This window comes from Acomys russatus, chromosome 24 (assembly GCF_903995435.1).
Source record: "Acomys russatus chromosome 24, mAcoRus1.1, whole genome shotgun sequence".
In the NCBI taxonomy this organism is placed as follows: Eukaryota; Metazoa; Chordata; class Mammalia; order Rodentia; family Muridae; genus Acomys; species Acomys russatus.
Window position 1 is genome coordinate 28314707 of NC_067160.1, and position 72089 is coordinate 28386795.

Genomic DNA, 72089 nt, shown 5'->3' on the forward strand with positions numbered 1-72089 from the left:
GGAGCAGAAGTCATGTGGGACACAAGAAACTTCAGGAAGAGCACCTATTCCCACAATCAATTCTGAGAATCTGGAAGACCTGACAAATGTATGGATGGTAGCGCAAAGAAAAGATTTCCACCTTACTCCCACAAACCACTGAAACACTCTTCTCTGGAAAGTGTCTAAGGAGAGGCTGCACTTCTACTGACCAGCTCTCTCTATTTATCTCATATCATCTTTCTCCAAAGGCATCAAGATGATCACAAACCATTCCTGAGTTCTAGCCTTAGGAGCTCCTTCTCCAACCTGTGTTTCTTTCCCCCTTCTTCTGATAGCCCCAGCACCGATGACTCTCCTTACAGGCATTGCTGCTCCAATAAGTCACTTTTGTACTTTTACTTTGGCTAGTTAGCTATCTAACTTATCAAATAGTTATCCTTGGTGAAAAAAAATTTTATAAAAAAAAAGCCTATCTTGTGAAGCAATTGGTGTAATTTTTCTGTCTCCCAATTAGACCCAAAAGATGATTTAAAAAATTTAGAACTGAATATTAAGAAAAATTTCAACTACCATCCATTAGAATAAAAATAAGAAAATAACAGTCTAGTCCTCTGGATTTTACAGTCTTTCTACATATTCTTCTGTGATTATCTCTGAGCCTACAGTTTATGTTTTAAGTGTATCAGTTGATTCTAGGCACCCTATGGTCACTTATTCTATGCATTTTTGGTCAGTTGTGGAGCTGTACAAAATGATCTTCATATGTTGCGCAAAGAAGCTTGTTTAACAATGGGAGAGAGCTATGCTTACATATGGGAATAAAGCTTATGTATTGATATTGAGAATACAGTTAGCAATTATATTGGTTTAGAAAAATGACAGTAGTAGGTTTTCCTCTAGGATCTATGACCCCTCCAGCCCCAGATAGCTGGCTAGGTCTACAGTACCAGGCATGAATTCCCTCCTACTGAGCAATTCTTAAGACCAATTAGAGAGCCATTAGTTACCTTCAAGATAAGCATGCCAATGTTACATCATTGGAGAAATCTGTCAGGTTTGTAATTGTTGTGGGCTGTAGGCTTTACAGTTGGGCAAGATTATTGATTTTCTGTTTCCTTAACAGCTTGCATAGTGCTTTAAGATACTATGAGAGCTAGTCCTCGGTGGGGGGAAAAGACCTCCAAGTCAATTCCAGCACAATTCCTCCAAATCTTATTTCCAAAGTGTGTGCTGTCTTCAGCACTGGGGTCTTCCTTTCAAGTTCTGGAAGACAACAAAGGGCAATGACAAAAGTCTACATTATTTTGGAAGTTTCTGCAAAGTCTCAAGTGGCTATTAAAAACGTGTTTTCTTTTGCTTGCTTATCCAAAAAGGCAGAGCACTTATTTCAAAATAGAGCTCATGTGAAAATGTGATACTCTGATGATAAAGTGGAACTTCTCTTATCTACCTATCATGTCTGAAGAGTGACGAGATTCATCCAGGCTCGGCCTCTCCCTGAGAACCCACGGAGCATGGGCAACAGCAACTACCAGAAATAAGAAATAATAGTGTCCATGTCCCACTCATATACACAGCAGTGTGCCATCCTTGGAAAGTCATTTGCCAAACATTGTTTTGTCTAATTTGTGGCAATAAAATAATGTAGAGGTGTTCCCAATGAATTTCAGCCAATTGCAGTGGGGTACTCTTCTCATTTGTATAATGAAATGAGAATTCAGAGAAGGCAGCCAGAGAAGAGGTGATAAGTAGACATTTCATAGTAGAGACAATGAAAAAGGAGCAAGAAAAAGGCTTTTAAATGATCATGAAGTAGGAATCTTAAGCAATGAAATATTCAAGTTGCTGTCCACCACTTTACAACATTTGGAAATTGCAAGAAAACTTGTGAGCATAGTCCAAGCACCTCTGTCTTGTCTGAGATCAGTTTGGACAGTCAGTAATTGCTCTTGTTTCCCTGTGTTTGTCTTAGCTTTCCAGTGTCCCACTGATCCATTGATTCTGCCCCACAGGCCACTGAGTTCACTTTGCAGTGAGGAGCATGCTGAGAGCTGGGCTTTGTTTCCTTCGCTGACCAGCACAGGGATGTTTTCCTGGAAATTCAGGTTTCTAGGTACTTCAATTTTCCCCATGGCAATTGTTAATTATCCAATGAGAAGTTTTGTATTTCTAGAAGAATTGTCTCCAATCCTCAGAGTCCCTGCAATGCTCTTGTGAATCAGACTTGAAAACAAGCTTTGTCACACAGCAGGGTCTGTCTGAATGTTGGCCCAAAATAGAAAACCTTTCAAAAGACTAGCCGTAACTGGTGAAAGACAGAAAAGTATTAGAATTATTCACAATCTGTTTCCTTCTCCTTAAATTAATGATATTCTTGCTACCCTATTGCGATCTATTGCAAGTCCTAGTTCCTCTAATAATTTAGAGCTTACAAGAAGAGTCTGGAGTGAAACACAAAAGTTTCTACATACCTCTGTCACACTTGAAGGCTTAGATATAGACATAGACAGCTTTCTAAGCACTAATAAAGTCTTGGGGCAGAGCTGAACATAAAAGCAGGTGCTTATCTTCTCAGGAATTGTGTTTATGATTTAGTAGTAATTGCAGCCATGTTAAAATTCTGTCTTATTTTGTATTGTTCTCATGGTTGTAGGTTCTTTTAAGACATATGTAAAGGAATATTAAATTGAAAGGGTCCGTGCCTCTTTTCATGGTTAGCATGCTTTATGTTAAGAAATGAGAATTTCTAAGGGGCCTGTATCAAGTCTACAGCTAATATTTTCAGCTATTTTTGCAAAACTTCATTTTAAAGGATAATATTTAAGTCGATACTTATTAGAAATCACTAGATAATTTCTCAACAACATCTTATAGTTTTCGTGGTAGTTCTCTAAGATGGTGACATTAGCCTTGGAAAACAGAATCTCAGCTTCCCATGGCTGAGCTTCAAATGGGGTGGTCTCCAGAGGAATTCAGAACCTTCCTCAGGCCACACCCATTCTCTTTCTACCTGGCCAGATGTAGTCTTTGACAAGGAACACTCAAGTTAAGCCAGAGGTTACAGTGCATGATGTTAGGGATGTGGGTCAAATATAGAAGATGACAGGTCAGAACTCACACACACTCTGCATTTTTATCAGAGTTTTCTCCAGATACTAATGAAAACACACAGTAATCTTTATATCAGTCCAGAGAAAAAGTACCATCATGTGATTGTTGCTGCTTTTCCTTTGAGCCACAGTAATAGTTCCCACCTAAGAATGCTGAAGTGATAATTTGAAAATATGTTGAGAGAGGTTTCAAAGAGGCCTAGGGAGAAGTGAAGCAGATGAGGTAAATATGTAAATATCAAGACTATGTTGTGATTATGAGTAAAAACGTCCTAGTAAAAAGGGATGTCAGAAACTCACAGATAAATAAGACATCCTTATGAACATGCCCTTGAGAGAACTCTTAAGGAAGAATTGATATGCCGAGATAGAGGTATTAGAATAAAATCTTTTCTGTACTTGCTACTCCAAGATAAACCTCTTTTCAACAGTTATTTTTTTATTTATATCATCATTTTAGTGACTATAGGCTATCCCACTGATTGATTCTCGTGATCTAAGGAATCTAGCATTCTTCATTTTCTACTGTCATAACTAAGATGGGAACAATCTGCACTTCAGGCACATATTAATTTACTTTCTTTTTAAATAAACACCATGGCCAAAAGCAACTTAAAGAGAAAAGAATTTACCTCATCTTACTGTTCTGGGAAATAGCCCATCCCATTGAAAGAAGTCAGAGCAGGAAATCAAACAACAGTAGAGTCAGGAACCTTGGAGAAAAGCTGCTTAGGGCTTTCCTCTCCATGGTTTACAAAGCATGCCTCATTGGAGCATCCAGGACCACTTGGCTAGGAGTTGTACTGCACACAATGGGCTAATTGTGAGCCCACAGCAGTCATTCAGAAATGCTGGCCCACCACATTCCCACAGAGCCATCTAATGAAGGCAATTCTTCCACTGAGATCTCCTCTTCTCAGATGTCTGTGGTTTGTGTCATAGAGAAAAACTAGCCAGCAAAAATATATTTTAACATATTTGTCAATTTTTTTCCTGCATGATATATTCTTAGGTGTGACACTTACAAATTAAAAGAGATGTGTAGAAGAATTTTAATCCAGCAACATGGCTACTCTGGCTGGAATACAGATATGCCCTTAGTACACATACCTTTCATCCTCAAAAATGATGTCTAATTGAAGGGCATACTAAGTGATGAATCTGAGAAAAACTTGATAGAATGTGTCAGACTTAGGATATGCCCAACTCTTGCAAGAAAACACAGGAAATAGATGCTACTCTCCGCTCTTCCAGAGATCCTGAGTTCAATTCCCAACTATATATTGGCTCAGAACCATCTGTAGTGGAATCTGATTCCTTCTTCTGGTGTGCATGAAAACAGAGCATTCATATTCACAAAATAAATATATAAACCTTTTTTTTTTTTTAAGAGCAGGGCAGGGAGAGAGAGGAGCTGAGCTCAGTTTGGTGCAGTGCAGTTGAGTTGGTGCAGTTCTGTTCAGCTCACACAGTCAGTGCATTTTAGTTTGAGTTCAGAGGCAGTTTTCCCAAACAGGATAATTGCAAAGAGAAGCCAATTTGAATCAGTCAGCTTGGAGAGGAGCTTGAGCCAGAACACCTGAGTTGAACCAGCCAGCTAGAGTTCAGAAAGAACTAGAAAGGGTAAGCTTATTCATCAGGAAGTCTCAGAGACTGAAAACATTCTAGGCCTAGGTTAGCAGACAGAGGCTGGAAGTTGAAGCCTTTAAGGTCCAGGCTTGCAGAAGATTAGATTGAATGGAGGCTAGAAACTTCCTGGCGTAGGCCTATGGATAGACAAAACAGAGATAGAAATGCTCTGGGCTCAGCTCAAGCCCTGTATTCATAAAGCTTGAGTAAGGCTCTCATCTCATCCCCCAATATCTGAGGAAATAAAAACAATATTTTACAGAGATGTTCAATTTTAAGTATACATTAAATATTTCTGATTAGAAACTCATTAAAACTTAAATTCATGAGAGGTGACTACAAAACAAAATATTTAAGTATCATCAGTTTCCTGTTCCATAGATCATAACTTTGTACCGTAAGTTTCACGGTCACATCTCTAATTATGTGGTTTGTCTGACCTGTGTTAGATAATAATTCAAAATATTTGTCATCTATTTCTTGATGCTGACTTCCACACTGAAGTCATTCTCATTGTTATTTTACTCTTATTTTAGCGAGAGTTTTCTCTGTTTTGTATTAAAATCAACAATAGCGGCTATATTGTTATCCATTTTGTTTCTGTTATGTATTCATCAGTATTTCCCTACTGAGCCTTAATATAATGAATTATTCACTTCTTAATATTGATCCACAGTACATATCTATTTTAATAAATACTGCATATGCATTCTCCATTATGTTGATAAATTTGCCTGTGCAAATACATACGTTTTTGCTAACTTTGGTGAAAGAGAGTGATGTGCACTTAATTTTTATTTTTCAGAGTAATTTGTCACACCAGCTCTCAAATTTTTTGACTTTATGAAGCAACTTCTGTGACGTTTTTATACTTATGCAATAAATAGTTAGCACTTCTACTAATTAATATATTTTTGAATGTGTGAGCAGTATGAAAATTAAGAAGACCAGTGACAATATCAGTCCACTCTAAACACTTCTAATATATTCTATTGAGATATTTTAAGAACTGAATCATGTTTCTTAAGTGAAATAATACTTATTTGTAGATACCCTACTTCTTATCAAAAGGCTACCTTTGGGTAATATTTGTATTTGAATCATTTCTTATTTCCCAGCTCTTTGCTTCTCATCTCAGTACAGAAACCAGTGTAACTTGTAAAAATGTTTCATTTACCTACAAATATTTCAATTCTTCACAAACATAAAACTAAAATTGTTTGAATCAAGCCAACAAATAAAACATGACAAAGCCATTTTAATGATAACATCAGATGCCATAATTCTGGGTGGAAATGAAAAGACAACACAGTTCAAGTATGGAAACTCCTGCTGTAAAGATCTGAAAGATGTAGGCTGTCATACTGATTTTTAAGGAGATGGCTAGGGACATTGGACCAGGAACTAAGGCACTCTTATGAGATGGTGGGCCACTAACGGCTCACCATGATGAAGAAAACCTATTACATTGGTGAATCAATTGAAGAGATGATTAACTTATTAAATGGTGAACCAAAGAAAATTACTATTGTCAACCATGAGAACAGCCAGGCACCTATGGTAGTGATCCCACACACCTCTGTGTGCACATCTGTGCCTGACTGGAGATGGTGTAAAGATGAACCCAAAAATTTGCTGTGTTCTTCTGTCTGTGCATCCCTAAAATATTGGCTGCCAAATATATATTTTGAAAGGCATCTTGTATTCTAGTGTATAATCAAGTTTGTAGGTTGATACTGGTTTTCTTAAAGCATAGACTTGAAGAGACGCAAAAACTTGTGTGTAAAATGTTTTTTTTAAATAAAATGGATATGGATGTTAGTCTATAGAAATATGACATTACAAATTTTAAAGACAGGCATTCAAATGGGTAAGGTTATTTCTTTTGGATAGCCTTAAAGTCTTCAAAAATTATTTAGTTCTTAAACATCTCTGTCCAAAACCAGATTTGACTTTAATGAAGGCAAGTGGAGCTCCTTGGATTATGGACCAAGAGTATCAATAAGTACGGCTTTGGTGGTATCTTGGTTACTATTGGTCAGTGGGAAAACGAAACTGGAAACTATTATAATTCTAGGTGAAAATATCAGTTCAGAGATGATCACTCTAAGTTGATCACAATGTTCACTTGAAAATCATCTTTTAGTCTTGACTCTTCAGCACCAAAGTCATGCCCAAAATAGAAGACAGTCATTTTTAGGCATGAAAAAAACAAAACAAAACAAAAAAAAAAAAAAAAACACCTAAATGCAGCACTTTTCTATCTACTAAGTCAGATTGATGTTTAAAGACATAACAAGTCAAGTTGAATGAAAAGGTGGCCCAGAAAAAGTCTCTTTCTGTAACGGAGTCCTTATTAACTCAGTCATTCCTCAGCACTATCCATGTGTTCCAGCAGCTCTTAAATTAAGTCTAAGAATAACACTGTGGAAAAAAAAAAAAAGATAAAACAAAGCTACACCAGCTTCAAACATTGAAAGGTACCAAAGGAGGGGAATTTGGAGAATGTCAGCTAATTTGCTTCACAATTTACATTTTAGAAGCAATTTTTACAAAGATTTTCTATTTTATTGTGTATCTAGTTATGAGAAGTTGTGTGTTATAAATAACACATTGAGGCAGAAAAGAAGAAAGGACACTGCTATTTTTTACCTGTGCACATTCTGTAACTGGAAACCACAGATACATTTTAGCGTATTGAACTCATTTTAATCTCAATGGAATGCATAAAGTGATTTTGACGAAGTATTTACATGTGATATAGGCTTGCCATCTACAAAAGTATGTTTTATATGACAAAAGTGTAAGCATTGGGGCTGGGAATATAGATCAGATTGTTCAGTGCAGCATTTGCTTGGAATGTATGAAGCGCTAGATTCAATACTGTTGCAACTAAAAAGCCATATAAGTAAGTACAGGTTTCAGTCAAACTGAAGAGTTACCAAATTTAAATCTACCTTATTTACTGCATGTAGGAGGTAGATCCTTATTTTTCTATCTTTTTTATAATTGGGTCACTCACTTTTAGTTATATTAGATATTTGTTGTTATGGGGAAATATTGCCCATTAGCCATTCCCTTCTACTTCTATATGTAACATATTTGTACTTTACAAGGTGTTTGGTATTTTCTGTGGAAAAAGAAAAAAATCTCAAAGTCATTGAAAAGAAAAAATTTGAGCTGTGTGACTGATATAATTTGCTCCAAACATAATCAGCTTAGTTGATTTTATACAAAAACCTCTCCTGCCTTTCCTATGCTTTTTCCCTGATGCTACTTTTCCACAATTGGCGGTACCAATATTTGCATGAATGTTAACGCTGTATTATCTAGAGAAATCAAAATATGAACTTAGCTAGCAGCTGCAGCTGGATTTTTGAAATGTATTAGCTGATATTCTTTTTCAACCTATGATAATTGGTAGATTAAATAAATCCATGTTCATTTGCTTGGGAGGGGATTAGAGGTGAAGCGAAATCGCCTAATTTTTTTTCTGATTTAGAGGCAGGGGCTCTTTGAAGAAAGGAAAGTAATTGAAAGAATATAATTATTTATAAGAAAGTTCTCTTGACCCAAGCTCAGAAGAGAGAGGGACAAGTGTCAAGCTTGAGGCAACCAAGACAACCTTAGGTGCATTGTAGGGTTTCTTATAATTGAGCCTAGTGTTTTGTTCTCTAGAATGTGAGGGAATCTATGAGCTGACAGTAGTATGCTTTGGTCCTCTACTGGAATTAAAAAGAAGGCAAGATACGACTAGCTATGTGGCTACGCAGGCTGATTCATGGACTTGTCCAGACTGCCATGAGGTCTATGGAATTGTTTCATGCACTAGACAGAACACGAAGGTAGTGTGACGACCCATGGCTAACAAAAGATAAGATGACAAGGACCTTCAAAATCAATTGAAAGCTAAATAGAGTAATGGTTTCCTGTGTGAATAGCAATAGAAATGGTGGATACCTAAGACCAGGTAACAACTCATCTTCTTGAGGGCATCACACTGTTATGATAAAGCTTGGGCGAACAGGTGCCTAAGGTAAATATGAGTCTGTTCTAGAAATATGTAAGTATTTACTTTTCTTGTGTATTATAGTCCATAGGATAAATCTAATAAAGCAAAGGGTGATTATCATTAGCTTGGATTGGGCCAGTTCTTAGTCTAGACTTCACTGCTATGTGTGATGCCTTCTTAGACATATTAATCCCACAATATGAGTGGGGCAGGTAACATCATCCGGGGAGGTGACGCAATGTAGTGGATTTAAATAGGTGGCTTTAGTTCATCAGCTAGATAGAATATGAGGCTCTTGTTGTCATCTAATACTCAAAAAATGGTAATGAATATTGTGGTGTGATAGTAGCACTGATGTGCCAAAAATGTATAGGCTTATATCAGAGCTCATATAATTAATATAGTTAAGGTAAAATTTTTAATCCAGTGTACATCCTACTTACACAAAAACTTGTATGACTAGCTAGTTCATTATTTTATAGCTCAGATAATTTTAGGACAAAATGGAGGCAATTAATGATTATACCAGGACAACAGGCTCGTAGCATGTCTTACAATTACCCTAAATCTGTATAACTTAAAACAGAAATTATACCTATGTTGGTCATTTATGTTATCTGCAGTCATCTATATGATTCTGAATATGTCTCTATTATGAGCTTTGGCTTTCTAGAATAGTCTTCCTATGCATGATATAGCTTCTGGGAAGACTCCATCAGTAATTATAATTATTTATAGCCAATTTACAGAATATCTCTGAATCTTAGGTTAAAGTGGCATTATCTCAATTGTCCCTTCAATACCACTGATTCTCTTGTGTTTTGTTCACCTCCTTTTTATGTTTTTAGTGTTATCGGCAGTGTAGCTTCCCAAGTATCAGGGCACAATTTTCATATCGTGCTTCACCGGCTTTTTTCTCAGTTAGACGCCACCATCCTTCTGGTCTTCAGCCTCACCTACAATGGAACATAAGCGTTAGCACTCATCTATCATCTGTTAGCTTCTAGGCATATTATTAAAAATTCTTAAAATATGGGCATTTCTGTATAGGTAAAAATGCTTTAATACTTTATCCTTTTTAATAATCAAGCCAAGGAAACTGCAACCATCAAACTCTGGTGTAATCTCCTTTATTGAAGGTGATAACTTTCCTGGGTAGCTCACAGTGTTCTTGTGGGGATTCATGCATGAAAATGCCATTTTGCATAACAATAATGTCAAAAACATAACTCTGAAAAGGTCCATCGTAGTTATAGAATTCAAGCAGAGGATTGATACATTATCTTTTAGGAATTTGAGAAATGCTTTGTGATTTTGCATTGTATAGCTTCTCTGACAAGACAGAAGAAGAAAGTATTCAGTTTAAGTACACAGGTGTGATCTGATCCCAGAGCTCTGCTTCTTCTGAACTTCTGCTTGTTTTAGGTAAAGGTCACCAAGAAATGCTCCTTCTGAAACTCCAGATATTAGAAGAAAATGTGGCAATATTGGGGTGAGTGACCTTTGTGCTGATCACTCTGTCAAGAATCCATAAATATGGGCACATGAGAAGAGACTTCTGTATTCACACATTTCCAGGATGAAATTCAATGTTTGGAATTATTGTCAGCTGTATTTTATTTGACAAATGCAGGTGCCAGGACATCAATATTTAAAGCCCTTGATATCATAGTGTCTTGATCATAAGTAAAAACACTGCCCTCCCTTTCTTTCAGCCTCAGGTATATTTGAAAGGCAATGGTCCCATGTGCTGATGCGGTTACATCCTACTTGCTCTCCCCTCGCCACCCTTTTTCTTGTGCTGCTGTTTATCAGGGAACACCATTTGAAAGTTAATAACAACATAATTTAGAGCAATAATTACATTTTTCTCAGTAGCTATGGGACAACACTGGGCTGAATAATGAGATAAAGATGAGTGTCTCAGTCTTAATAGGACATTAATCAACATATTAACTGAGTGGGCAAACTGATTTGATACTGTTATAGCTTAATTTGTCTCAAAAATTATTATTTTTAGTGTAATACATAATGTACTTAAGCTATGTGTTGAGCTGATTATAAGTAAGCATTAGATGCTACTCCTTATCATGCCGTGACTTATTTCTTTTTTATAGCACATAGAAAATCAATATTCAGAAATGTTGACATTTCTCAGCTGTGTTCAGATGAAGCTGATTAGCTACACAATATCTCAACCTATATCCTCTTTCTCTTTTTGCAGCAAAAACTGTACATTTTCATAATCCCAAGTGTCACTATATACATATTTGTTGCTTTAAAATATCTCCCAATGAATGTTTAAATGCCATTGCAATTCCAATAAATAATAATAATTTTCAAACTCATGAGCTTTTGACCATTTTTAGATGACAGAAATTCAATTCCAAACAGCAGATCTTCGCATATCAGACTTTAGGTACCTGGACACCAAAAGCCATCGAAAGAGTTCAGCTACACTTCTCAAATACCTTTCAGGAGTCACTCTCAATAGCACTCCCAACATATGAATTTTTGTTTGTTTGCTTTTAAGACAGAGTTTCTCTGTGTATCCTTGGCTGTCCTGGACTTGCTTTGCAGACTAGGCTGGCCTCAACCTGACAGAAATCTGCCTGTCTCTGCCTCCCTGAGTGGTAAGATTACAGGCCTGTACCTCCGCACCTAGCTATATACATTTTTTTTTTACTTCTTACCTGACTCGGCAAAGATACATGGAGGAAAAGGGGATTGTGTGTGTGTGTTTGTGTGTGTGTGAGTGTGCGTGCGTGTGTGTGTGTGTGTGTGTGTGTGTGTGTGTTATCTGTCTCACTATCTATTTACTGTTTGTTTAGCTATTACATAGAAGTAAACTGGCCAATTTCAAAACTGACTTTTCTGGAATAGTTTTGATTTTATAATGAAGTAGATGTCTATACAAAGACAGAATAACCAAATTTTTAAAGAAAATAATGTAACGAGAAAGAGAAAGAGCAGATTGACAAAAACGATGAAGACAAAGAGAAGAGAAAAGAAAAAAAGAGAGTGAATAAAAGGAGAAAAGAAAATATAGAAAAGAAAATGAACAGGTATTTTGAGCTTGAGGTTTCATTTGTTAGTGGGTTATATAAGAATTTGGAAACTTATCCGAGCACTTGGGAGGCAGAAGCAGAGGCAGAGGCAGGTGGATCTCCATGAGTTCGAGGCCAGCCTGGACTATAGAGGGATTTCCAGGATAGCCAAAGCTATTATACAGAGAGAAACCCTGTCTCGAAAAAAAACAAAAACAAAAAACAAAAAACAAAAAAAAAAAAAAAAAAAAAAGAAAAAGAAAAAAGAAAAGAAAAAAGAATTTGGGAACTTAGTAGAGGGAAAAGTGTCACTGGGTGACGTCAAAAGACAACAATAAGCCAGGGCCTGGGAGACAGGGCAAGTGGGAACTTCCTCGTGTTCGTCATGATGAAAAGTGTCGTGTCTACATGTGAAAGTCAGATCCCACTCTCCACTCAACTGTGGAGAGTGTCCTGTCCATTAGCTAGATCTGGGTAGGGCTTCAAAGTTTACTGCACGTATTGTCGTTGGCTGGTGCCACAGTTTGAGCAGGACCCATGGACCCCGATGTGCCCTTCATGATGTTATTCTTGTAAGTTTCTAGGACCCTCAGGATCCTTCTATTTCCCCATTATCCCATGCTTCTCTCACTAGGTGCCCCATATTTGACATGTCCCCTTGATGGAAAGGCCTGGTGGCACCCAGAGGAAGGATAGCAGGCTACCAAGAAGAGACTTGATACCCTATGAGCATATACAGGGGGAGGAAGTCCCCCTCAGTCACAGTCATAGGGGAGGGGAGTAGGGGGAAAGAGGGAGGGAGGAAGGAATGGGAGGATACAAGGGATGGGATAACAATTGAGATGTAATATGAATAAATTAATAAAATATATATTTAAAATAAAAAAGTGTCTACAATTTTTCTTCATTTCATTCATTCATTCATTCATTCATTCATTCCAATACTTTTGTCATTCTTGGCTTCTTATTTTTGTGTATTAATTTGTTCCTCAAGGCTTTCTCCCTTGTGTCTTATATGCAGCTACCCAGTCTCTCTGGATTTTGTTCACAATGACTTCTGGCAACTTTGCTTCCATTCTTCAGTGGGAGATAATGCACTAGAACATATCTGGAGTAGATTCTTGTTGCTTAGTGCCTGGTCAGTATTTACAACTCGACTTCTTCCCCACAGATGTCACTGCTTCTTCACACTGCCATCTCCTACTCGTGCCCAGCATGGTACTCTAAACACACCATGCCTTTTCTTCAAAGTATGTGTGTAAGATCTGATATTAATCCTTTACTGCTTGTCTTGTCTTATCTCTTAATATGAAATGAATGAAAACAATTGCCAAATCCTAGGAATCAGTCTGGGATTGGCAATGGAGAAGGGAATATATCAGAATCGCTGCCTATGAACACTTACGGGAAATGTACATAATCATAAGTGTGCAAAAGTTTGAAAATTAATTTCCAAACAGTACAAATAAACTTCTTTGCATTTTGAATAAAAGATTTTTTAAGTAAGTGACCTTGCACTGGAGAGAAGGGAGGAAGAAAGATTTAGAGTAGAGGGATCCAGATATAGAGAAACATCTATGAGGAGACCCGGGATCAGTAGGCGTGTGATCATGGTCAAAAAATAGCAGAGCTGCTGGGTGATAGCAATCAGGTTTGAGCACAGAAGGACATGAAGTCATAGAAGGTCCTGTGCAGGGGTTGTTTTCGCCCTAATGAAACTGGAAAATTCATGTTCAAGTTTCAGGCTTAGCAGTGATATGACTTCATTGCTCCAGAACACCTAATAACAAACAGGGATGTTTGAAATGTGAGAGTGGTTAAATGTATTAAATTCATGCTATTGATTGATTAATAAAATGAGGGCATGTCAGTAGCCAATAGATAAATGATTGCTAGCTAGTAAGTTGGGAAGATGATATGAATGAAACATCTGATTTCATTTCCTTCCTGCTTTACCATGACTCAAAGCAACACAGGTTGGGGAAAATATTTGGCTTACAGCCTATAGTCCATCCTCCAGGGAAACCCTAGGCAAGAAGGTGGGTCAGGAACTAAAACAAAGACCATTGGAGCTCTTTCCTGTCTTGTTCCTTCTGGCTTGCTCAGCTATTCCTTATATGCAGCCCAGGCTCCCACTTCAAGGATGGCATTGCTCCCACTCAGCTACACATGTTGGCAATCAAGAAAATGGCCAACATATATGAGGACAGGCCTCTCAGATGGAGGTAATTCCTCAGTTGAAGTCTCCTCTACTCAGAAATGTCTAGGTTTGTGTCAGGTTGATGAAAACTAATGAGTGCACTTGAGTAGAATGATTTTGAGCAAAATGAAAAGTGGAAAGAGTGAATACGTATACTGATTGGAGGAATTTGCTGTTAAGGGGGAAAGAAATCGATTTTGATAAAAACAGAGTTAGAGGGGGAACTGTTTATTAGATGAAAGATGCTAAGACTTATTTCTAATAGACAATGTCCAAGGAGAAGATGAAATAAATGGATGGAATAGATAGGAAAAATTACAAGGCTTGGATCCTACAGGTAAAGGAAAGTATCCCAACAATATTATGAGATTAGCCTTGTATGGGAGCACCACAGAATGTCTTTACACACTGTGTGTGTGTGTGTGTGTGTGTGTGTGTGTGTGTGTGTGTGTGTGTGTGTGTTGGGATGGAGTGGATATATAATAGATACCATAGGAGAATAAACCAAAGTGGTGGCTTTTGTTGAACTTCTCTTCTGGTTGCTTAATTTTCCTTGGTCAAATAAAATCCAGATCTTGAAGTGAACATAAAAATTGATGAAACAACATAAAAGAACTGAGGAAAGAAAAAGGAGGTTCGCAGTACTCTTCCAGAAAATTCCAGAACAGAGAAAAGGAGCAAGGTTGCCAGGGAATGTGAAGGAGAAGAGAATTAGATTTAACCAGGCTTCGAGTTCTTTGATCGCCCATATCACTGTGAGAGTGGAAGTTGCGTTGTGTTGCTCTATCTGCTCTTTTAGGAAAATCTATCCATTTGGCTCACATCAACTGTGAATAGAGTAAGGAAAAAAATTAAAGTTTTATTTTGTTGAGCTGGTAGGGACTGTTTTTCAGATTAGCTGTTGTTGATTAACCAAATGCACACTTGTAAAAATTACACCTATTTTCTTCATCTGCTTAAGTAACAATGTGAAAGATTACATGTGTCTTCCTTAGTTCCCAGTTCGATCCCATCTCTGCAAGTACATGGGTCACATTTTTTTTAACCTCTACTCCAAACACTGAGCTTTCATAGTGTCTCTCACTGTGGCATTTTTTCTACCATAAATAATTGTTGAATAAATGAATGAGGGTAATAAGAGAGTGTTTCATAAGATTTAGAGTTATACTAATTCATTCTTTTGTTGTTGTAGTTTTCAGATGGAAGTAGGAGTGGATGAGAAGATTGCATTTGTTCTCATAGTGAAATGTGTACAGACAGTGAGAGACTCTGAGGGCTTGCTTCATACACAATGCTATAAAGCCAAGCTCACTCAGAGTCAGGTGATGGGTTTCTGTTTGTTTGCTTTGTCTTGTTTCTTGGCAGGCCATAGTGCTATATTTCTTCAGTTGCCAATGTCCCTCAGCGATACACGCTTTTGTTGGAGACCTTTGAGATGACATTTGCCTTTGCCCAAATATGCCACTGAGAACACGGGGCAATGTTTTCAAAAGAAATTCTATTTTTCACATCTGTATAAAACATCACAGTCAATGGGAATGTATTGACAATGAAGATGCAATTAGCTGGGATGCCAATCCTGGAGCCTTTTGGGTGAGCAAGTAGCCATTCCAGACACTGATTAAAATGTATTTTTGTAGACGTGTTAGATGTGCTCCTATGTAGCTAAAAATAAAGAAGTTGGGTTCACAAGAATATGTGATTTTTTTCCATCTGCCATACTTTCTCTATAAAATAGTGCAGATAGGGACTAGAGACACACACAACTCAATAGTACTGCCTAGTGTTCATGAAGCCTAGGTTTAACCAGTACTGAAAAAAAAAAAAAAGAAAGAAAACAGAAATAAGAATAATACAGTTAGAACCACAATTTACTAAAAAAAAAAAAATGTATTTGCAGGGTTATTTAGTCTTTACTTCTCTTTCATTCCAAAGTGAACATTTGCTTCAAATGACCTCCAGGATGCCCCAAGATTGAGAAGAATTATGCGTGGTATATAAAAACACCTAAAATACACTCAAATCATAGAGTGGCCCATTTTCATCAATTTCTATTTCTACTTTTTCTGTCTCCTACACTCTATTCATCTTTGTCTGTCCCTTCCTCTTTATCTGTTTCTTTTGTCAAACACTGAAATAGCTTGTGATGATACTAATCCTTGATATAAACACATTTATATTCACTGCAAATAGAGAGGACAATGTCAGACCAAATCCCATCCAAATCAAGTTCAGTGAAACACCAAGTTTATTAGCGTTACTTACAGTTGGGCAGTGTAGCCCTGAGAAGCCCTCCAACCTACCATAGGTGACAACTCACTAAACTGTAGCACTGGAGTTCCTAACACTATTTGGAGGCAGCTAGATACCAACCCACTAGAGACTCCTCCTCAGAAATTCTCTACTGGGATGTGGTGGTGGTGGTGAGTCTTGCAACCTTCCTTGTGAGTTTCATGGCGTTTACTGAAACTCCATCAGAGCCATCCTACTGGACTCTCACAAGGAGGCTTCGAAGTACCTCTAGTTTGAATTACACATGTCGGAATACATACATGCTAGGCGCTTATGTTGGTCTAATCAGCAAACTCTTCCATTATCATCCAAGTTTATACTCACTCTGGGCGTATTGTCTTTAGCCCTTTCTCCAGGCCAAATTGTCCAGACCAACCTAGACTAAGTATTAAAATTTACATGTAAATGTGTAAAGAAGAGTCTGATATCATGTATATTAAACTACTTGGACATTTAGCAGCTTTTATTTTCTATAATTTATCTTTTAACAGATAGGCGTATGTATGCTTAAAGTTGGGTTATTTATAGAGCCAAAATGTAGGTTTTACTATGCCTCATCGTTTGTTAAATCCATTTATATCTAATGGTTTTCAGATTGCATGCATGATTTACAATATCAAGAGTAGTAGCTCTTAGTAGTTGGGTGTTTAGCAATGATACTGTCTGGAGTCAGGCAAACTAGGTGTCAAAGCAAGACTCACTCACTTTATACTTCCACTGCCTGCAAAGTTAGCTGTGGTGCACGTTCCAGACTACAATAGGAAATGATGTTCATGATGTGACTTTGGGTATGATACAGAGGGAGAAAGAATCTTAATACCTGACATTAAGATCGAAATTTGAAGTAGGAATAAATCTTAAAAAGCAACCACTCTCATAACATTTGTGCTCACTAACTTTTGTAATTTCTTTTCAGTTGACATGTACTATGGTGTGTATTTTTAAAACCATAGTAGAACTCATAATGTGTCCTAAAATGATTTACATATGTTACTAGACAAAATAATGGACTTCATCATGACATTTTCCACATGCAGACAATGTACCTCGATCAAATTCACCATCCTTCTTCTTGCCGTGTCCTTTCTACTCATCCACCGCCCCATCACTCTAGCTCCTATAGTTCTCATTGGTTTATTTTTTAAACATTTTTTTATTTTTTACATATACATGTATATTATTACACATATATACAATAAACTACCTATAGCAAGAGGAACCATGACACAATCAGGAATTATATAAATGTTACATTCTTAGTGTTTTGACTATTTGTATTTGGCAGCCTTGAAGAAAACATCTTTTCTACCTTGGTGCATCTAAAATTCTGGATGTAAATCAATATCTATCATATCTCATTACTCAACTTAAAATGTCTATCTAGACCTAAAAAACATCTTAACCCATATACAACTAAGCTTAATTGTAAAACTAAACTATCTTGTCTTCAACTCCATCAGAGACTTGGGAAGGAATAAAAATGATTACCTGAGTATGCCAGGAATGCAAGTTAGTAGCTTTCCAAATGAGAAGATGACAGAGACACTTTGCTACCTGAAGAGTCACCCAAAACTTTCTATAATGTTGGAGCATCATCTTCAGCCTTCTGGCCTAATATATCTGACAGACATATTTGTGAGGCAGGAACTATTGAGGACTTGCTTATCCTCTCTTGGCAGAGTTTGGCCATTGATTCTGCCTGCATCCAAGCTTGCCTAGTGTACCGTTTTACTAAAGTTAGTAGAGTATCTGGTTTTGTAATTTTCATTACTAGTCTTTTGTTGGTGTTCTTTCCCTTCCTTTCCAAGTCCCTCACCCTTCTATGCAGTGTCCCACTTTTCTGATAAAAAAAAAAAAAAATTGAGCATGGTAACAGAAACAGCTCCTACTCTGAGCTGCTCCAGGTTTGCTTCTAATTTGTTTGTTGAAATGAGGTTATTTTTGTCATGCTTTTATGTATATGTGTTTTGGATTATTTCACATTTGATGACAGATGTCATACGTAAGACACCTTTGAAATCAAGGTAAATGATATTTATGTTTAGAGACATGCATTTCAATCAGCTTTCTGTTGTCTCTGCAAATTTGTGCCAAACCAGGAGGTTTTGTTCACATTACTTCCTACCGGTTAGCACAACGCATTCTGACTCATCATGAGAATGTCTGGATTATGGTGGCCCGGATGATGTTGTGCCCCCTCCATGCTGCTGTGCCCAACTTTGCTCCTTTGAAGAAACAACTGTAATAGGTGGTGAAATCTTTTCATTCTGTGCTGGACCTTCCTAAAATTTACTTTTTAGTACCTATTTCCATGTAAATAAGTTTTCCGATTAAACTTCTGGACAATTTCAGCTTTATAGGTGAGAGGAGTGAAGAGTCTTAGGCAGTTGGTACCTGTCCTAAAAGTCTTGCTTCTCTACCCACACAAATTGTACTTGGGCTCCAGGTTGAATGAGTTCTTTTCCTTCTGAAGTCCCCGAAACGTCCCTGAGATTCTACCCTGCCTCAGCATATATGGCAATGATTATGAAATAAACATCAGTGAAATTTGAGATATTTGCAACGCGCTACAGAGATAATTCACATTAGACACCTGAGTGTCTTTGACACACTCTAGGGCACAAGTTCATATGAGTAACGCATGCAAATCAGGAGCAATGGAACTGTGTGACAAGTGGTAAACCATGAGTAAACTAAATCATGATACCTAAGACCCCTGAGCATCCCTGTATGTCTGATATATCTGCAGGATAAGGTGGGAGGATTCATTCTGTTATAGTTATTAAAGATTTAAAAATCCTAATAAAACTTTAACACATTGTTACTAAAATTGTGTCACTTCACTCCCAACTTTTTTTTTTATAAATATAATGCAAACATTATAGTCAAATGTAAAAATGGTTCTTTAAAAAATATATGATATTGCAGGTGAAATCAGGAAAGCTTTTCCAAAAGCGAGTCAGGAAAACCATCTTCCAAGTGTGTTTTATGTCTAGTAATTCAAACTTATAGCAAGATAAAATTCTTTTCACTTATCTTATTTTAGCAAATATATTTAAAGTTTTGAAGCAGAAAAGGGCCATTTTCTTCTGCTGAATGTGCACTATTTTAGAATAATATAAAAGCTGAAGAGCCTTTAGAGTCTGTATTTCACTGAATCTTCAAATTCAGGAACTTTGCATAAGAATAGCACAAAGGAAGAAGAGCATATCTTTTGAGTCAATGTGGAACATAGTAAAGCCCAAGCCATAAACACTGAGATGTACATACAATATGAAACAGAGGAAGGTGATCTACATGAATCTTTCCATTTGACCCACATTATTAATCCCTGAAAATATATTCATAACACTTGACAGTTTTATTCCTTTTTTTAGTTTATCTTTTGACAATTTCACACATATATTTAATGTATTTTGATCCTAACACCCCCAACCCCCCATTCACTCACTGAATCCCTTCTTCTGCTCAATGACTTTATCTTCTATTTTCATGTTCTTGCTGTTGCTACCAACTGAGTTTAACTAGGTTACTTGCTTAAACACAGGTGGGGTGTCATCTCTTGTTTCCTTCTGAATTTCTTGGTTATTCCATGATAGCTTGGGATTTACTGTATGTATTCAAAAGCCTTTATTTTCTAAAAGCAGAAAAACCATGTGGTTATGTCATTCTTAAGTTCTATTTGGTTAGCTGTGTGACTCTAATGTAGTAAGAAAAATCTAACCCATCAGCCATTAGTATGAATAAGTATAAATAAGTATTAGTAAGATCAAGGTAATTATGTATTTGTCATTAAAAGTGGTCCCATTATCATCAAAGAGCAGTCAGGGCATTATTTTATTTGTTTGTTTGTTTATTTATTTATTTTTCTATTTAGTTGAGATAAATAAACCTTTGAGAAGTTAAGAAAACTAAAAATTAGAAGATGGCTGCACTTTCAGTTCCACTATGCTTTATATTGTCTTGCACATTTAAGGTGACTTATGCTTAAACTAGGTTGTCACTAACATAAAAATTATCCCCAGAAAGTGTAGCCAGACTTTTGGCTACTTTATTGTAGTCTTTTTTCATACCTCCCTACACCACCCCAATCCCTTCCAACCCCACCACCTCCACGCTCAATACTATGTAGGAAAGAAAAGTTAGAGGAGAAAGTGAGAGTCAATATCATCAGACTACTTCCTGCTGATTAGGAGGGTCCAGTCCCTTGAGGCAAGTTTGATCTTCATTGTTAGGATATCTCCAGCTAGCAACCAGCAATCCACAAACACCAACAAACAACAACCAGCAAAAGCAGCAGGAGCAACCAGCAACCAACAACAGCAGCAGGAGCAACCAGCAACCAACAACAGCAGCAGGAACAAACAGCAACCAGCAATAGCAGCAGGAACAAACTGACAGGGACAAGATGAAGAGCAGCAGCTATCACCTCTCTCAGGGCTCTGGCAAGAGTCCTCAGAATTCCAAAGGTGTTGGGGCCCATGCAGGAGGAACAGCAAGCAGCTCTGGAACTAATGGAATGTGCCCCACTGGTTAGTGTACCCATAATGGACTTGTCTCAGGAAGCATAACCCCCAGAACTATGTGTCCTGAGCACTTCCTGCTGTTATGGAGCACAGACCTGCTTGTTACTTTTATGGCCCTTATAATCTCTTTAATATATGGGTTGTGTGAGTGCTATAAAGGATTCTTCTAGCCCCTCACTGGGCACTATCATTTGCACTCACAATAGAAATGCTTGATCTCTTTCAGGCATTGCTGCTGGAGCAGATTAATGATTCAACCGTCACCCTTGGAAAGAACCTACAGATGTAGATTTCTAACAATGATTACAACTCTTAGAAAGAATTTGAAAGAAATAGATTGTTCAGCAAGGTTAGGGAAAATGTCTTTCCTAGTGGCTCTGATGCAGAAAATCACCGGGAACAATTTGAAGTTAAGAAAATGTACACTCTTAATAGTAAAGCTAGGGACTTTTTGAGGTTGGAGAACAAAGACAGTAGTCCAATAAGCACTAGCTGACATAACTCTCTTACCGAAGCTGGACTTCGAGGTGACTAATTTCTTATACTTATTTTTGGCATCAGCTTCCTGATATGATTTAATAGAAATTACTAATAAAGTAGATGAGCACCTTTAGGATTTAAAGTAGAAATGGCTGGTTATTTTTTTATATAGAAGTTTAGATTTGTGATTCTTTTAAGATTTTTATAAGATTACTTTTTAAGATAATTGATTCTTTCTTTGTAACCTCAAACTTCAGCCTGCCAGTAAGGAAAATATGGCTGAAAAACTGCGTTGCTTGCTTATATTCTGTTAATATATAAGTTGCTTAGTTACAAACGAATAAGGGTTCTTGGAAATAACTTGTTTTTCATGTTTTTTTTCCTCACCCATAATACGTAAAACATTTGCTCACATGAAGGTGTTGAGGAACATGTTTTTCTTACATATACTCATTGTAATTGTTCACTTAAAGCAAAATAGAATGTAACCGCATTGTGATTTTTGTACTGCTTGAAAGATCTTGCTGGGACACATAAACTGTGGGAGAAAAAAAATAAAGTCTTTGGAGTTTGTTCCATCCACCAAGATATGTGTGTATGTATGTATTGAGTGTGTGAGGGATGAAAAGCTTGAAAGAAGAAGCTTGTTGTAGCCTGTGTGCTACAGTCTGTCTTACTTCAACATCAAGTATAATTGCATGTGTTTCTTTTTTCTCCTTTTTCCCTTTCCCTTTCTTTCTTTCTTTTTTTTCTTTTTGACAATTTGCCACTATCAATGGAAGTCCCCACTAGGAGCCATAAGCCCTAGCCCCTACTTACATGGTAGCCATAAGCACACACACACACACACACACACACACACACACCTTCCCAGGAAGCTATCAACATTGGCCCACCACCAGCATTTTAACTCTGGACTCTCAGTCCACCACTATCAGTGGAAGCCATTGCCAGTAACAATCAATTCCAGACTGGAAAGTTGCCCTCAGAGAATGTCTTCAGGGTCACCAGCCAACTGCAGGATCTATGCCCTTCCTCAGTTTCCCCTGTTGATATCAAAGCTGGACTTTAATACAAAGGTAACCTAACCTATCTTCAGCTGTCAAAATTACACTCCTGCCAGAGCACTAGGAAAATCATAGTCAGCTGCTGTGGACAATCTGAAGCAGCCCCATAACTTAGAGCTGAGATTAAAACAAAAACATGTTTACATAACATTTCTTTGTTTAAAAAAAACAAAAACAAAAACAAAATTCTCACTACAGAAAGGGGATTGAACGAGGTCTTTGCTAGAAGAAAGTAAAACTTGGCATAGATAATTATAAGGTAAGTAATGAACTGGCAGGTTAAAAGAAACAATGATTAAGATCTCTAAGCTAAGAGAAATAAAGTACTCAGGACTCATAGGTCAAAATTGACTTTTCTCATATTAGTAATGAAATTAAAACAAATGAAATTCTCTTAATATCAGTGAAAAGGTGTCTAGCCTAAATAGATAAAAATTTTGAGGAGGTCTACTGATTCATAGCTATCCTGAAGTGCATGGTGAATGCTGCAAGTTGGGCACACCTGAATTGGAGCAATAAGTATTTTAAAAACTTAAAAGAATACAGGTGTTCCTAAGGAGACCAACTGCCTGACAAAACAGCATGGCTTAATAAAGTACTATCAACTCTGTTATTCAGCAAGGTAATAATAATAATTTCTAGCATCTAGTAACATTACTAGATATGTGACCAAATAGATATTGCGACATGAGGCAGAGACACACAAATATGAATAAGCCTGAGATCAGATGGAATTTTTCAGGTGTCATGCATGAGGAGAAATTAAATTATGCAAAGAAATAATGTATTTGAATAAATATATAACAATGTTAAATTTAGTATCAAGTATTCAAGGATTCAATGAAAATATAAACAAAATATATACAGAATTAAAGAATAATAGTTTAGTGGAACTTCTAGTGCTCAAGACTCATGTCTGAAATGAAACATTCACTCGATGTGAATAATATAGCCAAATAAACATTCAGTTCCAGTGTGTGCAGCCCACAGATTGCAGGCCACAGCTAGTTACCTCCTGTAGAGCTGGCCAAAAACTGCTATGAATGTGACTAACACAAAATTATAACCTTATTTAAAACATTTACAACATTCGAGGCTACTTGCTCGAATTTGAAAAGTATAAAGCAGAAGGCCCAAGGAACTTAGTGAAACTTAGCAAAAGAAGTAATCTATGTTGCAAGCTAACAAGATAATATTAAATTTAAACAGAAAAGTAATGACATGACAGTCAAAGGAATAAAGTTTTAAACAGCTGCAGAGAAAAACTCAGGAAAGCATAGCCAAAGGGAATATTACTTTGAAATAGCTACAAAGTACAGAAAGTACCTGTTTTGAATCTTTGTATCAACAAAAACATCTTTCAAATATAAAGGAAAACCGAGTAAAGCTGAATTTGTCACTTTTCAAAAAGTGTCTTGTAAATCCTAAGTGGTTATTGGAAAATTAGTCTCCATGCACAGAGAAATAAATCTGGAATCATTTGTGCATAATACAGGGTTTAATTAAAAATAAATCATAGATATAAATATAAAATCTAAAAATATCAGAACATCTAGATGGTATGTGATCATTTTTGTATTACTTTGACTTAGGCACAAATTTCTTAGATAGGACTCTAAAAGCATAACCCATTAGCCCCAAATATTGGTTTTATCACATTTAAAAATTTGTATTCACTAAAACCCAGTGTACATATGTACATATACCACCATTTTGTGACACTTTTATCACACACCTCTAGTGACAAATGCAGTGTCAGAGGCTGGAGGCTGAGAAGAGGGAGACGGACTAACAAAGATAAAGCCCAGGGAATTCAAATAGGATAAAGTACTTTATTTACTGATATCAGCAGTGCTTTCAAAATGTGTAGCATTTCCCAATCAAATGCAGTAATTTTACCAAAAAAAAAAAATGAAAGAATAGTCAATACTTTTTAAAAATACAAACTAGAATGCAAATCTATAGGAAATAAAGAGATTAAATTAGCAAGCTTCCTATAAGGAAAAAAAAAAAAAACCTAAGACTGTACAAGTGAATTCTCACACACACACACACACACACACACACACACACACACACACACACACAGTCCGATGAAATTTGCAAAAAAAAAAAAAAATCTAGAGTAAAGCTTCAATATCTAAAGCCAGCATTACCCTGATACAGGAAATTAAAGCTAGAGAAATTCAACTCAAATGAAAAATGCTAGAGCATAAAATCCACATAAAATGTTAACAGACTTTTGTAATTAGGAGGTGAAATCCTACTGGGTAGTAGTGGCACACTCCTATAATCCCAGCACTCTGGAGGCAGAGGCAGGGAAATCTTTGAGTCTGAGGTCAGCCTGGTCTACAAAGCAAGTCCAGGACAACAGCCAGGGCTACACAGAGAAACCCTGTTTCAAAAAAAACAAAACAAAAAAACAGAAAAACAAAAAAACAAAAAACAAAACAGAAACAAACAAACAGAGTGCAATGCCTTTCCTCCCCTTAGACGTGTGTTTGAACACTTGGCTCCCAGCTGTTAGTGCTGTTGGAGAAGCATGAGACTTTCAGGAGGCGGGGCTCCTCTGGAGGAAGTGAGACACTCTGAGAGGGATTTGGGGTTTGATAGCCCCACTCCGTATTATTTTTCTGCATCCTGAATATGGCTGACAAGCCAGCCTCCTGCCCCTGCCACCCTGCCTTTCCTGCTTGTTTCGGTGTCTTTCTTAGCAGGCTTGACTACCTTCCCCTGGTCCTGTAAGCAAAAATAAACCCCATTTCCATTCTGTTGCCTTTTCCCAGCCCCCCAGAGTACTTTGTTACAGCAGCAGGGGGGTGAAATTACAATAGACAGCCAAGTGAGATTTATCTCAAGACTGGTGTCTTAGTTATGGTTTCTATTGCTTTGAGTAACCCAATGACCAAAAAGCAAGCTGAAGAGAAAAGAATCTAATTGACTTACACTTCCATGTTGCTGTTAATTATTGAACCGAGTCAGGACAGAAACTCAAACAGGGCAGAAGTCTGGAGGCCGGCCGGAGCTTAGGCAGAAGCCGCGAAGGAGTGCTGCGTACTGGCGTTCTCAGCCTGCTTTTTGATAGAACTGAGGACCACCAGGCTTGGCACCACCCACAATGGGGCGCGGAGGCAATCTCCTATTGATCACTAATTGAGAGAATGCCTTACCCGCTGGATCCCATGGAGGCATTTCCTCAGCTGGGGATTCTTTGTCTCTGATGACTCGAGCTTGTGTCAAGTTGACACACAAAACTAGCCAGTGCTGGTATGGTTAAGAAAATCAATTTCGTGATCGATGTTAACAGACTATATTGCTAAATGATAGGTATTCTCTGCTAATGAAATAAGCCAATTCGAACCGAATTAAAAGTGAATAAAGACAGGTTTATTGGGGGCAGATCTGGAGGGGATTCACTGATCTCAGGGGAAGAGGTTGAGGAAGGTGGCTGGGGAAGCACATGCAGAGAAGAGGAGGGAGAGGCAACTGCTGGATCTGCGGGAGGGGGGAGGGGAGAGAGAAAGCCAGCACCTGGGCTGGAAAGTTCAGGTAGGAACTGGGGAATGCTGGAGGCCAGGTGAGCTTTAGTATGGTAATAGGCAACACTGCCCCTGTCCTGGGAATAAATACCAATACCAAACGTATTGATATTCTCAATGAAAGCAATGAATATAAGCTACTCTTCATGATTATTTAAAAGATGGTCTCAGTAAAAGATTAAAAGTAGTATATAAGCCCTCTAAGAGTCATCTTCTACTAAGAGAGAGCTATCTATTCTGTACCTCCACGCTATCGTACTTTTAAAAAGCAATTCTATCCTTAGTAGTAAAAGTACATTTGATGCCAAAAATTATAACATAATGCTGAGAAGGTAAAGATCTAAATAAATTGAAGCATTATATGTTCACAGGTTGGAAACTCAATATTTTTAAAATGACAATTCTCCTTATGCTCATTTAATGAAAACTTTAAATTAAAAATAAATCTAAGCAGGTCTTTTTTTTTTTTTCTTTCCCTTCGGAAAATCTAATGTATGTGAGAACGCAAAAGACCTAGAACAGACGTGATGGGTTTTTATGTGTCAATTTCATGGTAATGAAATTCCCAGTTATTCACTCAAGCATTCAATGCTATTGTGAACATATTTTATAGAAGTGATCACAGCCAATAATCACTTGATTGTAAGTAAAGATCATTTGAGTTAATCTGAACAGGCTTGCTTCAATCTGTTGTAAGCTTTTAAAAACAGAATTGAAAAACAGTAGGATACAAAGTCAACACACAAGAATCAGATATGCTGGGTACCCAAATCAAACTTACCAAGAAGTGAAAAGGGGCCTGTTGTCAGAGGCTTCAACAATGAATATCTGGAAACAAAACTAACTAAGGATGCAAATGACAAGGAAACTTTGAAACACACAAAACAAGTAATTGAAGGCACAAGAAATTGGGGGAAAATGCCTCATGCTTATAGAGTGGCAGAATTGACACAGTTGAAAATGGCTACATTACTAATAGAAATCTCCATATTTAATAAATCTTCATGAAAATTCCAGTGGCATTCTTCACAGATCTGGAGAAAACAACCCTAAACCTATATGGAAGCACAAACAGCCAAAATAATAAAATATATTCAATAGTAATATTCAAAATTATAGACAGATCTATTATACCTGTTTTCAAGTTATGCAATTGAAATGTAGTAACAAAAATAGCATGGTACTGGCACAAAAGGAAGCACATATACGTGTAAAAGAGAAGAGAGGACCCAGAAATAAGTTCAAACAGCTCAAACTACTTAATGTTCAACTAAAGTGTCAAAAGCATATGCTTGAGGAAAACCATCAATCACCTTTCACAACACACAAAAATCAATTTAAAATAGCATGCTTAAGAGCATCAAATGGCACAGAAAAGTCGAAGGGCCCAATAATTTTGGTGGGAAAATGAGATGAAAAAAGAGGTGTCTTCTATGGAAAATTTTTAAAAGAAACAAAGGAAGCAATGTGGGGTGGCAGCAGGGGGCACAGCAGCCACTGCAGGTCCTCTTAGGGTTCTACCATTTATATCCTTAGAAGAGTCCCCAGAATTAAACTATCTGCAACTGGAAAAAATCATTTTCCTGTTAGGGCACAAGACACATTATAATTAGCTCTTGTGAGCAGTCTGAAGCAGCTCCATATCTCACCTTTGGTATTAAAACAAACACATCTTCATATAACATAACTGGTTTTATTATTTATTTTTTTTTAAATTTTTTTCATTAATTTATTCTTGTTACATCTCATTGTTTATCCCATCCCTTGTATCCTTCCATTCTTCCTTCCCTCCCATTTTCCCATTATTCCCCTCCCCTATGACTGTTCCTGAGGGGGATTACCTCCCCCTGTGTATGCTCATAGGGTATCAAGTCTCTTCTTGGCAACCTGCTGTCCTTCCTCTGAGTGCCACCAGGTCTCCCCCTCCAGGGGACATGGTCAAATGTGAGGCACCAGAGTACGTGAGAAAGTCATATTCCACTCTCCACTAAAGCCTTCACTTACCAGGAAACTGGGACAGAGGGGAGGACATCCTATTGGGACTCTAAATGAGAGAAGCATGGGAGAATAGCAAAGTAGAAGGATCCAGAGGGTCCTAGAAACCTACAAGTAGAACATTATGATAGGCAGATTTGGGCCCAGGGGTCCCGCTCAAACTAAGGCACCAGCCAAGGACAATACAGGCGGTAAACTTTAAACCCCTACCCAGATCTAGCCAATGGTCAGAACATAACTGGTTTTAAAAAAAAGATTTATTTATTTATTATTATGTATACAGTGCTCTGCCTATGTGTACACCTACAGGTCAGAAGAGAGTGTCAAATCACATTATAGATGGTTGTGAGCCATCATGTGGTTTCTGGGAATTGAACTCAGGACCTCTGGAAGAGCAAGCAATCTGTGCTCTTAACCTCTGAGCCATCTCTCCAGCCCCCATGAATGAATTTTTTAAGAAACCAAAATTCTCACTGATTGTACAGTTGTCCAATCAATTAATGAGCCTTTAAAATGAACAGTGACACTCAAAAGAAGTACCAATGACCAATAAGTCATAGGCCATCAGAAAAAGCATACCTCTATTACTCTGCTAAATGACCATGGTAATAAATTGCCAGACAAATTCATATCTTTAGAACTTAAAAGATTAGTGCAGCTCTGGGACCTGATCAGAAGAGCTCATCCTGGAGTAGGTGGCAACTAATGCAGAGACTCACAACTGGCCAGAGGGTAGAGAATAAGAGACTAAGGAATCTTCAGCCCTAAAAGGGAAAACTATGTCAACAAGGACAGACACACACAACAAGCCGAAGCTCAGATATTGTCCATGGAAGGCGGGCAAAAAGATTGTAACTACAGTGAAACAGTATTTTCGAGACATGGCATGACTGTTGTACACTTGAAGTCACAGTGACTGCATACACAAGACCCACACAAGATCAAGCCAGTCAAAAATCCAGCATGGATAGTGAAAAAGGTTCACATTTGATGGTGGCTGGGGGAAGAAGAATCTGTTTTGTTTTTCCAGGAATGAGATTCCTGGAGAATTATCCATGCTCCAGGAGATGGCACGACATCTACATACATACCAAGTGGGATCAGTGATTTAGCAACAAGTATATGAAGTCTGGAGAGAAAAGTGGTGGTGTTACAGGGCAAGGAGTTGGGCGTGGGTTTGATCAAAATGCATTACATATAATATATATGGATGAAAATTGTGTTTCTGTGGCTGTGTTAAAACACCACAAGCAAAAGCCACTCTGGAAGGAAACAGTTTATTTTAGCATACAACTCTTAAGTCATTCTCTATTACTGAGGGAAGTCAGGACAGGAACTGAACTTGGAGACAGGAACTGAATCCAAAGACATAGAAGAACACTGCTTACTAGCTTGCTTCCCATGGCTTGCTCAGCCTGCTTATGTATATACCACAGGACCACCTGCTCATAGGCAGCACTGTTGACAATGGACTGGGCCCTCCCACATCACTCACCAACCAAGAAACAGGCCAATCTTATGGAGGCATTTTCTCAGAGACCCCATCTACTCAGATCCAATGTTCATGTCAAGTTGGCAAAAACCAAACAGACAAACAAGTCAGGACACACTTCAAAGCCATTGCAAGAAAATGAAAAGATTTATAGATTATATTGGCAAATAATATACCTCATAAAGATACTTTTGCAAAGGGTGTAAAAATCTTTTAAAACATCCAATTAAAATGGGTGCTGGAGATGCAGTTCAGGGTAGACCAGATGTCTGGCATCCCAACCCAGGTCCTTGTGCTTATACCTTAGGTAGTTTATGGACCCAGGCATTTATTATCCTAGATTTAATATATATAATTTGGCATCTAGTGGCTACATAGGGGGATTGTTGTGGTTTTTGCCACACATTAATTCAAATATTTGGTAATGCTGAGCAGCATTTCACATGCCCTCAATCTGGCACTTTCTCAGAACATTTGGGAACACTGCTACCTCAAGACCCAGCTATACCACTCCTGGGCATATACTCAAAAGATACAACAAGGACATTTGCTCAAATATGTTCATAGCAGCTTTATTACATAATAGCCAGAATGTGGAAACAACCTAGATGTCCTTCAACCAAAGAATAGAGGACAACTTTTAAGACTCAGTTCTTTCCTTATACCATGTAGGTTCTGGGGATCCCAACTGAGGACAACAGGCTCGAAGCAAGTGCCCTTACCTGCTAACCCATCTTATCAGCCCTTGTGCTGCATTTTAACTCATTTAATATTTACTTCAAAGTAAAAGTCTGACTTGATGTTCCACTAACTAACATTCAAAGCATTATTTACTGATGCCTGCTCTTTACCTCTCATATAAATTCATACATAGCAACTTCCAACTGTAGGTTGAAATATTTCATTATTGGTGATTTCAAGAGGCTCAATCTGATTAACACACGAAGACTATCTTTTTTGCTGTTTTTATTTCTACTTTCTCCCCTGTTTAGAACATGTTTTCTTTCTGGTTTGCTAGAAGCTTATGAATATTTTTATTATAAATTTTATCAAATTTAAAATAACACTTATTTTTTTAACTATTTACCACTTTAAAGTATAATTGTGACCCACCCTTAGTAACTTGTAGTAAACTGCATGTTTACCTATGCAAAGCACTGCTCTTTAGCTTCTTACATACATTTTTGATGAGGTTATTTCCCTCTATTTTATACTACTTACTCCTGATGGGAAAATGTGGGTCCATTATTAGACATCACAAATCAATCCATACTTTAAAACTATCTTAAAATAGTTCTGCATGTTGGCTTCACAGTCGTTCCTTGAATTTCTAAAGATATGTTTTCTTGCCACATAAACATTAATAGCTTTAATGGTATGAACGGGAGTCTCCTGCAGGCTGCTGTACAGTCACGTCTCTAACTCTGCCTTCACAACACACCTGCAGGGAAATCACTAAGGGTAGAAACTGAGGCACAGGGAAAGGAAGTAAATTCTCCAGGCTTCCCTAGCTAGTAATAAATAAATAAATAAATAAATAAATAAATAAATAAATAAATAAATAAATGGATCTCTGTAAATGGTAAGATTATAAGAGTCTAATTTTAATAACATAACAAAACATTCATTCATATGTATTTTTTATATTCTGCCACACACTTCAGACCTTTACATTTTCATAGTGTGTAGGTTATAGTTTTTATGTCTATAGATACTTCCATTACTTCATCCACATCTTTCATTTGTATGTGTTATTCATTCTCTAGTGGGTAGATAGAATTAGACTTGTTCTTTCTGTATCATGAGTTTATCTCTGAAGAAAAAAATATAAATACCCCAAGTTTAATCCTGTTTTGAGGGTCTTGGCTCCATTATTAGACAAGTAATACCTAGTAAATGAACAATGTTTTGTGACAGAGTGTTCACCCACATGATATTATTTTCATCTGATATATAAATAAATATATATAAAGTATGACAATTTATAGATCAAAACTTGTTTAATTATATATAAAGATTAGCCAAAGTCTCTTTAAAAGCCCAATTAATAAATTAAACACTTGTCAACATTAATTCTTACAACCCTATGTGATCATTTAAATATATCTAATAGTCAAATGAAATAAGAAAACAATTTACATACAGACATCTGTGCTTAAGACCCTGGTTACTGTAGCACTTTACTAATAAAATAATCTGACAAGTTCTTTTCATAGGAATTGTGGCATCAAGTCACAATAAATATGTCTATCAAGCAATTAGAAGCATGAACTCTGTAAGCGATCCTTTAAGCAGCTTAGACAGCAAAGGGAAGAGATCCGTCTTGTGTGATTTTGATGTGTGACAAATCCAGGAATTGACAGAAGCGTGTAAATCATGTGTACTATCATGCCTTGTCTGAATGTCTCTACAACATATACGACTTGAAGGATTAAGTGTGAGAATGGCTTTCAGAGCTGAGTTGGAGCTGGGGGCTGTCGACACTGATTAAGACACTGACAGAGTGCACAAAAAAAGCCATTTGTTGGCATGACATATCAGATGGATAAAGAATCGGTCCTTGTCTACTCAGTTCAGCTCTCTTTCAAACTGGCTTTGAGATTGGCTGTCATGTGTCCACAGGCAAACAGTACATTGACTTTTAATATAAGCCTATGCAAAATACGCTGCAATGAAAAGTTTTCTAAGAGGCTTTTCTATATCATTAGTAATCACAATGAACATTCGTGCATTAATAGGAACAGCATTCCCTCGGCCCCCGCTTCAAGCAGCCTCTTTTTCAAACAGCAGCTTCCATTAAAAGGCATATTCTCTTTCCAACCATGACTAAACTGGGAGGTGAAATTTGCTTTTGTTTGGCACTGAAAAATAAATGATGGAAAATTGGAGCTAACAATGTGTTCTGATTATTCCTACAATATACAATATTTTCCGAATGTGACAAACTATGTTTATCCCACTAAGGAGAGGGAGCAGAAGGGAGGGAGGGAGAAAGAGAGGGAGGGATTCCCTGTGATTTATTGCCTCATGCAGTATTGTTAAGTAGCCATTTTATTACTCTGCATTGACACTAACATACTTTATTTCATTTCTAAGAATTAAGATTTTTCATATACAAAATATTACCTAAATGCATATTGACTCTAAGAAATAAAAGTTATTTGGGGCGAAGTAGTTAAGATCATTGATTTCATCAAGAATTATAATCCCCTTAATACTTTACTAAATTTCGTATTTTGAAAATTGTCTCTATCGCATACACTAGTAACCTGTTTCCTCACTTTCTTCAATTTAAAAAATGGAAGCTCAGCACAGATCATGGTCCCAGGAAGCTAGTCTCCAACTGAAAACAAATGTAGATTATTTCCACACATATGTTTGTTCCCATTATATTCCTAGCTTAAAGACTCGTGTTAGTAAGAGCAGACCCAGGAATGGTTTGTGCCTATTGCTCTAAGGGAAAGAAGATCTTTCAAGGTATCAGTGCATGAGATGTGCATGACAATGAATTGCTGAGGCCAGTGGGAGAGGGAAAATTTCCTGAAAGGGTGAAGAAAGTCTGAAGATCATTAACAATTTTTTTCCAATCACACATGTTGAAATAAGACTCCAAAAGCACTAGCCAGAGGTCTAAAAAAGATGGCTCCATGGATAAGAGCATATACTACTCTAGCAAAGGATAAAGTTCAATTTCTAGCATGTGTGTCTGTTGCTTACAACCATCTGCAAGTGAGAACAGGTGTGGAGGATCTGGTATCTGTGGCCTCCATGGTCACCAACGCAAACCTACACACACACACACACACACACACACACACACACACATTTGTATGCACACATGCAAACACACATCTAAGACATAAGAAAGTAGATTGCTTTATTTTATTTTTTAAATATATTCAGATTACATCTCAATTGTTATACCCTTACTTGTATCCTCCCATTCCTCCCTCCATCCCTCTTTCACCCTATTCCCCTCCCCTAGGTCTGTGACAGAAGGGGACCTCCTCCTGCACCATTTGGTCACAGCCTATCAAGTCTCATCTTGGTAGCCTGCTTATTCTTTCTCTGAGTGCCACCAGGCCTCCCCACCAAGGGGAAGTGGTCTAATATGAGGCACCAGAGTTCACGTTAGAGTCAGTCCCTGCTCTCCATACAACTGTGGATAATATCCTGTCCATTGGCTAGATCTGAGTAGAGATTCAACGTTTACTGCATGTATTGTCCTTGGTTAGTGAAGTAGTTTGAGCAGACCCTGCTGGGTCCAGATGTGCCTGTCATGATGTTCTTCTTGGAGGTTTCTAGGACCCTCTGGATCTTTCTATTTCCCTATTCTCCCACACTTCTCTCACCTAAAGTCCCAATAGGAGGTCTCCACATCTATCCCAATCTCCTGGTAAGTGAAGACTTTCAGGGAACATCTTTTTTTTTTTTTTTTTTTTTTTTTCTATCTAAGCCTAGGATCCAAAGCCTCAGGGCTCGAGGGCAGGGTATTTAAACCCAAACCAAAGACAGGATAACCAGTTCTACATACACTACCTCAAACTGATCCTGGAGCTGCAGAGCAACAGCACCTACCTCTGCTGACCCAGTGTGGAGCCAAGGGTGTGGAGCAAAGTCTCTAGGAGCTGAAACCAGATCATTTTATTAAAAAGGGTTTGGAGTCAAATCTGCGGCACAGATGTTTCCCTTGCTCAGGGTATGAAACTCAACTCTACAGGAGGTTGTGCAAGAGCAGGAGTACAGTAAGTTAATAATTTAACATTTAATTATAGGAAAAAATGCCTTTACTTAATCATTTTGTTCTTGAGTATTAAGTCTGTTCTATGGAATGAGAGGAAAAGTGGAATTACATTGGTACCACAAGAATTGTGGGAATTTGGCCACAAGACGGATGGTATGTTCATGTAAGATAATGAGGTTAAGCAACGACTCCAGTTCTCAGATTCAGTTACAAGTGTCCATGGATCCTCGAGAGTTTTGTTGCTGTTGGTTTTGTTGTTGTTGTTGTTGTTGTTTTATGAGACATTGTCAGAGCCTTGGCCGGCCTTGTAACTTGTGATGTTCCTCCTGCTTCTTAAAAGTGCTGATTGTAGAAGCAAGAGACACTACATATAGGTTTTCTTGAGACATTTTTAATTTTTAATTCATTTTTATTATTACTTTCCAGTAGTGTATATGTGTGGGGGTTGGGTGGGTAGGTATTTGCAAATGAATACAGTTTTCTGGGGAGACCACATGTAGCTACATCTCTGGAGCTCTTGTGAGCTTCCAGATGTGGGTGCTGTGAACTAAGCTTGGGTCTTCTGCAAGAGAGAGAAATGCTCATAACCCTTAGAGTATTCTTTCAATATTATCTCTCAAAATGGTAAGAACTATGAAGAAAAATGAGTTATTTCTGCATCTTGGGCAGGAGGCATAGTTATCCTTGGTCATTCCACCATACCAAAGAAAAAAGACTCCCAGCACAGCAACACCACTTGGGAACAGACTTGAAGATGTTGTCAATGGTCCAATTAACAAGTAAGCATTTGTAAATGGGGAACACAGTGGATGAAAATACATGTTTAAAACAAAAAAGAAGAAAATACATGTAACATATTTAAGTCAGTTGGATCATAATACTAAAACAACGTTGTTGGCTTCTGGAAAACCACGTGCATTAAAATATGAAATCAAACATTTATTATGTTTTTCTATACAGTCAGACCCTCAGAGTAAATATATACTCAGCTGAGGAAGGGGAAGCCTTTCTCTGTCTCTGTCTCTCTCTCTCTCTGTCTCTCTGTCTCTCTGCCTCTTTGTATCTGACTCTCTCTCTGTCTCCCCCTCTCTCTCTCATGTGTGTGCACACACGTGTGTGTGTGTGTGTGTGTGTGTGTGTGTGTGCGCGCGCGCGTGTCTCCATTTGTTCTGATGCTAGAGATTGGAACCAAGCCTTCCTTACCTACGTTGGGAAAATGCTATCGTGCCATCATTTGGCTACATCTCTTACTCAGAAAGTTTCTCTTTATTGAAGTATATCAGTTAATAATCAAAGAAGAAATACAGTAGTGAAACACTTTCTTAAGAGTACAATACGGTATATAAGCTAGTGTTAACAGTAGATTGTAAGGGCCTGAAAAGGTGTCTCAGCAGTTAAGAGCACAGTCTCCTCTGCCAGAGGGTCTGGGTTTGGTTTCCAGCACCTGTACAAGAGCTTGTATCTGCTTGTCAGCCCATTTCCGGGGATCTGACTCTTCTCACCTCCACCACCATCAAAGATACATGGTACACAGTTACTGTCAGGCCAAACAGTCAAACATATAAAATTAAACAATATAAAAATAAACAAATGAAAGTGATCGTATTTTTAAGTTTTGAGACCCACTGAATTTGTGCTATAATGCTTCTGTGATAACTTATAATTTGCCTGTTTTCTAAGAAAATGTCATTTACAAAAATAAGCAGAAGGGTTTGGATGATGTGTTGGTTGATATGTGATTAAGACAATGATAAGAGATGGTTTCTAACATCATAGAAAGAGATAACAAGATAATATTCTTTCCTGATAATCTAAAAGTACATAACATAATATATGAAGTATATCTACTACGCATTCTCTCCTCTTCCTCAACTTCTTCTCCCCTCTCCTCCTGCTCCCATACACACACACACACACACACACACACACTGGGCCTAAATCTTATCAAGGCTCTTTTTCATGGGAAAAAGAAGTATATGATCCCAATAAAATGCCCAATTACTTTGCATATCACAAATAAAAATATAAATTTTACATATTTATGTGTACATAGGTATGTATGTATTCATACACACATATACATACATGAAACAGGGATAGGAACTTAAATATGATTGGTTATATAATACTAATATGTTATTTGTGAATTTAAAGTAAGTTATGGCATTGCAAATGTATTTAAAAATTGTCTTTTATATGAACATTCACATATGAAGATACATGCCTTCTGGAAACTCGTGTTTCAAAGTGAGGAGAGGAAAGTGAATAGGGTCTAAATACAATACTGAATAGCATTTGAACTAGTGAAGAAACTATGCTGGATTTCCCCTATTCTTACACATGTATGAGACTTCCCATGATAAAATACTTTAAAGACACAAGAGGAAAATATATGCTTTGTTAATTCAACATTTCAGCTTCTTTTTTTGTTGTTTGTTTTATTTTGATTTTTGTTTTTGGGACAGGGTTTCTCTGTGTATCCTTGGCTGTCCTGGACTCGCTTTGTAGACCAGGCTGGCCTCGAACTCAGATTGATCCACCTGCCTCTGCTTCCCGAGTGCCGGGATTAAAAGCGCGTGCCACCACACCCGCTTCAGCTTCTTATCTAGAAGACTTTTTGATAATGATTTTACTTTTTTTGCCTTGAATTATCTTTTGATATTTTCCACTACAAATTCATATTATTCATCTTTTATCCTTCGATTTTCATCACATATATATCTTATTATATTCAAAGACAATGGTATCATCTTAAATTGGGATTGTTTCCCATAGCTAATGCTCTAACATGTTTCAGTAGATAATCCCCACGTGTTTTATGAATCTCATGTCCTAAACCGAATTCTGAATTCTAGTCCCTTCTATTTCACCATGGATTAGATTAGAATGACACAACATACACATTGTATTGTTATGATCTTATAATACTTTGTACTATGAGAATTTCATATTGTTAGAATGTATAAATTTCAACATATTAGGAATGGAATATATTCGTTTTACTATGCTTGTTAATTAACACATGGCTTTATAATTTGTAGTCAATAGCAGTGGAAATATACCAATAAGAAATTTCTCATCTTAATACATAATGTAGCACACAAAAACTCCCAGGAAAAAGGAAGCAACAAAACTACATTTAAGAGTTTATGTAAATGTTAAGACCTTTCAAATTATACTTCATTCCAGCAAGTATTCAGCAACTATGAATGTATAATTGAAAACATCTGAATTCTATAAAATATTACTTGATTATTTTACTATTAATTTTATTTAAATTATTCAAAAGCCTTATAACTTTAAAATGTAAGTTTATCAAGACTAGTAAATTTGTTTTCCAAATTTCAATAAAATATACAATTCATTTTATAAATCATCTGTTTACTATTGTAATTACAGAGACTGTTTGTTTTTGTGTGTCTTTGCATATGTTTGTCTACATGAATATGCATTCCTTTGTGTGTGTGTGTCTGTCTCTCTGTGTGCAGGTACATGAGTATATGTCTGTGTACATGTGTGTGCCTATGTGTGCACATATTTGTATGTGTCTGTCTTAATATGTGTATGCCCTTGTGTGTGTGTCTGCATGCATGTGTGGATGTGTATGCACGTGCATATGTGTGTGTGTATATGTGTGTGTGTGTGTGTGTGTGTGTGAATATTTAGAATATTTTGTAAGACAAGGTTTTTCAATGAGCTGCAGTCTGTTGATTAGGCTAAACTGACTAGTCATATCAATAATATGCTTGTGCCTGCCTTGGGGTGGGGGGCTCAAACCCTGTCTTCACTTATAGACTGAACTTTCTCTCCAGCTGTACAGTGACAGTTGTGCACTGAGTCTTAACCATGTTAGCATTATTCTACAAGCATTCAATTGATTTGCTTAATATGCAAAGAAATCTTTGAAAACTAAGGATTCAAGAGGACTGCTAGTATTCTCAGTTTCTAATCTTGGAAACATTTGAATCTCAAGCTCAAATCTGAGCCTCTAAACCTCCTTTTGTTTGAGCACACAATACTGTGTAAAATATCTAACACAACGTATTGGAAACCTAGTGACTATGGAGACCAACCCTTCCAGGTTACCATCGAATACACTGCTCTTTATTGTAGAAAACTAACATCTGCATTTGTGTGGTTCATCATTAAGGAGATAGAAACAAGATTAAAAAAAAAAAACAGAAATGATTCCAACTCTCTGGTATGTATGACATTCCACTAAAAATGTTAAGATGACATTCTTGGTAAAAAGAGATGAGTTTGAGGTGACCTAGGGTATGACTTCAAAGTACAGGGAGGCTAAATTAATCTATAACATCTGAGCCAAATAAAGTCAAGAATGATGTATCATCAAAATATTCACTGGTCTGAGTTTAAATTGATCCTGTTTAGAAGAGGTGAAGAACTTGTCATTATAACCTATCTTTGGCTATTTTCAGAGAGCATCTTGACATGTAGATTTATCCAGAGAAAATTTCTTCAAAACTTTGTTCATAAGAAGAAATAGATATATTCCTCCATGCCTAGTGTATTTTATGAAAGATTCTGTCTTAGTATTTGACATTCTGTTCAAGAATTATTATTTGAATTTCATTCTTTTCTCTGAGAAAATAGTTATAGTGATTTCTGCCAACTCGGTTGAACATTACAAGTTTTGCATAAGCACACTTCACATAATTTGGAGCTTCCTGGGACAAGCCAACATACCCCACATCCATTGACTCCCACATGACCACACTCCCTTCCTCAGGGCATAAACACACATTACTATGGTCATCTTGGCCAGAATATCCTGGCCTGTATCTCTTTCTTTCTGGATCTCATACTCTTTCTCACCTGGTCAAGCTTTCTCTACCCATGTTATCTCTACTTCAGCTCATCCCATGTTCCTGCCTCTGACCTCCAGAACACTAAGGTGGACTATTTGAATATGCTTATATCCATAAGAAGATTTCTATTCAAGGGCATAAGCTTATTCTATCTCCTTCTAGCATGGCAATATTTGGGGTGACATCTTCAGATTTGGTTCATTTTCTCTCTGCTGGGAATTGGAACTACTTTTTTCTTTCATGAGTTTAATCAAAGAAGATCCCAACTACTTTTGAACTAAACACAAGGAATAAATAGTTTCTGAGTTTTCACCGGGAAGCTGATTGAAGTAATATAAAATTTTAAGTTAGAAAAACACAGGTTCCTGAATATAACTTAGTAGGTAGGAAATTTTATTATGACTACTCTTTCCCATAACCATTTGCCTCAGGGCAGCAGGGGTGACATCTAATCCTCTTAACGAACTCCTCATCTAAGAATGTGACACCAGCATTAAAAACTCCAATCCCAGCGTCTCACTGCTTATTTGTGGAAGTCCATCTTTCTCTGTTTTTTTCCCATAACTTCATGGTGTTAGATAAATGCTCTTCACTCATATCTACTTAAGTGGATAACAGTAAGAAATGTAACTCAATTTCCATATGAATTTCAAGTCTCCAAAATGGCCAGAGTCAACTTTTTGCCTGACTTCAGAGAACAACAAATGTAATTACTGCAGCAACAAGTTAGAACTTCACTGGAGATGGGAGCTTTTATGGAAGGGAAAGCACAGATCCAGAAATGGCAAAGTTGGAGAAAATACGTAAAATTTTCTCAATAAAATGCAGATGTTGCTACCTTGAAAAAAGTAGCCCCAGGAACAAGTGGGTATAGATGTCAAAAAAGTAAGTTAAAGTCTCCACTCACATGTGCATGTGAATCATTCCAAACCTGCCTTTTGTCATGGTGAATGTGTAGAACTGGGCGAACCATGATCTTCATATGGGCTCAACCCCTTGTGTTGCTATTTTTGAACTTCCCCAAGCTGAGGGAACTTGCTTATTTTTAATTTTTAAAATTACAAACCACTAACATGCATGTTGTTGTATTGGAGTATCTGTGACAGCCTTGAATTTAGAGTGACTACTTACTACATATCAAGTGCATAAGGCTGATATCAATTAAAAAGACAGAAATGTTGTGCTTGTCCTTTCAGTGTTTATATAGATGCTTGCTGGTACTTTCATATTCGCAATATTGTCAATGAATGCAACAAAAGTATAGAATTTTAAAAATGTATTTTGATACAGAGTCTCAAAGTATAGCTAAGCCTGACTTAAACCTTGTAACTATTCTATTACAAACTCCTGCATTCTGAGATTAAAAGTATGTGCCTTTGTGCCCAGTGTGATGGAGCAAATGGTCATGGGATAGAGTATTCATGACAAATTTTTCTACCTACCAAGTTACATTCAAGAACCTGTGATTTACAACGTATAATTTTATATTTCTGCATCCATTTTCTCATGAAAACTCTGGAATGTTTCCTTCTTTGTGTTTAGTTAGAAAGTAGTTGGGATTTTCTTTTACCAAACTCACGAAGTTGTATGATGCTCATGCTAACACTGAATCAAAAGCACAATTGACATCACTACTCTGTGTACCCATCAACAAAATATATAGGAAGAAGAGAGAATCCAAGAAGTTTTGCAGCATACTTAGAAATATATTTGTGCATTGTCAAGTGGTGAAAACAGCATCAAATAGAGACTTTCCAATTTAATTTCAATGAAAAGATAACCTAAAAAAAGAATTACGTATCAGAGACCATAGTCAGAATGCCCTGGCATCAAGTGTCTCAAGAGTAAATCAAGGGCAGATTAAAGACCCTTCTAAGCCATCACCCAGTGACAAATCCATTTGATTGCATTTTTCTTCCAAGAGCATGGCTGAATAGAATGCTACTGCACAGAGTCCAATTTTAGAAGTAAAAGATTGAAAGGTCATTCAGTCCTCCCAAACTGACCTAGTAGTTCCTTCTTTACAATGTAGCATATGGCACAATCCCCAAGTTTCTTGGTATTAAATGTTTTGTTCAAATTTCTGCTGAGATTGATTTCATTGCATCTGGCTTCCTGTTTCACTTCAGAGTCAAAAGATGCGAAGGTTGGTACCCTATGTGAGCTGTCTCCTCAGCCCCACTATGTCAGTAAAACATTTTACTAATCCACACTTTCATTCCCTGTCCAAACTCTACCTCTTCCTTCTGCCCAAAAGGTGGATTCCCACATCATGGCCTTTGACCTGGCTTTTCATTTTAAAATCGTCCCTTAAATATCAATAGGAACCTTTACTCTCTCCTCCTACAAAAGTCTCCAAGAGACTTCCTTTCCCACCTTGGTATCAGACACTCTCCAAGGCCTGGTTCCAAAGTAATTCCTTCTGGGAAAATGTATACTTTTTTAATATCTGAAAATACACCTCTTTTATGCTTTTTGTGAACAATTATATGGTATTTTGCAGTTATTATATTTGTACTTGTATTCTGACAATAAACTTGTGAGAAAGCTGATTTTGGTTTTATGGGTAATTTTTTTTTTTTTTTTTTACTTCTCTGGTAGCTTTTAAGACTCGCTTTATATAGTGTTCTGAGATTGTTGTCACACATATATAGATGTGTTGGCATTCCTGCCTTACTTGGGGCATGCACAGTTTCCCCCACTTCTTGGAGAGACTCCCACTATCTCCTCCTCTACATCGCTTTGGCATGTTCTCTTTGGGATTTATTCTTTTTTTGTTTGTTTGTTTTGTTTTGTTTTATATTTTTAATTTTAATTTTAATTTTATTAATTTATTCAGATTACAACTCAACTGTTATCCCATCATTTGTATCCCCCATTCCTCCCTCCCTCCCACTTTCACTCTACTCCCCTCCCCTAGGTCTATGACCGAGGAGGACCTCCTCCCCCAGTACATGGTCATAGGCTATCAAGTCTCATCTTGGTAGCCTGCTTATTCTTTCTCTGAGTGCCACCAGGCCTCCCCACCAAGGAGACATGGTCAAATATGGAGCACCAGAGTTCATGTCAGAGTCAGTCTCCGCTCTCCACATCACTGTGGGGAATGTCTTGTCCATTGGGCAGATCAGAGTAGCAGTTCAATGTTTACTATTGTATTGTCCTTGGTTAGTGCAATAGTTTGAGCAGATCCCCTGGGCCCCGATCCACCCATCACGATGTTCTTCTTGTAGGTTTCTAGGACCCTCTGGGTCCTTCTATTTCCCCATCTCCTATATTTCTCTTACCTAGAGTCTCAGTAAGATGTCCTCACATCTATCCCTCTTTGAGAATTATTCTTAAAAAGATCTTGAGAGGTCTCAGTTGGTCCCTTGCTTGACTGCTACTGTGCAATATTCTTAGGTTCTTTCTCTCCACATCACACTGCATTAAGTAAAACTTTGGTGCTGTCTTCTGAATCATCAGTTTTCTTTTCATTTCTTATGCCATCATTCATGTAGGGGTTTTTAAAATCACTCTTTCTAGAATATATCATTAATTCCAATTTATTCTTTTGTGTCTCCCTATTATTGCTTCTAATTCTTATAAAATGTCTTTATTATCTAATTATTGTATGATTGCTTTTATTTAAAAATGTTAGGACTTGATTTTTGTTTTACCTGAAATTTGATCTTTTATTCATGATGTCTTCAATGTATCTGTTTTCCATAGAATCTTTGTTGACTTTTTTGATTGTGTTCATTGTCTGTGTACTCATTTCATTTTTCAGTAACCAATTTTGTATTTTCTTTTTGCCATTAGTTTCCCCAAATCATTTATAATCTTTGACTGAACTTTTCCTTCTCTTCCCTCTCAGTGTCTTCTCTCCTGGCTGCTCTCCGGGGCTCTGGGTTCACTATACTCTGTTCACCAGTAGAGTCTCCTGCCAAGAACGGGATCTGCGTGGGAAGAGGAGTAGTCCCATGTTGCACACGGGGTATGAATACTTCCAACCCAGATACCTGAAGTAAAGGATAGTTTGACACAGGCCTTAAATTTAAGACTGAGTTTAGGGGAGAGACATCATATTCAAACCATTAGAGAACATATTTTCAGTACTCAGGCCATTCAAACCCTAACGTTAGTGCTGTTCAAGGGGGTGTATATGTTTCTGTGAAGGAATAGCTTACACACAGGTGGCAATACATACTCTTTCAGAGCACAGCGATAGACAGAGGGAACATTGTTAAGAGGTTCTTTTTTAAATGAATTCATTTATTTATTCACTTTACTTCTCTCCTTCTGGCATGTTGACTTCTCCTTTAAAATTATTTTAACTAAAATATAGTTATATAATTTCCCCTCTTCCTTTTCTTCCCTCCAATTCTATCTATGTCTCCTCCCCCAGCCTCTCCCGTACCCTACTCACGTCCTTTTAAATTGATGGCCTTTTTTTCTTTGATACTTATCATTTTACATACATACATTCATATGTGTGTACATATATATATAAAATACATGCGTACATGCATGTATGCATATATGTGTGTTCATACATATATAAACACACATAAATAAATACAACCTGTTGGCTTCTTATAAGTCAGTCTTTCCTTCAGTCACATAGGGCCCCTGGATAATTCCTCTTGACTGGGGCATACTTGTAAATTCTGCTTTGTCATGTAAAATGAATCAGTTACAGATGCTTGGGGTTGAAACAGAGTTATGTTCATCAGGCAGCGTGCTTTGTTCTGTTTGGCAGCATTTGTTTGTTGTGGACAGGAACGTAGGAACCTGATAATTGGCTCATGCTTACCACTCTAAAGTGGTATGTACCTCACTATTGATCCTTTTATGGTCTATCAATGGGGGGCGGGGGTGGTGTTCTGTGGAAAGGCTGAGTATAGGCATCCAGTGGCAGCTCTCATTCAGCCTGAATCAGTAAAGTAAGTGGCTCTCTGAAGAACACTGTTGCTCGGCCATCATGCTTGGTAAACAAGGTACATTCAATGCACCTCCAACTGTTTTTACAACTTAAATAATGGGACTCTATAGTAACTTGAAGAGCATCTGTACTCCTTAAGTGGGAACAGTCAATTTTAAAAATCTCCTTTCCAATCTTTGCAAAGCTATTATATTTTTGTCTTTGATATTTTTTCTTTTTGTTTTAGATATTTCTTTTCTGAAAATGTATTGAGAAAATTCAGAATCTCCTAAATTGCTGGCTTCTTTCTTAATTCCTATAATGTCTGTCTCTCTGCTTTGCTGTAGTGGTATCTTTGGATTTTTCCTGAAATATTTCACATTTGTAAATAATCACCCATCTATAAAGAGTTTTCATCTTCTCTAGTTATCTCCATCTGTAGTGTCTTGGGGCTTGTATTTGTTTCATGGATGACATATTTTCTCAAATCTTTTTAAGGATGTTAGGTACACTATCAAATATTCTAACTGAGGGCCTTGCCTCCTCATCCAGAAAAGCCCACATCTGTCTTCATGGAAAAGGTAGGCGATGTTATAAAACAGAGGGAGGGAGAGACAGAAGGAGGGATAAGGAAGTTATTGAGCTAACGAGTGTACTTAATAGTAAAGCTAGTTCAGTTGCTGGCATCCTGTACCAGTCACCACCAAGTGGGCCTTGGCTGCCAGGTAGCGGGGGTTACATAGGGTGAGATCACATCAGTGTCCTCACTCAGTCTCAAACACTCTATTTTCTCCTGCACTCATGTTTGCTCTACTCTTCTTTCTCCCTCTGTTACACACACACACACACACACACACACACACACACACACACAAACGCACACGCACACGCACACGCACACGCACACGCACACATCAAACATATTCCTGAAGCTTCAGAAATGGAGAAGAAAGTAGTCAGGCTACTATCATGGGGTAATAGAATTGTTCTCTTCTTGAGTCGGCCTCTGAGCAATTCTAAGCCGTATCCCGTGAAGTGGGGTGGATCAAAATATCTGAGGTAAGGACCTGACTCCTACCACAGTCTTTCAAATTCAGGAGTGAGGAGCACTTCAGCGCTATGTTTGCCCTGAAGACAAACATTGTCCGACATTTGTTTAATGACTTATCTGTTACCTGCTTGGAGGTAAACAGTTGCTGGATTTGACCTTTTCTAGGGATTTTAACTTATTCCTTGGTTTTCATCCCTGAGCATCAGAGAAGCCTTCTCTAATAAGGTAAACTTTGGGTCCAGCCTCTCCCAGTGAATCCATTGATAGATAACTGGCTTCTAATGTCTCCGCAGCTCGTGCACATTCTGTTCCGTACCTTTTCCATTCCTTTCACTTGTCCTTAAAGGAAGAAGTCCAGAGAACAACCAGAGGAAACATGCTTCCAGTCAACCATTGTAAACTACAGGTTTACCAATATCCTTATGACCAATAATGAAACAAGGCAGATGTTAAAAACCATCTTAGTTACTCCATTTAATTATGTGTAACCCATGTATTGGCTCCCTTATTAGCAGTACCTCTAAGCGAGTAAAATCATTGTCTGCTGTCTAATTGTTTCCTGGCTGAAGATAGAGCATGCCTGCACCCTTGGGGGTTTGGCTTGACTACATTTTGACCCTAGACAGGATCAACCACAAAGGGCAAGTGAAGCAACAGTGAGGTTCAAACAACCCATCATCAAAATGATGTGAAGAATGTTTTTCAGTGTCTGAAACCTGCCTAACTTCTATCATTTGTCCCTTCTGTGACCAGCGGCATTGATAGTGAGTCATCTCATAGACCTCTTGCCAAGCAAAGACACAGTGACCAATCAGACCACGGCAGCAAAATAATTCATCCTTTGTTGCTGACTTTGTCTTAGGAGCTCACTGTCAAATGAGGCAACTGAAAATTAAGCATCATTAAATTAAAGCAAAGAATACAACACTTAATCTATTCTATGTACACTCCTCAGGAGACTATATTTTCAAGCACATATGACTGTCAAGAGCGATGGATTTTTTTAATCCACAAAATGTGTGCCTCGATTTACACAAACGTATAATCTTAAGAAAATTATGTAGCATCTCTCATAGAATTTGTTTTCTTTACACAGAATGTCTTTCATGGGATTCTTATGAAAAGTTGAGGCACATGACAGACTTCAAAATTGTTTTATGTTTTTATAAGGAATAATATGTGTCTTATGTGTATTCAATTAATGAAATGAGCTGACATGACATTGTTCTGTTCTTGGAAATACAGCTATGAGCCCTATTAGGTACCTATGTTGTTTCAAGGAACAATTTTACTAGTAAATATACCTTTTCCACACTCTGTTTACAGAGTCATCTGACTCAAAATTTTGAAATATATGTTTTTCAAAGTTAATAAAAAATAAATTCTTAACGATGTTGTAGTTGGAAGATCCGTTGTGCAAATGCTTGTGTCCATTAGTTCTTGAATTTATTCCTGCCGGCACCATATTGAAACCTTTATTTGTATACCCATGTCCTTCTACATAGTATATAAGTTTTATTTCGTGTTTACATATGTACATATATGCATATGTTAATAGACTATTTTTACAGATTAATGTATAGGAAACTGAGATCACAAATATTTAAAACATACAATAGCAAACATAGGAAGTTTGTTGTGTCTATTAGTCTCCCACTTACGGAACACAGAGCTCCAACCACGTGAGCATCTCACAGGGGAAGTCTGCCTAAGGCAGATCACTCTCTCTCTCTCAACCAGCCTCAGTGCTTCTCCTGCTAGCTTTTTGGAGAGAAATAATCCTGTTCAGGGAATCGGTGCCTAAAGCATCATCAAGAACTCAGACACACCGCCGACAATGTTTCCGTCCTTCAGGCAGGCAACATTCGTAACTTTTTTCCTCTCAGCAAACTTGTGGTTGGGCTGTTTGCTGCTGTTGATGCTGTCTTCCCTTTTCTCTCTCCTGCATGGCTCTCCTAAGATAACCATTTCCCCTTAGCGACTGCTCCTGTTCGAGAACACACAGAGAAACAATGCCCTCAATTATGGTTCATAAGCATTCATGAGACACCTGTAATAAAGAGTGAAGTGGGGTCTCAAATTGTGAAGTGAAATTAGACGCTATCACCAGCCAGCACCGTGCACCTGAGAGCCCTTGAATGTGCCCAGGAGTCCCCTTCAGAATCCCCACAGCAGGCTCCACCCACATCCTCATCCTCCTCTAATTAAACCTGCTTTCCTCAAGCTGCAGCGTCCCAGAAATAGCCCTTTTCAATTTTCTTGTTTTTCTCTGGTGTTTGATTACTAGTTTGAAAACAGCCAGTCATTTGAATAAATCTTCCCTGAAAATGTAAGACAATGTTTCTAATATTTTGAGGGTGGGAGGGAGAGGGGAAGTGATCAGGGTTCCAGCCCTCGGTACACTGTTGCTGGAGGAAAACGCGTCCACCCTTCCAGAGAAGTGTCTCAGCAAACGTGACTGACAGAAAGCTCATGCTAAATAAGATGCCCATCCGCGGTCTTCCTTTGAAAAAAACACTGAGGCTCCGTTACATTAAGCATCAGAAAGACTGTGGGCTTGCGTGAGAACATGCAAACCCTTCACCGGCCCAAACAAGGTTGCAGTGTCTGCTCTCAAAACTTCATTTGTTTTTATTTACCTGCTATGATTCTTATCCAAACCGGCCATTTAGTCCAGAAGACCAAATTAGCACTAATGGAGATAGCAGAAAGAAATGTGGAAGACGTAAAACCATTCAAGTTAAATAATGACTGTAATAAAGCATAAACATGTACAGATACCACACCCATCCTGCTGCTTGTGAAATGTCTGAAAGGATTTCAAAAGTCAGGGAGCTGAAAGTTTGCAAAGAAATGAGACAGTGTTTCCTAGAGTGCTAATAAGATACTGTGTGACTCTTGTAAGAGACTTGTGACAGCAGCCTTTAATAATATCCTGAGCCCTCTTGTTTTACCTGCCAAAGTCCAAATGTACAAAAAATAAAAAAAAAAATTTAAAAAAGGAGGAAAAAAGGGAAAGTGAAAAATGCTTTTTAGATTTTTGCCACTAATGTGAGCGCTGTTTGACCAACTGATGAAATGATAGCAGCCATGCCCGTTTATGCCACTTTGCATTCATTTTAGTCCAGAAGAAAAAAATAAATGCTAGAGCCGTCGTTATTTATAAGTTGAGTATCATGCTGGGAAATGTCACTGGAATCTTCCTTGAATTATATTTCCCATGTGAAAATGAAATGGCTACACAGGTTACTCTGCATCTATAGTGCATGTCTGTCCATGTTGGCACTCACAAAGACAGGGGGCCAAAAAAATACCCATCTTTCCATATGTTAAAAAAAACAACAACAACAGCAATCATGCTGGGTTTTGTTTTGTTTTGTCCTGGAATAAATTTCATCCCTTCTTCCCACCCCCCAATTACGCTGCTGGCCTCAAAGGTCAATGAAGACATTCATGCAGAAAGGCATATGTGACTACAGGGAACCAGTTTTTTTTTTTTTCTTACTGTAATAAGGGCTTGCATATTTTGGCCAAGAGAAATTTGCACAAGGACATATTCTTCTACAGGTAATAGTAAGCAAATTCCTTAGGTTCAGAGGGGAGTTCGGTGAAAATATGCTCTAACAGAGCGATGCTGCCTAGCAAGGCTTACCTGGAATGCTGTTTGTGTTCGCTGGCAGACCTATACAATTGCTTTTGCCACCTATGTGCCCCTCAAATACTGCCACTGGGAGATTAGTTTTCTTCCCTTCAGGTATGAATCCTGCAGAGGCTGATTCTGGAGAGGAGCCTCTGGATGTGGGAGAGATAAATGTCAGCGTGATCATGACGGAGCGGGGACGTTAACGGATATCTTTATTTGTCACTACGAAGCATAGCAGTATTTATTGTAGAAAGAGTTGAGAACACAAAAGAGCTTTAGTCTTATGGGATAGGATACCACATCAAATATGCTTCAGTTAAGATTAGAGGGCAATTCAGAAATACTTTCAACAGGAACAAACAGAATGGCCCACGTTCGTTTTCTGTTTTAAAGTTTTTTCCACACAGCTTAAAGCTCTGTGCTAGGAAGAGGTGTTGCTGGGCTTAAATTCCATTCCCTATAGTTTGGGACACCTTTTTGAATGAATGTATATGGTCTCAAAAGCCAGGAGGCATGACATCACACAAAAATTAGAACTAGGGCAGCCTTCAACTCACCTGTGCCTTCAACATCCAGCGGGCTCGCTCTCTCTCTCTCGCCTCACTATCTGCCAGTAATTCTACACAACCTGCCAGCAATTATAGGGCCCTTATCTGCCTCACTCTGTTTCTGTAAAGGTGAAACAAGGTGACTGATATGAACACAATGTAAGAGTGTCCACTAACAAGACAACCCAAATTGATTGGAAAGTACCTCAAAGCGGTCTCTTGGAAATTTCATATTAGAACTATTCACTCTTACTGTAGTGAATCAAACCTTTGTTTCTTGCAAATAAATTAAGAAAATTTAAGCTAAACATTAGACTTCAATTCTTTTTAAATCCCACCTTGAAAATGATGCTAACATGGTGATGTGTACTTTGTAAATCACAAGAGTGAGAAGATGATGAAAAAAAAAAAAAAAACAGATTACAAATACTGATATGACCTGCACCTCTCACCTCAAGAATGGAATCAGTTAGTTTATAAAAGCATTCGCCTTCCTGCTTCGGGTTCTGTTTCGAGTTAGTTTGTGTCGTTTTTTCTTGCTGTGGAAAATTTCTGTGTCCTGAAGAAATGCTTTCACCTGCCAATGAGGTAAACACGGTGTGCCCTGTTTGACCAAAAGAGGGCAGTGTTGCTGTGTGGAACCTCCTCACTCTGTTCCAACTGGGTCGTCAGAACGGTAAATAATCGCCTCTGTCTGTTCCCTTTCACCGCATAACAAGTTTGCACATGTCTCTGCGCTTTGTAGTTAATCTGGACTTTGTAACTATCTGTCCTACCTATTAACGCCATCCACTCCCAAATTGTTTAAAGGGTAATGCCTTTCACTCCATGCGTGACTGGCAGAAGCGGGCAAAAACGCTGTCTCCCTAATTCTGCTCTTTTCCCTTTGCCACTGATAGGCAAGAGGAAAAAACAGCCTGCTTTATGAAATGTTGAAAGGCGTGTCTACTCTGCCCCTATTCCCAAACATTCGGTCAGTAAAGTGTCTATTCAAGCTCTCCACGGGTAACCAAACGGAAAAGCCAACGTCGGGGTGGGGGGGTGGGATTTGTTTTCAGGGAACTTAGTTTAAAATTAGCCATCGTTGTACTGCTAAAACATGAGCGGGAACTAATAGTAGGCTAACTGGTTACAGGCGCTTGGTTCCTTTTGTGGAGAGTCGGGCTCGTTTTGTTCAACGCACTGTGAATTCAGGTCTTTATGAAAAACTTGCTTTCTTCAGAGAAATGCTAAATTAGAGTTCTTCCTTTTTCTTTAAAAAGACGGCACGTTTTTAACCTAGACAGCTTCTGCTTCAGCGTTTAATTTCTACCTATTTTGTCACTCCTTTAAAGAACTGTGACCCAATTGTTTCCTGGAAAGTACAATTTAGGTCCTCAATAGAAGGTTTGTTTGAGGAGCAAAATTCCTAGGATGTTTTTGTGGGGGAAAAAAAAAACACTCTGCAGAGTGCTTTTACCCTCTGGACTGTTGGGCAGTTCCCTGACTACACTACCGCTAGAGCAACCTGCTTCAACGTTTAGCACACCTCCTAGCTCGTTTCCCCTTACACACACGGTTATTCTTTAATACCTCTCTCTGTGTGTGTGTGTGTGTGTGTGTGTGTGTGTGTGTGTGTGTGTGCTTATGTACCCGTGCATGTAGTATTGCGCTATTCTTGCTTTTGTTTTTATTAGTAATGATTCATGTTTAACATTCATTAAAGAGAAAGGACAGTAGACATTTTTCTTAAACATTTAACAACAATTTGTTTTCCACAAAGCTGTAACTGGTCATTTTATCAGAACCAACATTCTAAAAAAGGCAAAGCTGACTGTCATTAAAACTAAAAGTACACTAAGCAAGAGAGAGAGCTAGGTTTAGAATGATAAATTCTTGAAGAAAGTGGGGGTCTTAGAAGAACCTAATAGTGTTTTTCAGTTTCTAAAGCGCTTCATGTTCTTATATTTAACTGGGCTTCAAAGGTTTAAGTAGAATCCACTGTCCTTGGGACATCAATAAAACCCAAAGCAAGCCATGGCTGCTGTAGGCGCTTCCAGGAAATCCTTATTTAACATTGACTTCGTTTACAGTGGCTCTGCATTTTCATTTCCTCTGAGTTAAAGCCCGCCATCTCATTTCTTCCTCCTTCTCCTACAACTGTCAGTATATGTACATGAGACAGTCTGTGTTATTAAAAGAATAATAACCATCTTGCAGGTTTCTGAACCCAAGATTGTATTTTCTTTCTCAAATATTCATTAAAAAATAGAGATTGTATTTTATTGAAAGTGCTCTTTAATGAATAGCGTTCCTGTTTGCGTACATGAAGGAGCTTCCCGGGCCATTCCCTGACAGTAATTGTGGTCTGAATTGAGAACATACACGGACGGAGTGCAGTTAATGGCCACCCTGTGGATTGAGTGCTCCACTTTTGTCATATCTGCCTACATTTTAAAATGCAGAAATTAAGCCAGGAAAGAGTTAATGATGTTCTTGTATCAGGAAACCCTCAATGAGCAGTCAGAAAGAGGAAGGCTTTGTCTTTGATGCAAAACAGAAATTTCAAAGACCCTGGAAGATGATAATATATAAAAAGTGACTGAGCATGATGTGTGCTTCTCTCTCTCTCTCTCTCTCTCTCTCTCCATTCCTCTCTCTCTCTCTCTCTCTCTCTCTCCTCAATCTCTCTCCTCGCTCTCTCTTCTCTCTCTCTCTCTTCTCTCCCCTCTCTCTACCTCTCTCCTCTCTTCTCCTCGCTCTCTCTCTCTCCTCTCGGCTCTCTCTCTCAAGATCTCTCCTCTCTCTCTTTCTCTCTGTCTATGCTTGCTCTCTCTTCTCTTCTCTCTCTTCTCTCCCTTCCTCCCTTTGCCCCCCTCTCTCCCCTCCTCTCTCGTTCCTCCTCCTCCTCGTCCTCTCTTCCTTCTTGTCGCGTTGTGTGGTGTGTGTGTGTGTGTGTGTGTGTGTGTGTGTGTGTGGTAACTTGAAAACAGGAAACCCTCCAGTAACTCACTGCGCACTGTTAAAGAACACTAAATGAGTTGTGGGCACCTTTTAATTTTCATAGAATTTGGAGGATGAATAAACAGAGTTAGGCATTTTTTTTTTCAAACAAACAGCATCCTGCTGTTTATCTACTTTAGCTTCTTCCCTGCTCACTCAATAATTTACCAGAATGTAGAAAAGCAGCTGTCCTTAAATAACATTAGGATGTTTGGACCCCAAAAGTCCAGGCAGAATAGATATGGTCATAAGTGGATGGAATGATATGAGGAAGATAAGGTTTGCCAAGAATAATTAGATTTTGGTATTCTGTAAGATGTGGGAGTATAAACAAGTGTTATTATTAAGTCACCTGACTTGTTAGATGTGTAATAATAATAATAAATATCCATGCAACAATACACACATGCATGTATGCACTAGCATACACTCAGTCACTCTCTGAAATCTGAAAATATCTATGCAATTGTGAATTTGCTTAAATAGCAAAAGACCAACATAAGTAAGAACAGATATTCAACCTACCCAGGGCTTGCAAAAGAAAGGTGAGCATATGATTTAAAACATTTTCTTGAAAATGAAATATTTTAAATATAGAGAATTTAATAAAAAATTTCAGCTAATTTTCAGAGCTCAACCCAAAATTACATCAAATGATGGGTGTTGCTCCATCTACCTCCACTTAGTCTAAAAACACTTACACACAAAGCTATGCTTTTTGCCTGGTCCACAGCTTATTTGGTGGGCTAGGATTTGTGTCAGCCACTGTTGATGGTTCACCTAAAGCCATAATGCTCTGTAGTATGTTTTTGAAATACTAGAAACAAGAACCCCCGACCGACACCATGGCAGTGTTTGCACATCTCGATAAAAAGTTTAACACTTGTTAATTGTTTAATAATTTCTACCTTTCAGCTTACTGAATTTTCCTTTGAGAATGAGCAGTGAGGTTGGAGCATCAAAGTCCTAGGGATCACATTCAGTTCAGGAGGCATTTCCACAATGACAAACTTCTCCTTTCTGGACAGCACAGACAACCCAATATCCACATCTGAACTGACAAATTTTCCAAAAGTACACATTTTTTTATTCAAATGAAAAATTTTTGTTTAATGTTCCCAAGATCTTCAAGTTTTTCCTGCTTCAGCATTATATACTTTTATTTTGGAAACGTGACTTAAACATGTTGATGAGCCAATGCAACTGAACAACACCGCGTAGCAGACATTGCAACAGACATTGTGGAGTTAATTAGATAATACTTTCATGCATCACCTGTATAATGTCCAACTAAATTCTGAGCCTCTCATGCATAGGGTTGAAAGTGCAGGGTAAAGAATATCACATCATCGTGTTCATGTCAGTCATACTGAAGAGCTGAAAAGCCTTTTGGAGCTTTCCCTGATCAAGTGTCATGCGCAAACTATACTGGCGGTGGAAGATGTAAGAAAAGGGTCACAAAGATGACCCCACTCATTTGCCATTTACCAATGAAATTGCTGCTTTCCGAAGTTACAGCAGGACCTACCATCAAAGTGGACTAAGGTGCCAGGTACACTTTCTCAGGGTGTTGTTATGAGGTGAGAGTCAGACAGGAAGTGAGTATTTAAAAGGAGAGTTTCAGTTGATTCCAGAGCTTTCAGAGCCTGTGGAACACCAAATGTCTGTCCTAACATCCCATGCTTAACCCATAACGCAGAGGCGGACACTTCCTTATTATTAACTAGTGGAAGGCACTAGCCCAGTGTTAAACCAATATGACTTGGAACGTTCAGAGCTAAGAATAAACCACAACCCAAACATGTGCTCTCCTTAGTATGAATTAGAAAGTAAAACTGCAGAAAGATGACGAAGCACAAAAGGAGAAACAACCATTATCTACTTATAGGTGTGTGTTTTCAAATGAGCACACATACAGAAAATTGTGTTCACGTTTAGCTGCATCCACCACTAGTACTCTGTTTAAAACCATTCACACATAGCTTATAATAACTACTGCAATAAAAATATAATATAGAGTGCTTCAGAGTAAGGTAACATAATTATTTTTAAAAATCTATAGAGGTTTCTGAATGGTGTACAACTGGAAACTCTTTTATCAATATTCCCAAATCATTATCTAACTGTTCTTACTCCTGGCCATTATGAGTCGGTGGCAGCAGCCTACTATTTGTGTTATTTTACAGTTTTTTTTTTTTAATTCTGAGATGAATAAATAAAATTGGAATTTTAAAAGGTTAAGTTCAATTTTTATATAAAATGTTATCATTTTTCTTAATTTGTTGAATTTTATATACTCACCTATAAAAGTAGAGCGAGCATTGGCTACCACTAAAGCATATCTGCCCACCATAACAAAATGTGATAGCTGACATTATTTATAAACTAGCCTCTTGGCCAATCACAACTCAGTATTTCTGTTCCTCTTTGGTACACACTGTCTCATGCCTATGAACTGAACATTCTTCCCATTACAGTACTTGTGCTTTACAATAATAGCATTCAGAGCCAGAGTGAGATACCACCTTCTCGACAATACCACTTTCTCAGACATGCGCTGCATATGTCCACATTCACAGTTACCTAGAGAGTCACTGTCTAAGGTTCTGAATGTATATCCCAAGGCTATATGAAGACTCATTGATAAGTGAGTGGGCATTAAAAACTTGCTATACGCCAGAATGACATCTAAACACATGAGTTTCCAGAATACGAACATGCCAATACAGGCATCACAGAATCATATGATGAGAAAAGGGGGGAAAAAAGCATACTGATTTCTTTACTGTCAGCTTTTAAAACCGAGCACAGTAGTGTGGCTCCTGTTAGCTCTACCTGTTAGCTGATGTGGAAGCATCCTGGTTGTACCTGTATCTCAGCTTCAGACAATCCAAGAGCTGAGCAAACCTTAGTTCTTTAGTCACACAGCTGTAAGAGTATAAATGTAAAACCTGTAAACGTTTAGCACAAAGAGGAATGTTGAAGAAATCCTCGTACATAAGCGAGGATGAAGGCAATGTTCTAACCCTGCCTGCTGCCTCAGTGAGTGATTTAGCATGGCTGCCTCTCTTCTGTGACTGTAAACACATCCTATGTAAAGCTTGTGTGTTGCTCACTGTGTCGCTTCTAGATGAAGGGCATAATAACAACCTCTTCAGCTAGGTACAAATAAGCGTTAATTACTATGAAAGGATAATAAAATCTAAGGACTATTCCAGGCGGAATAGGAATCAGCTCTTATAATTTTTCCTGGATAATGTTTGAACTTCAATCCAAGGCTTATATAAAGGCTTTAAATGCCAGTGTGCTGAATAGCAAGAGAAATTCTTAACCATAGAGAATGAGAACACTTTTATATAGTATTTTCTGTTTCCCCAAATCTCTCTCTATCTATCTCAGTGCTTCCCAGCCTTCCAAATGCTGTGGCCTTTAATACAACACCTCATGTTGTGGTGACCCCAACCATACAATTATTTTCATGGCTACTTCATAACTGTAATTTTGCTAGCGTTATGAATTGTAATGTATATGTTTGTGTTTTCTGAGAGTTATTTCTGATAGTTGTTCTGATAGTTGTTGTTTCTGATAGGTGACGCTTGTGAAAGGCTCACTCGACCCCAAGGGCTTGGGACCCACAGCTTGAGAATCACTGTTCTACCTTATCTCAATTCCCACATACTTTAGAATCATATAAATTATCCCTCAAAATTAATCTAATGAAGCAATGAAGTTTATCTCTGTTGGTTCCTCATATTACAAAACTGGTTTCATCAGCTACAAGTGGAATCCAAGTCCAAACTCTGTGTGTGTGTGTGTGTGTGTGTATGTGTGTGTGTGTGTGTGTATGTGTGTGTGTGTACAGAGTTTGGATTTACAACACAAAGTGGCAGAGAAGGCTCTGTCCTTCCTGAGAACAGCTCTGTGGATAGAAATGACAATTTTTGTAATAAATCAAATGTGCTTCTTTGCTTTTCATCTAAAGACATGCCTTTGTCCTTTACTGTGTAGACCCAAGTATGCCATCTGCAACACCTGATCGAGTAAAGGAACTTACATCTTTCCCTTCCATGCTGGTGTCATTGTTAGCTGAATGGCCAATTAAAACACTGCTATAGCCCATAACACGAGATAGTCATAGACGCACACAGAAGTAAGCACTCAGAGGAACCACAGTGGAAGCTAAGCACACTTTCTATAAGGGCTGTAGAACTGCTTGATCTTCAGGTTGTATGAACCCTGATGACCTCTTCCTTCCAGAGAAATTCCTGGGAATGCTTAGGGTTCTCAAAAGGAAGGATTATCCCAGCCATATAACAGTAGCTCAAATGTTTCCTTTTCTTTCTCCATGATTTCCATTTGCTATGTGATCTATTTAATGTTCCAGTCTTTAATAATTTATATATGCCATAATGGCAGCACCAACATCACATAGGAATAAACTGATAGGCATAGTTCTTCAGAACAGTGATTAGCACATGGTAAATAATCCAAAATATCAGTAGAGATCCTATAAAATGTATTCATTTCTGGTGACTGCCATAGGACAATAGCCCACACTGAATAGCTAAAATTAAGTGTTTTAAAGAGAGGTTTTATTAGGGGAGAGGGATACAGAGATAGTCTCTGTAGACACACAAAGGGAGAGAGAAGAACATGTTCTTATCCCACAGTTCTGAATTCACAGAGTTGCCAGGCCTCCCTTGCCTGTTGCTAGATCTTGGCCCTTTGCAGCCATGGTTGGCATTTCTCATCCTATGGCGGCATCACTGTCATGCCTATCTCCACAGGGTGATCTCTGTGTGTCTCTGTCCTCAAGAAGTCAACTTTTTAGAAGGTGAGCAGTCATGCTGGCCTGGGGCTCAGTTTGCTCTGGGATGACTTCAGTGTAGATATGAAATCACACTGTTTCCAAAGAAGGCAGTGTTCTAAGCTCCTGGTGTTATCCTCAACACTTTTCACAGAATAAGAAATGCAATTAAACCTAGAGTAATGTGCCATATATTAGTTTCCCATATGTAAACCAACCTTCCTTTCTGCTAATTCTCCAAGCTGATCTTGTTTTCTTTCTCTATATCCTATGATCCCTGTCCACCTGTCTCAGAGACCAACTTGACTTCCATTCTTTTTTTTTTACATATATATTTCTATTATTCCACATATATACAATAAACTGCCTATAGCAAGAAGAATCATGACACAGTCAGGAATTATATAAATGTTACATTCTTAGTGTTTTGGCCATTTGTATTTGACAACCTTGAAGAAACCATCTCTCCTATCTTGTTGTATCTAAAATTATGAATGTAAATCAATCTCCATCACATCTTGTCATTATCAACTTTGAACACCTATCTAGACCTAAAATCATCTTAACCCCTAAACAACTAAGCTTCATTGTAAAACTAAGCTACCTGGTCTTCAACTCCTGGCATACTCAGGTAATCAAGTTTATTCCTTTTCAAGTCTCTGATGGAGTTGACTTCCTTTCCTGTCCCCTCTGTTCCATTCTGTCAGCTTTGGGGATTCTACTTTCATGTCTTCATTCCTTCTCATCTTTGCGCATGTACTAAGAAGTGGTTCCTCCTGAGCCACCCAGGTTTACCTTCTGAGCTTTCTAAACAGTCTCCAGGAGCCAAGCAACGATCACCCTACTGATCAAGGGTCTGCTTACAATACTTGTCAGCTTCTAGCTGTCCTTAAGATCATATTCCAAATGTACATCCACTGCATCATCTCTGATCTACTTAATATCCTAGCTCCCTGCTCCTGGTCCAGCTGAATGTTTATGATTTCAGAGATAAAGCTTGTAGAGCTACTCATTACTAAATCTTCCACAGGTAAGCTCTCCTCCTCTGACAGGACTGAGTGAAGTCCCACTACAGGAGCCATAGCTTTTTACCAGAAATAGAATGTTGTGCATTACACTTACTTGTCTGCTTCCCACAAGACTAAAAATCTGTGTGGAAGGCCTTGTGCAGTGTACACCACTGTGTCATTACACCCTCAACGTTAGCACTATTATTCTTTCAAACAACAAATATTCAAGCCCTATACTCTGCTACTACATGAGTTACACGTTGGGAATATAACAATAACCAAGAAAGACTTTTTCCTGGTCCTAAGTTATACTATGTGAGGAAACTATTAAATCAAAGATATAGTTAAAATGCAGTCTGCTACATCTTGATAAGGATAATACAGATTTCTCTTGACTCAGGGAGGCAGGTGTGACTGATGGAAGAGATGCTGAAGAAAATATCACACTGTACTGTGCAGATGAAAGGTATGAGGTATAGAGAGCTCCATGAAAGACAAACAGCAGGATGGGTCACCTCAATGAGAAGGGTGACAAAAGGAAGGCAGCAAGGAGCTGAGATGGCTTTAAAGGTATTTCAACTTACAGTAATATGTTTTTAATTTTCAGAAAAATGAGAAAATATCAAAGGGTGCTCAATATTAGAATGACTTGTAGGTCCATATATTTTAAATGTCAATGGGGCAATTATCTAGAAAATTGAATGGAATGGGACAAAACTCTGTCTGGCATCCCAGCTACTGTCCAGATGAGAGAAAATAAAGGCGTGGTGTAGGACATGGAAATATGACAGGAGAGATGCTAAACAGCCTGGATGAATAATAAGGAGAGACAAAGAAAATGTGGTGCTAGTGGAATAGGGGACTTGGAAATGACTCAGGGATTTCTGTACTGAACGTATTTTGTTGATACTCAGTAAAAAATAAAGGATTTTCAACAAAGTTTATGTTTTGAACATGGGGAAAGTGCAATTAAAGTCTGACTGGGGTGTCTGTGCAATGCCCAGGAGAAAGTCTGCTGGAAGATGAGTGCAAAGGCAGCTGGCTTGTGGGCCTAGTGCTCCAGGAAATAAATCTTGACTGAAGATCCTGCCATCTCTTCTTACTCATTCTGCTGTGCGGGTTCTGATTATGAGCTGCATATTAAAATCACCTAGGGATCATTTAAAGAGAGAAAGAAAGAAAACTATGTCTGATACTTGTTCCCAGAGATTCCGGCTTAATTGGTCCTGGGCTTAGTAATTTTTAAAAAGCTCCCCAGGGAATTCCAATATGAAGATCAGATTTAAAAGTACCACTATCCAGCCAAATACATAAGTAAATAAAAATAAATGTCACTATCCTTAGTATGTATGTGTTGCGGAGAGAGGTGCACATCCTAAACAATTTGATACAATGTTCACACAATCATTGCAGGTAAAACATTGCTTTTGGGTTGTCTAAGAAGAAAATTCAGAAGAAATGAGTATTTAAATTTATATACACTGGGTAAAGGTCACACTTGTGGGGTGTGTGTGTCCATCACCCAAGCCACCAAAGGCCTGAATAGGACACAGTGGCAGAAGAAAAGTAAGTTTGCATCCTTCCCTTATGCTTGGGTGCCGTTATTTCCCAGCCTCAGTCACCGGTACTCCTTATGCTCAGAATTTCTTGCTCAGACCAGAGCTCAGCATCAGCATGTGTCAGCCTCCATCCATTCTCAGACCTTCCAAGCATGACTGGATTCTAACATCAGCCTTCCTGGGACTCCGATCTATTGTCCTAGGATTCTTATCTTCCATAACTCTCTGAGTCAATACCCATAGTAAATATAATACACATATGTTATGCATGTTAAATGCACATATATTAATTAAATTAATGTATGTTCACACTGATTCTATTCCTCTGTAAATCTGACTTATAATATTTCTGTTTTAGCTTTATCTACTGCCATTTCCCACACTCTGCACATCACTACAATCCTTGCTAGCTTCCTTCTTTCCCAAGTCAACCAAGCAGTGACATTCTTCCTTCTATGCTTTCCTTCCTTCTGCTAAATGCTCCTCCTGGCATAGTCAAGGTCCAACTCATGCTACCTGCTCTCTGAAGCCTTGCCCAACCCCCTTCTGGATGCAGAATTCATCTCTCACACTTATCATATCATAATTATTTGATTGCATTTTAACTGGATCATTAGAAAGAGAGCATTGTGTATTCTTGGAAATGTCAATGAAAGAAGGAAAAATGAAGAGCGTAATTACAAGGTTGTTTTCTTCACTTAAAAAAAGGCAACTTACATTAGCATAGCATTTTCATAGCTATTTTATTTAATCCTATAGCAGCCTTGTGGATTTGGCAGGAAAATATAATTTTCCATCAATATTAGTGATTTTAAGTGTTCTCACCACAAATAAATAAGTTCATGAAGCAATGCATATGCTAATTAGCTTGATTTCACCATTCTATAATGTATTCATACTTTAAAATATCATAATCTACATCATAATATATACAATGCTTTTCTGTGTACAACAAATACCAATTTAATATAAATAACTTGAAAAACACCCTTAAATTCTATTTTCCACCTTTTGAAGTATCACCTTCCAAAAAGTTTACTATCAATATTTTCTCAAACATTTTACAAATACAAAATTTAAGTATTTGAACACAGCTGATAAAGGAAGTTTTTAACTTGAAAACTATATGTTTAGACTCCATGTGTTTCCTCTAAATCCCAAACACACCTTTGCAACCAGTCCCTTTATGGGACTTTCTCTGAGCTGTCCTAATTTGACCAACTGCTGGAAGCTGACTGACTGAGTCCCAAGTTTGTTCAGCATGAGTCAGTAGATTTCAAGACAGAAAATATTAATTACCCAAGGAGCATGTGGTGCTAATATGCCATGCACATTTGCTAATCTTTAATCTTCTAAATGGTGGTGGCTTTTGGTCAAAAGTGCCAATGAGAAGTCACTGTATAGTTTTATGAAATAAATTAGAAGATGAGTAATCAAATGCTTTGCCATAAACCCACTCTATTGGTGTTTATAAAGCCTCTAGTTTGCTTGAAGAGGGAATAACCTTTAGATACATTATTATCCTGTCTTAGTAAAGAAATTTATAACACTTGAGAAGGCTTTATCTGGACCTTTCATAACAAACTCAGAAACCTTAAATATAGGATATCAATTGAGACTAAAAAGTATTTGATGTCCCATCCCAACTCTCTCATATCCTAATGTGTTTCCATCACTGGAAGACATTTATATTGCATTGAAAAACAATTTTGTTCTTTAGTAAATGTTCTTTGAATCAGTTACTATAGCATAAGAAAATATGTTTGAAATTCAAGAAGACATGGCCTCTGACATACATGGAAACTAAACAACTCTCTACTTAACGTGAAAAGATTCTAAATCAGGATGTTCAAAGCTTGAGGTGGCCACTGCTAGCCATATTGAAAAGGTCATAGACAGAGACATGAGCATAGGAAATAATTAGCTGATTGACTCGTGAAATTGGGCCATGTAGAGAACCCAAGACTCCAGGTTTTAGAAATGCTTCTCACCAACGTCAGATGTATAACTCTTTTGATGTAGCCCCAGGAAGAAGCTGTGTTTTGACAGTGAAATATTGAATATGTGCAGAGCAAACACATCAGTGGTATGATTATCTGCTTCTTTTGTAAGCCTATGGATTGAGATATTGGCCATTGTTTTTTAGGATGTTGTTTTAAATAGGGTTATTACCACTCAGAACTGAAAGTACTGTGCACCACATATAGCTTCCTTTTAGCATGCCAGTTTCTATGCTTGTGACTTTGGTAGTGTCTGAACGCCATGATTTCTTCATGCCATTCTGAACAGGTGGAGGCTGTTAATTGGACATGTAACATTTGAGACACAACCTTTGTCATTTCATACTTGTATCCCTTTGAAAAATGACTTATAATTCATAAATTTTTTTGCTTCGTTTATCTATGAAAACAGAAAATCTCATAACCAGCTCATCAAACTGCTGTGAAGCTCAGATAAAATACACAAAGTCAATATCAATGTATTTGTATAAAAATGGCCTTAAAATAAACAACTTATTTGATGCATTCTGTATGATGCTTTATATGCAAAGAAATATTTGTACATATATTTTCCTTACTCCCTAGTAAAGAATTCAGGTATAAACTTAGATCCAAAACCCAATTAAAAGAAACCAAATAAAATCCACCCTTGTTTCAGAAAACAAGCTTTACAATTGTTGCAATAGCCTTGTGTTCATTGTCTTAGGCCTTGGTGTTTCGTGGACATGGTGCCTAGTTGCTGGCCATGTTCATCTTCACAACCTGCTAATTATGTCCTTCTGGGTACAGAGTCATAATGCCCCCTCCTATCTGTTTTGCATGTGCACAATTTGTGTACCAGATGTCTCTTATAGAAATACTGGGACCTCAGTGCACATGAAGTCTGGAGTCCAGCAAGCAAGCAAGTTTGGAATCTTATGAAAAATCAGGAAAAAACAGCTCCCTAAACACTCAAAATCAAATGATACCATTCCTATTGGAGCAAAGAAAACCCAGAGGCCACTCAGAAGTAAGTAACATACCATGAGTGGGCCATTTGTCATTTGTCTTATTGCAGCACACATGTTTAGATAACGTTAGGTCAAGTCTTCTAAAAGGCAAAGGCTTGTGGGACCTTGAGGCTGGTGACTAAAGGACAGCCAGTGGCTCCAACAGGTGGACAAAAAGATAAGCTATTGGGGAAAAAAGTAAGCTAAAAAAGTAATGCACTACATTAATACTCATAGCTAAGGCTGGGATATAAACCATGCCATCGATCAATATTGACTGTCTTGAGCAGTGAGCTTGGTCAATTCCAGGGAGGCTAATAAGAGGTTCCAACACCTTCTCTTAAATGACAGCTCCAGGGGATCAGTCTTGTACAAAAAATTCCCTTGTTTGTTGTCTATGCACTTGATCATAAAAGATACCTCTGAGCCTCCCAGTCACTCTAGCAGCAAATCTAACAATGTCAACCTATTTCTCAGGTCCTTACTATTCTTATAGTCAAGATATATCCAGTACACAAACCATGCACATCCAAGAAAATGGGAGGGGCCATTGTGATCCTGTATTCAGAAGCACATCCTGAGCAAGTAATGAAGATAAACAAGCCCAGCAACTACGCAGCATGTCCAAGAAACTCCAAGGCCTAAGACAGTACATCAAAGGCTATCTCCACAATTGTAAAACTTGTTTTCTGAAGCAACGGTGAATTCTACTACACGGCTTTACTCAGTGTCTGGCACTAGTAGGATTCATTGACTGGCACTAGTAGGTATGACTTACTGGAATTTTCCAAAACTCCAGGATGTACAGGAATAAGGAAGACCACAAAAGACTAAAATATAGATATCAAATTAAAATGCGTATTAAACCATTGCATACTTTCCCTGGTTGTAACACATGACAGAGTTACTGGTAGATCACTTTGTATTTGTTAACCAATCACATCTTTCTACCTCTCTCTTCCATTCCTCCCTCTCCACCTTTGCTTCATTTCTTTTCTCTTCGTGCCTTCTGCCTCCATTATAAAGAATTCCAGTGCTTTTATTCATTCCTACATTAGTCTTGCTTGAGTTGGTTCCCACTTTGACAACTTGCTCCAGTACAGAATTAAAGTTGCTTATTTTATGCACATTCTATTCAACTTCTCTGAATTACTAATAAAATCTTGACTTATAGCAATGCATTTAGCCAAAATATGTGTAGTATATGGTATGTATTCATGTGTAGTATATTTGTGTGTGTGTGTGTGTTATGTTTGAGTACATATTTTTTTTTGTCTTCCACCTTCGTATGCTCTCCATTTTGTTTTGTAACCTGCTGAATTCATTTAGTGTGGCCTGCTGGGATGTTACGTGATCTTGTCATCTTTATCTTGTGTGACTGACCAAAGCTGTAGTGAGTTCACGAGTACAAGAGCCAAACCATATTCAGGAAACATTTCACAGCACTTTGTCCATCCTCTCCCTCTTACACTTTGTCCACGCCTTCTTCCACCATGTTTCCTAAGCCTTGTAGGGTTGGTACAGATGTTCCACTTAGGGCTAAGCACTCAACAGTCCCCCATTCTCATTACAACAATGAGTTATGAGTCACTACATTAACTACTGCCCACCGCATAATGAGGCAAGTATTTTCTTTGCATGAACTCATAAACCACTTGCACTGGAGACGTCCTCAGAGGTACTTTTACACTCGGGAGAAATCACAGCCCTACCTGTTTCCAGTCCTCATCTCTTCTTCCTGTTTTCCTATCTCAGTACCCCTGCTGTTTTCTTTGTCACATGGCTGTTCCATGTTGTATCACAGTATTCAAATCCTGTGAAGGTCCTTACATGTGGCTGCTCTGTCACTTTTATCATAAAATATCCTTTGGTCTCACCAACTGGAAGTAATCATAGTAGCATGAACTTCTTACAGCACCCATGTCTCTACCTTTAAGATCTGTTTAACTATTCTTCCCACAAATGTATAGGGACTTATCCTGTCTCAATATTGTTATTTAGTCCTGTAAATATTAGAATTATGACTCATTAATTAACCCAATTTATACACACAAGTATAATTCTATTAATAAGCTCCCTGGGACCAGTTAATGTATTTCATCTACCCTTTCCTCTTTAATGGTCTTTTTGCCAGGTTAATACTTACAGTGTACATGTAAACTGAATAAAAGAACAAATTCGTGACTAATTAAGATGACATACTCTTGGTCTATTATGCTGCTATTATTTACTGTACTTAGTTGTGTTTTGGGTTCCCAAAGTCTGAAAACTGATTTGTCTCACTAGCATTTGTGGAGGATGATTCCAGTGATGTTTTGATTTTTACTTTAGCCAACTAAGGTGTGTGGAAACTCACTTCAATGTAAAAATGCATTATATATAAATATTCTATGTTCAAAATTATAGATTTAAAGGTATTTTCCATTTGTTCTTCTCATCACTGGAATGACTTTTCTCCTTAACTTTTTTTTTTATGGTCTGTTTTTGCAGAACCTCTGATTATTTTAATCAAGCATCCTTTCTCCCATTGTGCTAAATTCTTTCTTCTTTCACTTTTCTCTATGAAAATTACTCTAAATTTTATTTGAATTCTGTGTTGCTATTTTCCTTCTCCTAATGGAGTTTCTCAGTTCCTAAAAATTCACATGTTTCCTCTAAATTATTGTGTTTAATTTTCATATTTTTCAGCTTACCTCTCAGTGCACAATCTATGGGGCCATTGGAAAGATGAGTGTAAGATGTTAACATTTCTTCAAACCCCAGATGAACAAAGTTTCAACAGGACCAACATTCTTTCTAAACCATCTATGTTACTTTATATGTCTTACTAGTAACTTTTTAGGAACATTTTTTATATGTTGGTGTAATTGATTTCTTTGCACTCCCTGTAAATCTTTAAAATATTGGGAAAATAAAGCTACAAAAGAAGTCCTAGGAACTCTCAGGGTTAAGGCTACAGATTAAATATCTAAATTATTTTAGTTTATAAAACACTCTGCTTTGAACCTCATTGTAATTTCTCCTTGTAGGTTGCCTAACACCAAAGCACTTACCATTTGTTCAGTCAAATTTTAATAAAAGGAAAAAAATGGATATGTTATTCTCCTAAATGTTTACTTTGTGTTTCTCATTTGCTTGTTTTGATTGGCAGCTTTATATGACCCTGGCTTTTAATTTTATGTGAAATTTTGTGGGAAGTGTATTTTAAAAATCATAAGAAAAACTATGGTTCCTTCATGTCTTTTTACATCAAGTTTTGATTTTTCCATGTTGTATTTTAAGTTTCAGCGCACAATGAATATATCTATTAATAATGTGCAAATGTTTCTCTTACTTGTAGAAAGTAAGAGTTCTAAGCCTGTTTATAACATGGTCTTAGGGGCTGAAAAGATGGCTCAGTGGTATAGAGTTCTTGCTGCTGTTGCAGAGGACTTGAGTTCAGTTCGAGGTACCCACAGAGGCAGGCCTCATAACCGCTTGTAATTGCAGTTCCAAAAGATTCAACACCCTCTTCTGGCTTCAATTGGTACCTGCACACACACACACACACACACACACACACACACTCATGCATGCATGCACACGCAGATGCACACACATGCATGCACACACATTAATAAATAATAAATAAATAAATTAATTAAAAACATGACTTTATTTGAAATAAGTTGTTATATTTGTTTTTATATTTCCATACTTTTCTTAAGAATCTCTTAAAAGGACTTTCTTTTAAATGATTTTATTGTCTTTCTTAATCTGTTTAGTATCTTTTTTATCATTTTCTTTATATTATTATTATTATTATTATTATTATTATTATTATTATTATTAATTCACATTACATACAGATTGTAATCCCCTCATTCTTTCTGTTCCCATGTTCCCCACCCCTCCAATATAATCCCCTCCCCTAGATCTCTGACAGGTAGGGTCCTCCTTCCCCACAGTCTGACCACAGCTTATCAAATCTCATCCAGACAGTCTGCACCCCATCCCCCTCCTCAATGTTCCCACGGGGCCTCTCCACCATGGGGGTGTGATCAAATCCAGGGCACCAGAGTTCTTGCCAGAGACCGTCCCCTGTTGCCCCACTTCCCCATGGAGAGAAGGAGCTGTCCATTGGCTACACCCAAACAGGGCTCCAGGTCCTCTGTTTGCACTGTCATTACTTTGTATATCAGTATCTTTTGACTAGACAAGAGTTTAGCATCACAGGAAAAATGTTCAAAAGCTAAACAAGTTATTTTCATTATTGACCTTTGTTGTCATCCTCAAATTTTCCTGTTCTATGGTCTCTATGTACTGCCTACTCCAAGTGGTCCAGCACCACATGTCGAACTGTAATACATGTCAGGTTCTACATCTCTCAGGGAAAAACTTGCTCACTTTATCAACAACAAGAAATGCTATGTAACTCATGTGCCTCTCTAATTTCAGTACCATTCTCTATAAATCTATAAATATGTTTCCAGAACATTCACACAGTCTTTTTGTTTTCTAATTTAAATGTGTTTCATACCTCCTACTTAGCTCTCTGTGCCCTGGGGTTCATTTACCCGGTGCCCTAACATAAGAGGGGTTAGTACATGAAACTAGCATGGAGAGGAAGAGAAGTCTGTCTTGAAGAAGGTCTGTGCTCTGTAGGCATCAGTTGTGACTCAATGTGTGAATTTTAGAAGAGGACTGTTGGGAGATGATAGAACCACTAAGAAGTTAGTTGGGTAAAAGGTTCTCACTGGGGTAATGAGGTAGTTTGTGTGGGACCCTTCAGTCCACTAGAGAGGATCACAAAAAACAATAGCAAACCTGGCTCTCTGTGGTGTCTCTGCAACACTCTGACACAGTATTTACTATCAGCACCCTCTGTAAGGACCAAGACAATATGGGCATCATGCTTTTTTTTTTTTTATTGAAATCACTAATCATTCATTCATTCATTCATTCATTCATTCATTCATTTTACGTCCTGATTGCAGCCTCCCTCCTCTCCTTCCACTGTCCCCTCACATACCACTCCCCCATTCTCTCCTGTCTTTCTCCTCAGAGAAGGGGGATTCCCCCTGGATATCAACCCACCCTAGGACACTGCAGGACTAGGCACATCCTCTCCCACTGAGGCCAGATGAGGCAGCCCAGTTAGGAGAACAAGATTCAAAGGCAGGCCTCAGAGTCAAAGAGTACCCCACTCCAGTTGCTGGGTGTCCTACACGAAGATCAAGCCCTGCATAAGAAACCAGTCACTACGGGGAGCTGTCTCAAGTCACAGGAATCATGTTAGTAAAGTGACAAAGGGGTGGTTAACGCAAAGCAGACCCTTACATCATGTACAATTGTCGCTTCATGTGACACTGCTTCTTTAAGTATTTGGATGGAAAATTTCCACAAATCTATCACACATTACCTACTTTTTAAAAATAGCTTTTAATCCAATATAACTTAATCTTTCCCAGTCATTAGTATGAATTTAGGGAATAACACTGCAGAAAACAAAATTTTGCTTAGATTTTTGAGCTGCTCATGCTATGGTACAGTTTGTTTGTCTCTTCACAAACGATTGTTTTGCTTTTATTCATTTTCTTAACTTAGTTTTTTTTTTTTCTCTTCTTTTTTCACAGTTCTATAACTTTCCCACTACGTTTCCACACTGTCAAACAGAATTTAGTCCTGCTTCTACGTCTATGAAAATTTCTGCCTCTCACAACTCGTTTCTGGTTATACTAAAGCACATTACTATTATTTCTGTGAGTGTGTGTGAGTGTGTTTGTGTGTGTAAGATCTTACGATATTGGTCAGACAAGTCTTGAACTTACAATACTCCTGTGTCAACCTCCTGATTACCGTGTGTTACTGGCTTGCCATCACAATAGGCATTTGCTGTTTATTTTGTGATTTCTAGTATTTCCCTTTTTTCACTAAACTGCTGTTTGTACATTCTTTTTCCATCCAATTTTTTGCTTTATTGTTCTATTTTCCTCCATACATAACTTTTTATTTTTAAATAATTCAGCATTATTTTAATGGCCGCCCTAGATCATGTATTTGATATGTTAACATTTCATGAGTATTGATAATCTTGTTATGTTTCCAAGAATGCTAAAACTTCAACATTTTTACACTTTTTCTAAATGCTTATGCTGCTGGCATGTGTTTTAATTCTGCATGTATTAGACCCCTTGGGAATTATCACTATTGCTTATATAATTATCGTTATTGCTCTATAATGTCCTCTTAACTTTACGCACTAATGAACGTCTTGCTACTCTGTGCTTTCCTTTCCCTGCCCTGATTTTCTTGGTTGCACATGTCCTGCTGGTTAGCTTTACATGCCTCTTCCTCGTCATTCATTTCTGCTGAGGCAGCTGTCCCCATTGCTGCTCCATTGAGAATAATGTACTTTTCTTCTCTGACTGATCTTTAAATTTTTTTGTCTTAAGTTTTGAACAGCCAGTCTCTGTGTGTCTTGGAGAGTTTTTTCCCATCTATTTGTTTTACTTGCTTGCATTTTTAGAATTTCTTTAATCTGTGGGAAAATGCATTCTGACAATTGTGGGGAAAGCCCACCCTTCTGCAGTGCAGCCTGTTCCCACCATCTGCAGGTAAGGAAGACCTCCTCTAGCCAGGTCTCCTCAGCTCTATTAAGCCCCTCCCCTCCACCATCCAGTTCCTGCAGTAAGCAGCCCGAAAACATCCATCCCAGGCCAACACTCCCATTTAACCAACTAACTCTAAATGTGCAAATCCCAGAGCAAAAACAAAAAGGTGAAAATCTAATTTCTGTCTTCTCTAAAACTTACTTATCCCATGATAATGAACCCCAACTTCAATGACTTCCTAGACAAAAGATAATAACTATGTTCAAACACCTCATTTAAAAAGACAAAAAAAAAAGTGAGATGATTGAAATAAAGAAAAGTCAATACATGATGTGAAAATAGAATTTGGTAAAACCATATAGCAAAGACTCGCTGTGAGCTGAATGGCTTGAAGGACTTTCTCCTCCTCAGGATGAAACTCATTAGCTCTCTGAGCTCATTTGATAGATGAGGAACCTAAGGCAGGCACTTCAAATATTTTTTCTGGTATTTTAAAACTGGGAAATGGCTGAGCCCAAATAACCTTCGTAGTTTAACTTTTATTTAATATGAAAATTAGCTGATAATTGATATGTCCATCACCTTAAAATTAGCAATCTCAGCTGAATGTACTCTTTATTTGAGAGAGAGAGAGAGAGAGAGAGAGAGAGAGAGAGAGAGAGAGAGAGAGAGAGAGAGAAGAAATGTGTGGAGGTTGATTTTATTCCAACCGAACCTAAAAAATATTTTTATATTTATTTCATATTATTAAAATTCCTTGGGAAACTCATGCTAGCAAAATAAGGGAATTCCATAACTAATCCCAAAGTTGGACAAAGATATCACCTCCTAAATGTTCATTAAGCACCCACTGGAGATACTTCATGATGAAAATATAGTGCATGAAAAATTTTTAATTAAAAAATAAATACTGTCGTTTAAAAGTTTTAAAGGTTATATTAATTCCATGTTTGATAGTCTTCCGCTCCCATTATGAAATGTTTGCCTGTATCCCTTTGTTCAGTGGCCATGGAAGAGATTAGTTGTTATGACTCTTGTTGTGTAGAACTGTGCCTTTCTAAAGCATGTAGTCACGCTCTATCCTGTTATTTGTGGGAAACCTCTTTTACATTATAATATCTATTGTTCCTTTCACTGAATAATCTAAGGGTTATATTGCAAAAATAGTTGATGTTGTATTTATATTTTAAACATATGGAAAAAACAGAATTCTGTGAAATTAGACCGAGCCAACAGCAAATAAAAACTGTCAACAAATATTATGGGCACACATCTATTCACTCTTTCCTTCTAAACCCATAACTTCTTAACCTTCAGATGAAAAGTCATCAAAAGTCTTGGAAAAGCTACTTAAAAATCAAGACCAGCTCAGTTTCAAGGTCCTTTTGTACACAAAGTTTTAAAATACAGTTGTTACTTACGCGTTGATCTTTTCTCACCACTGTGAGACCTGCTAATATGTGAGCAGTCAACACCTTCAAGGAGTGCACAGATGATTCAATGGGTCATTTCTCCATATCTCCAATTTATATTTGGAGCATTCTGTGTCGACTCAACTTGTTCTTTTCACAAGTTCTCTCTTCTGCTACCTGCACACGCGGCCTACAGCCATTACCATACCCTGGCCCATGGACGATCAAATGTGCCCAATGCAAAGAGTGGAGAGTCTGGCCACCTCTTCTGGGCTCAGGTTTTGAGCACATGGACTTGTTCCTGATTGTCTTAGGGTTCCCCTCGTTCTTACAGCCACCCTTTCTAATTAGCTTTCCTGATGGAGAAAGAAAGATGGATTATATTTTAATATCCAGAGACTAAAATTAGTTTATGTTTTTAGCAAGTTAGCACTTCTAAGCAGTTGATTTACTTTTGAAGCTGCAAAATCTGTGAGCTCGCAATTAATCATACGTTGGTCATTTTCTTTCAGAAATGTTCAGTTTGGCTGTCTGTATCATAATAGGAGAAAACATGTAATTTATGCAGTTTAGAAATTATAGCCTTGTGTTTAACTGTGTTGTAATATATTTTCTCACACACTCATTGTTCTTAACACTATAAAAGAATGTCATCTCCCTGGGATTTATTTAAGCAAAACCTTTCTAGTAAGACCTCAAGCAAAAAGCAACCTCTTGGATTTGTGCTTACTTTTCCCCCCTTTAAATGGGAGCTTTTAGGATTTGTTTCGACCACATTTAATTTTTACGGCAACTTTTAAGAATTATTTTTTTAGACAGAGGCACATGCTTTTTGCTTTGTTCTTAAAATAAGAATGCTTCACCTTCGATAGTCTCATGTGCATCACACATGTAAAAGCATTCTGTTAATATTCACAGAATACACCAAGCAACTCCCCCGTGGCAATGTGATAATTTAAAGGCACCATAAATTCAGGAGACTAGATGTCTTCTAATTCACTGACTTAAAAAAAAAAAGCACTTCTTTGAAAATCCAAAACAGTACATATTTTAAGCAGTTTCCCCAACTAACCTTTGCCAGAAAATTAACCCCCAAATTGTTTGACATCCTTGACTAGAATATTCCAATGCGGGCAGCATACTGATCACTCACTGTGTCTGAGACAAATCAATTAACCTGCCAATTGTATTCATTAGAATTCATTCATATCTCTATAAAAAGTTAATTAAAAGTAAGAGTGAGGAGGAAATCATGTCTAACATTCTTATTAAATCAAAACCACCAAAGTGATTTTGAATCTAAATCAACAATCATTACTTAGACTCTACCTCCAAAAAAGCCCAGTATACCTGAGAATCAGAGAAAGCGGATGTCAACCAAGAACTCTTCAATAAAGAACTCCAAATGAAGGTGCATATTCTGCCAGTTCTGTGACTGTTATTTTTTAATGATTGACCTATTTTTCTTGCTGCACACACTTGACTGACTGAAATGTCTCCTCTAGACACCCACTCCCCCGTCAGCAGAGGTGAGAGCAGAAACTAGCACTGTTCCTCCTTCCTCGAGAGCTGAGCATAACCTAGGTTCTGAAGATGAACGACTGCACAGAGGAACCAGAGGAACGGCACAATCAAAGCCGAATGAAATCAT